At 38.8% G+C, this 72,089-nt stretch overlaps 1 pseudogene; it reads right to left on the bottom strand.

Moving 5' to 3' along the window:
- Positions 1–32,726: 32,726 nt before the first annotated feature.
- Positions 32,727–45,600, bottom strand: LOC132535756 (large ribosomal subunit protein uL11-like; annotated as a pseudogene).
- Between the last annotated feature and the right edge of the window lie 26,489 nt (positions 45,601–72,089).

Below are 72,089 nucleotides of genomic sequence, written 5' to 3'. Positions count from 1 at the left end.
CTCAGTAGAGCAGACATGTTATATGCAAGGAAAGACCCAGGTTCAACTCCCTGAATTCCACTCGTGTGTGTGTGTGTGTGTGGGGGGGAGACTAGCTTCACAAGCAGTGAAGCAGTATTGCCGGCGTCTCTCTTTTGCTCCCTCTCTTGATTTTTCTCCGTCTCTATCCAATAAACAAATAAACCAATATATTTTTTCATTGTTTGGCACAAATGAGGCAACTCAGTGGTGGAGCATTTGGCTCACAGCTCCTGGTATTCACAAACCAAAGGTTTACGCACATGTGTGTACATGAATGCTCAGAGTAACATTTTTTTGAGGCTCAAAAGAGAACCAATCTACATGTGCATCAAGAGCAGATGGAACAAGCAAACTGTGGTATAGTCCTACAATAGCATGCTACACAACAGCAAAAATGGCTAAAGAAATAGAATCAATGAATCTCACTGACAGGATGTTGAGAAACAGAAGTTCAAAGGAAAAGAGCACATGTTACATGCTAACAGTAAAATGCATTTCAGAAATACTCTACCCTTACCTGTAATGTACTAGTAGTCAATGTGGTAGTTATCTTTGAGGGAGTTTGATAATAATAGGTAAGAATAGGATTTAAAATTGTTGGGAGGGGCAGGTGGTGGCACAGCTGATTGAGCACACATGTTATAATGTGCAAGAACCTGGGTTAGAGCCTCCAGTCCCCACCTGCTGGAGGAAAGCTTAGTGAATGATGAAGCAGAGCTGCAGGTGTCTCTCTGTCTCTCTCCTCTACTACCTCCTTCTCTTCTGATTTCTGGCCATCTCTAACCAATAAATAAAGGTAATCTAAAAAAATAATAAAAATCAAATTGTTGGTAATCTTATTCTTGTTTTGAGAAGTAACTTGGACATGCTCACTCTGAAAATTCATTGAGTGGTATACATTGATTTGTTCATTTTTACATATTTGTATTAAATTGAAATACTACTTTAAAAAAACAGGGAGTTGGGCTAAGGACAGGTGGCGCAAAGTGCAAGGACGTGCATAAGGATCCTGGTTTGAGCCTCTGGCTCCCCACCTGCTGGGGAATCACTTCACAGGCAGTGAAACAGGTCTGCAGGTGTCCATCTTTCTCTCCCCCTCTCTGTCTTCCCCTCCTCTCTCCATTTCTCTCTGTCCTATCCAACAATGATGACATCAGTAACAACAATAATAATAACACAACAATATAAAACAATAAGGGCAACAAAAGGGAATATATATATCAAGCCAGACAGAATTGCCTGCATACACAAAGGAAAATTACTCCAAGAATGAATCCTGGAAGGAGATTTCCTTAGCCTTTACCCTATAGATTTTAATTATTTTACTTCATCTTGGATGAGGCTTGAAGGAATCATGTTAAGTGAGATAAGCCAGAAAGAGAAGAATGAATATGAGATAATCTCACTCACAGGCAGAACTCAAGGAACAAGAACAGAAAGAGGAAACACAAAGTGAAACTTGGACTGGTCAGGTGTGTTGCACCAAAGCAAAGCACTCTGAGGAAGGAGGACAGGGACAGGGGTGGCAGGAGGGGGGCTTTCAGATTCTCAAAGATAATGATGGAAAAGGGCTTAATATGGGGGTGAAAATGTTTTGCAGATACCTATCTTGGTGAGATGAGAAATTTTACCTATGTAAAATTTAACTCCTGTACTGTAAATTGCTAACTTCTCAGTAAGAAAAAAAAGTAACAATACATTATTTCACAGAGTCAAATAGAATTGGATTAGGGCAATACACACACACACACACACACACACACACACACACAGGATAATTCCTATCTATGAGGATATGAGAGCAGGGAGAAGGAAGTTAAGAGGGGAGAAGGAGAGATAGAGGAGAAAGGGATCAGAGACAGTACAAGAAAAACAGATATTCTGCCAGAATGACTTTCTAGACAATTCAATTCCTGCCATGAGGAAGTGAGAGACTATGCCTGGGTGTCCACAAATATACTGTAAATCATTAACCTCCCAGTAAAATGGAAACAAATTTTTAAAAACGAAAAAAGAAAAATCCCACCTATCTGTGGTTCCAAATTACAATGAAAATGCATGTTATTTTTTTTTTTAAGTTCCTATGAGTGAAGCTGTAGACCCAATAAACTGGATGATATTGAGGATGGATTAAACTTTTGTGACTACCTCGCAATTTCCTAAGGTTACAGGTTTATATAGCAATGCACCTATCATAAATGAAACATTATCCTTGTAGTCCTCTTGTGTAATCGCTGAGGTCCCTTCTGTGATTTATTTAATAAACAGAGGTGAAACATTTTCAGCCACCTTCTAATTAGATATATACTGAGGTGAAACAATATGGCAGTTTCTCTGAAGTAGCACAGGGGAGAATTTCCAGGGGTAGAGTGTGCATATACTGCCAAGAATCACCTGTTTTATTTGAAATCCTCTGGAGAGAAAGTTCGCATGGCCACACTCACGGAGGTTTCAAAAACACTCAATTGTATGGACTGATGGACTTTCACAATAGTCTCAACCTTTTCTTTCTTGATTAGATTTCAGTGAAGATGAGCAATGGTTGCCAGGCATGCTCCCTCTTATTTCTAGTGAAACTTCGAATACTTTGCTTTAACCGTTCCTTTGAATTCCTATTTTTCACTGGGTTTTTCTCCCCTTCAGCTATCATCTTTGCTCATGCTGTTTTTTTCATGAACTCACCAGTTCTTACACATCACTCATACTAGGAACCATGGAAGCTTCTAGCTCATTCCCAAACTGGCTTTTCTGTCTGGCTTCACAGCTGCTCCTGCCCTCTGGGAAGCCATCACTGTAGATATTTCCCCTGTCCTCATCAAGCAAAGCACATTCATCTCTAAATTCCTCAGGGGTCATATCTTACTCATCGTGCTCTAGCACACAGCCTGACAGTTCAAATGCATCAATAAAATTTTTTTTGGGGGGAATGAATGGAAAGCAGCAGAAACAAAAAGCCATTTCAGCTGGTGTGCTCGATCCTGTTCTAGATTATATAATGGAGATGCGGGCTCTAACTCTTACTCTCACAGTAGCATAGCTGGACCCAGTAATGAGTTGGGTCAGCAGCCAAAGAAAGAAGAACCTGCGATTCATACTCATTACATTAACATTTCCACCACAGCCAGGCAGGCTCCTACTCAATATCTTCCTCTCCACACTTGTTGCAGAACAGAAATAAATCCCATCACTTGCCTAAAAACCATGAGAATCCAGATTAACATTAATGATATTTTCCATCATATGTTTTATTGTTGCCGTAATGCACCATTCTACCTAGAATATGTAAAACACAAATCTGTGATGGTAAAGTAAGAATGTGATGGTTTGTACCATGTTTTATTCTGAACAGCACTATTACTAAATTTAAGAATTACATGAGCATAGCATAAAATACTATTATTATTATCATTATTATTATTTGCCTCCAGGGTTATTGCTGGGGCTTGGTGCCTGCACCATGAATCCACTGCTCCTAGAGGCCATCCCCCCACCCTTTTTGTTGTTGTTGTTGGCTAAGACAGAGAAAAATCGAGAGAGGAGGAGATGACAGAGAGGAGGAGAGATAGATAGACACCACTTGCAAAGCTACCCCCCTCCTCAGGTGGGGAGCCTGGGGCTCAAACCAGGGGCTCTAACCAGGATCCTTGAGTGGGTCCTTGTGCTTTGTACTATGTGCACTTAACCCTGTGAGCAATCCTCCAGCCCCCACATAAATTATTTTTCCTACCTCTTCTTTGTTCTTTATATTTCTCTCCAGATTGGTAGGTAGTAATGATATTTCCTTCTTTAAGAAAATAAAGTTCAGGGGACCAGGCAGTGGTACACTCAGTTGAGTGCACACATTGTGGTGCACAAGGATCGAGGTTCAATATCTAGTTCCCACCTGGGGGGTGGGGGGGGGTGGGAAGCAATGTGAAGCAGGCTATAGTTGTCTTTCTCTCTCCCTCTCCCTCTCCTCTCAATTTCTCTCTGTCCTATCAAATAAAAATAGAAAGAAAAAGGAAAATAAAATGGCCACTGGCAGCATGCAGTGGATTTGTAATGCTAGCACTGACACACACACACACACACACACACACACACACACACACACACACACACACACAGAAGAGAGAGAGAGAGAGAGAGAGAGAGAGAGAGAGAGAGAGAGAGAGAGGAAGAACAGTACTGCTCAGCTGTCTTGAGAGCTTGTTTGGAGGTTCTAGCAGGGGAGTGCAGGTACTCTTATACCCTCGACTGAAGACCTGTCCATCTTCTCTATTGGGAGAAGGCCATCCTTTGACCCAGAGCACGCAGCTTTGGGAGGGACACACATGGAGAGGTGAGGGAGGAAGGTGACACCTGCCTAGCCAGCCAGATCAGCCGAATTAACCCTGGCGATCAATGGGGTGACAGATGTCACAGCCAGATGGCCCTCATATCCTGATCAGCTGTCTTATTGTGGTCCTAGGAATTGAACTTGGGACCTCAGAGCCTCAGGCATGAAAATCATTTGCATAGCCATTATGCCATCTCCTTTGGGCAAGTTGCTATTCATTATTTGTGTTCAAATGTACATGGTTGGTCTAAGCTCTATGTGCCACTCAGCCTTCCAACTCAGCCATTCCCAACTTGCATAATCAATGTTTGCCCAGCAAATTTTCTTATCTTCCTAACATACTTCCATCTACATTATCTTCTTAATCATTTGATTATTCCCTATAATATAATGTGGATTATGTTTAAGTCAAAAGTTCAACAAAGTAAAAATTTTTCATAGGTTTGTCATGCTAAATTTCGGGGAATATCTTACTTTTAAAATTAAAGCGAGGCGCGGGGGGGGGGGAAGCGGACCCAGTTAAACGCAAATAGTACAAAGCCTAATGACCTGCAAAAGGATCCTAGTTGGAGCGCCCAGTTTGAGCTCCTTGCTCCCCACCTGCAGGGGTGTTGCTTTACAAGTGGTGAAACAAGTCTACAGATGTCTATCTTCCACTCTCCTCTCAATTTGTCTTTGTCCTATCCAAAAAAAAAAAAAAAAAAAAAAAAAAGGACACAGGAGGAGCAGTAGATTCATAGTGAGTGTAGGCACTGAGCCCCAGCAAATAACCCTGGAGGGAAAAAGTAAATTAAAGTTAGATTTCCAAAAAGCAGTACATATATTTTAAAGTTGCATGGTTCAACTCAGAAGTCATGTTTTAAATTGCAACTACCTTCTATGGCTCAAAATGTACAACATTAGAACCAAAGTTTTCTTTAAAAATTGGTTTCCAAAATTATTAAAGATTCTACCACAACATAACAGCTCTTTCTCATTTAATTTAAAGTGAGTAGGAACGAGGTTTTGAAAAGGTTGTATTAGCTTTTATTAATATCTACCGAGTAGATTAAATTTGTGAAAAGTCATATTTGCATAGAAATCTAAATTTCTCAAAGAAAATAAAAACTACAAAAGAATTAAATCATTTGAAGATTTAAGCACTATGAACTGTGAATAATAAATATCTACTGATGTACTCTTACAAGTACAATGTAAAATATTTGTCTTCAGCTCACAAAATCTTAAGTCGATTTCTTCAAGTTATGTTTACTTACTTGCTGCTACTTTACTGCTTTTCTCTTGGACTCTAACATATAAAGACATTAGGGAAAGTGAAAGACCAGTACTTGTATTAATGATGGCAATATGAATAAGAATTTCAGAGTAAGACAGTCATCTCACCTCTCTGTGACTTATATTTTCCAGAAGGATGTGGAAATGACATAAACATTTGAAGTACCTTTGGCAATCTGTTAGCCCTTTAACCATATACTTCAAATCAAATGGAAAAGAGAAGCCTATTTAATGTCCTTTCTAAAACAACTCAAATATGGTCAGTTCTTATTTGCTAAGTTATAAGAAAAACATACAGAGAAAGTAAAAGAAATGAAAACACAAATATTTTTAAATAAGTGGGTTCGGGGCTAGGCTGTTTCCTTAAGATCAACCTGAGAGCATAGGTATTGCATGCCCTAGGCTCCAGAGCCCCCTGGTTCAACTGCTGGCACCAACATATGCCAGGTATGAGTGGTATTTTAGTCTCCCTCCTCTATCTCTCATGCAAATAAATAAATAAATGCATATTTAAAAATAACTTTTTTGTTTGCTTTTACTATTTTAATAAGAAAAAACAGTCAAATGCAGAAACACAAAATCTTACTGGGAACCCTCTAAAAACAGTTTTCAAACAAGCTGCACATTATCGTAATAGAAATCGAACTTAAAAGAATATATCAGAGGACAGTGGATGGGATGAATATTCAGAATACCTTGGGAAGCACAGTGATTGCAAGAAACATCAACCAGAGCTCAAAACCCTTACCCTGGGAATCAAGAAAAAAGAAATGCCTTTAAAAGATCAAGATCTTTGATAGAAATAACAAGAACTAAATTTGCCAGGGGTAGAGCCCTACCCTTATCACTTTCAGGTAAGAAGTAATCTTTATCTGCATAGTGAAAAGCAAGTCAATAAGGGAAAATCTTTGGAACTTGAATTACATAAAATTGACAAGTTGGGGTGGGGATAGATAGCATAATGGTTATTCAAAGAGACTCTCATGCCTGAGGCTCCAAAGTCCCAGGTTCAATCCCCTGCACCACCATAAGCCAGAGCTGAGCAGTGCTTTGGTTAAAAAAAAAATTGATAAGATGTTTGTTCAAAAACACTTTTTAAATGATCTTTTCTCTTTCTTCGAATTTTACTTATATGTTGTTTTTGTTTTATGCTCAGGCATATCAACAGGCTATGGAATAGTTTTCAAACACAAAACAGCAGCCTCATGACAATTTCTTCCCAATCGCCTCTTTTGCCTCCCCTCAGCTTTATCTTCTTCCTCAGTGAGTCTCCTTCATCGCTCCATATTCCTAAACCAATAGCAAGACTTCCCTTCAGATCCTTAAGCCTTGTATTGGTTACCATAGAGACAGGCATTACAAGATAACTGCTCCATTACATCCTCATGGAAATAAAATAAGAATCCTATGGGTTTTATAGGAATTTTCAGTGCTTTCAGTAAGCAGGAATGATACCATTGCCTAGATAAAAATGTAGGAACTTTAGTTTCATAATGGTGAAATTACAAGTATTGTCATATATGATGTTAAGTCCATAATTCCTTCAATTTATTCTTAGAATCTGATTGTGGTTTCTCATATAAGCTGGAAAAAAAAAAGTCCTTTCTTTTCAATCTACAAGTCCAGAGGAATATCTCACAGCTAACTTTTAATTATCATTTTGAATCAAGCATTTACTAATCATTTCAACTGTTATTTTACAGTACAGTGCATATATATATTTTTAAATATTTATTTATTTACCCTTTTGTTGCCCTTGTTTTTTTATTGTTGTTGTAGTTATTGTTGTTGTTATTGATGTCATCCTTGTTAGATAGGACAGAGAGAAATCAAGAGAAAGACACCTGCAGACCTGCTTCACCGCCTGTGAAGCGACTCCCCTGCAGGTGGGAGCTGGGGGCTTGAACAGAGATCCTTACGCTGGTCCTTGCGCTTCGTGACACATGCACTTAACCCGCTGCGCTACCACTCAACTCCCCATTTTATTTTTCTATTCATTTGTTACCCTGTAGATCATATTTGACCAAGAACACCCTTATCTTCTTAAGAATCTGACTTTGAGTATCTCTTCAGAACTCAGAAGAATGAAAATCACTTAAGAGAGTTTATAGACCTGAGAGGAAAGTATAGTTGCAAGAAACAATTTCCACCCACTTTAATTTGTTTTATATTGCACTTTCTTCTGCACTTTTAGTAAATGTACTGAGAGCCCACAATAAGTAATTTAAAATAAAAGAATCAGTAAATACTTAAGTCTAGCAAGAGCAATGAACTTAAGCAAAGCCAAACAAATATATTTTACATATATATATATATATATATATATATATATATATATATATATATATATATATATATATACCTCCAATTTTCTTCTAATGATCTTAATATACATCCCCCAGCAAGTTAAAAAAAACTGTCAGTAAGTATTATTTGAACCACTTTTAAAAGTCTGTAGTACTTAAATATTATGGCTCTTTGCAATCTTTGTCTACTGATAGATCCTTGATTCAATGAGCCAACAGTATAAAGATGAGGTCTACACACTTTTACCACCAAAGGCCAAGCAGTAAATGTTTATGGCTTTGTGGCCCATATGGTCTCTGTCAGAACCACTTAACTACTGCATTAGCATGAAGATAGCCATGGACAATATGGAGACAAATAGGTGTGGCTGTCTCCCAGCAAAGCCTTACTAATGGATAATTAAAAGGAAATTTCACATACTGCTCACAGGCCAAAAAAAAGTTATTTGTCTTTTTTAAAAAATAAAACAACATTTAGAAATGAAAAAGCCACTCTTAATGGTCTGGCCAAGCAGAAACAAGCATGAAACATGGGTCATAATTCCTGACTCCTGGCCTGCAGGACTACAGAGGGATAAGTGGGCGCACACAAACACACACACACACACACACACACACACACACACACACACACACACACACACCCTCTCTCTCTCTCTCTCTGAAAAGGGGATTATTTTTTTAGGAAGTGATTTGACAAATAGAGTCTTAGAATTAGAAATTTTGTCAGACACTGCTTCCAGTTTCTCTTTCTCACAGGAACTCCAAACCCAGCACTGAACACTTAAGGAACAAGCAGTAAGGTAACTTAGAAAGTAGTCCACCCTCTGCTCAGACAATTAATTTTTTGCTATAAGAGAGGCATACTTGAGTTTAATCTCTTTGCTACATTATGGTTGTTCAGTGTCTGAAATATGTTTGATTTTTTATATTATTGTTTCCTCAAAGAATTTATTTTTTCATATATATATATATGCTATTCCTTTCCCCCAGTAATTTTCAAGTTCTGCAAATGTTATTATAACTTCTAGCACTTTTTTTTTACCAACCAGGCTTTTTTTTTCTGAGAACTCTGCCAAATATTAAAGTGCATCTTAGATTATGGTATTCTTCTAAGAAAATATTTTCTCATATTCGTTCTATTTCTTGTTTCCTCCCTGGAAGGGTAGATCCTCAACATCATTATCTTGCTTTCTTTTTTTTTTTTTTTCCATTTTAAAAGTGTTTATGAGAAAGAGAGAGGGAAAAAGAGAATGAGTACATCACTCTGACATGAGATGCTGGGAATTAAACTCAGGATTTCATGCTTCGGGTCCAGCTCTCTATCCATTGTGCCATGACCCAGACTATTATGCTGACGTATTTTAAAAAACTAATTAATTTACTCATTTTGATCAGAACATCACTCAGTTCTGGCTACTCGTGGTAGCAAGGATTGAACTTAGAACCTCTCACATACAAGACCTTTGTCCTACTGCTGTACTAGCTACTCTACTCGGTCCTTCTGTTTTGTTTTGAAGTAATTTGAGACAATAGCTTTCTAAGATCATGGCCAAATTCTTATTTAATGAATTATTAAACTTGAACTTACACACTGTACTTGCTAGTTGGTTTGGAACCTTAGTGAGAAAAATCATTTCTATTTAAATTCATCTTTTTTTTTTTTTTTTTTGCCTCATCACATTTCCTAGGTGGTTACCCTATTAATTAATGTATTTGTTTTCTTTCCCAAGTAGGTAAGTGATTTTGGTTTTCCTTTCATGCTTTGAGGACTCATATTTCAGAGATCGAGTGGGGCCAAGGTCAAAATTGCAGGGTATCCTTGGAGAGATCTGGCCCAAGTCAGCTATAGCTAGTTGGAGAGAACAACATCAGCATCTTGTGGGAGGCCCCTTCCTGGCTCACTATGACTCATTAACTGACACACCAAAGGCAGAATAAATTAGCAAGTCAATTAACCTATTAGATGTAGCAAATGTTAAACACTTTCCATCTTGACCACATCATAAAAACTGTCAACAAATTTCATGCCATAACCAAGACAACATTTAATATCATGCACTCTTTCATAACTCTTACCGTAACATTTTCCTTAAGAATTCTTGGTTATTTCCAATGTGGGTAAATGCATGCTTATTTCTCTCCCATTATGACCTGTTCTTTTATCTCCTGACCCTAAATATGGACTTTCCCCCCTTATCACTTCATATTAGATGGTTGTTGGTTCCTTGGTTTGTTCCATATTCATTCTTAAAAGAGAGGTGACATCTATAGACACCCGATGGATAAGTTTGTAAAAGGAAAATGAGAGAAAGGTGCAGACTTCTCAGGAAGCACATTTCTTAAGGGATAGTGTCTCCCCTACTCAGTTTTGGGTGAACAACAAATGCATCTAAGTGCTGGCCATTCCATCACCAGTGGTAATTTTCTTTTTTTTTAAATTTTTTTATTATCTTTACTTATTTATTGGATAGAGACAGTCAGAAATTGAGAGGGAAGTGAGGGATAGAGAGGGTGAGAGACAGAGAGACACCTGCAGCCCTGCTTCACCACTTGTGAAGCTTTCCCCCTGCAGGTAGGGACTGGGGGCTCGAACCTGGGTCCTTACACATTGTAACGTGTGCACTCAACCACGTGTGCCACTACCTGGCCCCTCAACCAGTGGTAATTTTCTCCAGACAACTTTATTATTCAAGGAAAACTGAGAATTACTGAATTTAAAAATTGATGCTCACAAAGATATCTTTTACCTAGGAGAGACAAATATTGACTATACTATTTGCTTTTGTAATACAAATGTCTTGGGGGAAAAAAAGCAATCTGTGCTTTAAAGAGCTAAAGGAAACCTCAGTGGACTTTACTCATTTCATACTTTCGAAAAAGGTTGTGACATTTATCATCCCTTTCATTTTCTCCCCCTTTTCCACCATTTCTATTTGAATGCATCTCTTCATCTTCCCCCAGCCCTGAATATCTTCAGAAAACAGAATTAAACAACTATGGTTTCAAGACTTCACATGTTCTCATCAGCACACATCCTAACTGTGGTCTAGAGTCAGAAGGATCTGCAAGCATTTCCAACTCTTTTTTTTTTTAATTTATTTTCCCTTTTTGTTGCTATTGTTGTTTTTCATTGTTTTTGTAGTTATTATTGTTGTTGTTGATGTCGTTGTTGTTAGATAGGACAGAGAGAAATGGAGAGAGGAGGGGAAGACAAAGAGGGGGAGAGAAAGATAAGACACTTGCAGACCTGCTTCACCGCCTATGAAGTCACTCCCCTGCAGGTGGGGAGCCGGGGGCTTGAACCAGGATCCTTACGCAGGTCCTTGCACTTTGTGCCACGTGCCCTTAACCCACTGCGCTACTGCCCGACTCCCGCATTTCCAAATCTTACAAATGAATCTATCCATAAAGCTATGCCTGCTCTTCAGGTGTGTGGCCTAAAGCCTTTAAGATTTCATTAATAATCAACAGCTGGTGCCACCTAGTGTCTGTCCTTTCTATTCATCAGCAGAACCAAATACAGAACACTTCCTAGTCACCAATGAAGCTACTTGAAGTATAAACAAGCAAAAACACCTATGATTTGATAAGTCCAGTGGCTGATTTGAATTGCACCATTTTTATTGAATAACACACCCCCTTTTTATTAAGTAACTATGGTAACAGGAGTATGGGATGAGCAAGAAAGTCAGATTTTTCTCACAGGAGATAATTCACAAAAGGAGAGTCCAACTACAAATGTAAAAGAGTTTTACCAGACTTGAATTGTCACTTAAAATGGCTATAAAAAGTTGAGAAGATAAATATAAAAAAAATGAGAAAGCATTATTTGTCAAAAAAAGAAGTTGAGAAGATAATGGAAGAGAGCTGTATTGAAACAACAGCACAGCTATAGGCGACGTTTTCAACCCACTGAAAATTAACCCTCTATTATTTGGATGTAAAATTGTCGGTCATTCAGCTTCCCAAATGTTAAACCAGTACTCCATGAGACTGTACAAAAGAACTGAAATACTCAAAAGCATAAAGAGGAGATGACTGCATTGCCCAGACTACATTTTAAAAAGATGTTTTAGGCTAAATCTCTACATCTAGAAAACTATTTGCTTTCCAGCTAGACATATGAATCATGAACTATATATTCAACAATAGGTATATATGCTATTCTTCAAGGTTACCAAGTATTCACCCAGATCTCTTTTTTTTCAGAGCACAAGTTAGTAAATTAATATGAAGAAACCCAAATAGCACAGCTACCCCATCAGTTTCTAACTGACTCACTGCTATTTAAATTCATGTTGTTTTAAGTCACTCTTTGTAAGAGCAATATGTAATTGAAAAGCATGGACTGGCAGGGGGAAAAGTTATATAACAGCTGGTAGTATTCTTTGACCAGACGGCCTGGGATATTACAATCGCTATAGAAAATGTATAACACATCCGAGCAATACTGTGCACACTGAAGGTCATATTAGCTGTTTATACAGGACAGTCTATTAACTTGGGTGATTTAGCTGTTTGGGTTATTGGGGAGCTAGACAGAGAACTCAAAGCTTCTTTACTAAATAGATAGTTAGCAATCATGCTGTTCTAACTCAGAAAATCTACTTCTATATTATTTGACATCTGTTTTAAGCAATCACGTGCTAGAGACAGCTTTGAATGTTTTATTTTCTTGTTACCCTAGTGGTGATAAAAATTATTTCAAAATGTTCGGGCCAGTAATATACTTACTGACAGAACCTTATGACAGCATATGAAGAAAGACTGTGGGAACACAGAGAGCTGAAATTGTTTCTCTTTTCCCCGAAACTTTATTTTTGGCATCAGATACAGTCCAGGCTCCTGCTCTATTTGTTTTAAAGTACTTATAAGTATGAACCTCTGATTGTATTAGAAAAAGAGATTGCAAAAGAGCAAAAGGATTTCTGAAATTGTAAGTAGGAAAGAAATAATGAGACAAAACTCATTAAGGGTCCAAAGTCATTAATTAAATAAATGTTCCAATTTTTCAATAATGTATCGGTCTCTGTCATTTTTCATTAACAGCTTTCCAGGCTCTATCCCAAACGAGCTGATACAGAGAAATTAAGAGCAGTAATCAAGCGAGAAATGATAGACCAGCTGGGTCGACATCAACTTGGCAAAACGTGAATACAGTTCAATAGCTGAAACAGATGCTAGAGTTGTTGGGGGGTGGGAACCTGCAGGAGATATTGATGCATTTTCTTCATATAAGGCAGAATGACTGAATAAATGTCAAAAACTAGAAACTGATGAGGAGAGAAGACTGACAGGCAAACTCCTTATAAAATAGAAACCAAATGTAGCAATTTTCAACCTACCCCAAACATTCTGTACATTCTCTTTGCTCTCTGTGCCTGAATATGCCAATATAGCAATCGGTCCTAACTAAATCACGAGCCACTGAGCTGGGGTAGATTTCCCCATAGAACCCTCCCATGCCTCTCCCCCGTCACCATCTACCTGGAAAAACCAAGACTCTTGAAAAAATACTTTATTCTCAAAATTTACTAACACTGATTTCTATCCCAGAAGTAAGTCCCTGAGTCTGGAAGCAAGCAGCTCCCTCCCCCCCCCCCCCACACACATACACAACCTAACATAGCACAAGGCAATTTTAAAATACATTCTGTAAAAGCAATACTGTTTGCAGAGTTTGAAGAGCTCGGCAACAAACCCCAGCTACCAACAGCTGCTTGTTCAAACATATGCTTTGTCATGGTCAGCTTCTAATTGTATTCATAATGATGTAATAGCTTTAATAATCCTACCTTCCATGCCAGCTGTTTTTCCTGTCACTCCATCATGCCAATAAGTTGGCTGCTGTAACAAATCAAGATAGTGCAAAACAGCATCTTTCCCCTGATTCTGTCATCTTCCTGAAAGCATTCTATTACTGCCGACTGCTGGGAACCAGAAAGTCTATTTGAATTCCAACAGCTCCCCTTTCGCATGATTCAAGTTAGGTTAGGTGGGCATGCCTAACATGATTCTCTCAGTCATTTATTATGCAGCTGCTACAACGTCGGTGTGGTAACCACTCTGACTATCTGATACGTCAGTCGAACAAAACCTACACCTCGGAGCAAGCACATGAGCCAGAGCAGCGTTCTGCATTTAATGAGCATTCTTCCTGCCTAAAAAACAGTGGATCTGCAAATATCTTTCAGTATCTACTCAGTCCTACATATAGATGCAAAGCCTTTGGATAAATTCTTTTCCTAACTGGAGAGTAGAGTTCCTTTGTCACACATCCAATTATGCACGCAGAAATTTTGACTGAATCTCAGTCTCTGAAGGGAAAAAAAAAAAACTCTTTCAATTCTACTTTTGGAATAAGGATGCTCTGTGCCCGGCTCCACAGCTCTGCTTGACTACAGAATAGAGCATGCCTGCTCCCAAAAGGAGTTTGCCTTATGTGAGTCTATGGAATTTTTTCCAGTAACAGTTTTTCAAGAAAATATTTATTTTAAATATTAGGGACATTTCAAGTCTGGCATTGTTTGTGTTTCTCCCAAGGGTGAAGTTTATACTTGATATTCTGACTTGAGAATGCTTTCTTTTGAAAATAAGAAATTAGATCAGCTGATTCCTTAATACAACTTGTTTACCAACTGAATTATTGTCATTTCAGGAAAATACATTTTATATATTTGAAAGTGCCATGCAGGAATCAGTATCTAAAAATATGTATATAAGTAGTATAGTAGTGATTTTATCTAAGACTTGTAAGTATTCCTTTCTCTTGGAGCACTAATATGTATAATTTGGAGTGATGAAATGGGAAACTTAAGTGTTTCACAAAAAAAATGTTCTGAAAAGGGGAGTGGATAAAAGTGTGTTCCTATTCAGCTATCTATCAGACACCCAGTTTGGTGGAAGAACTCTCCCCACTCCCCACAAAAGTTAGTAGTTTGTTTTGCAAAAACATTATGAAATTATAAGCAGTGATTCATTTAGCACATGCTAAATACATCAATGTCACTGCCCCAAAATACTGTTTCCTTAGGGTCTGTGTGAAAATTTTAGGTGTTCTACCACTGCCATGCAGTAAATACAAAATGCCTTTATATATTAGGCTATGCATATTAATAGGAGTACCCACATACATGCATAATAATAGCAGCATAACTTATCATGCTTAATTTGTAAGTGTTAGGAATAAACCAGAAAGACAAATTTGGCTCATTTGAGCACACCAAAGTTTCCTTAAAATAATATGCAAATCACTTGATATTAAAAGTGTGTTTTCCAGCTACCGTTTTACTGTTATTTTATTAACAATCACTTTGGCAGATAGCATATCTTCAGGACTGTGAACATCAATCAATACCCTGTGGTTTTGTTTCCAACTCTAACTTCTGCTTACCTTTCCAGCTTCAACTCCTGCCTCTCTCTCCTCTCCCCTTCAGGCTTTGTTCTAGTTGTAAACTTTTTGAGCTCTAAAGCACTGTGCTGGCTTACTGCCTCGGAGATACTGAATGTTCTGTTTCACCTTTCCATATGACTCCCCTTACTTTTGATTGCCTACCTTCTATCCAATCTCCCAGTATCATCTTGAAACATAATTTGCTATGTGAGGAATTTTTCATCCCCTAGATAAAATTATATCCCTCTGCCACACAATTTCATAGCACCTTGTAACTTCCTTTGTATTCATCATAATAATGACAAATGCTTATAACAGAGGGTGACAGCCACTGTTCCTAAACATGTACCTACATATATCTAAACATAAAATGTTTGTATCTATAATGACTATAGAGATACTCATTTGATCCTCATAATGAACCTATGAGGGCAACTGTTATTAAAGGCATTCTATAGAAAATCATGACTCTAAAAAGTGAAATACTTGTCAGGGTCACACAAGCTTATTTAATTGCATGCATTTTCTGATATATGATTGGCTCTTAAGATCAGAGATCATGTTTGTCTTGGCAACTGCCAAATCATAATGCTCAGTGTTGTCACTGGAAAATGATATCCCATTCATCAGGCAACCATTAGAATCTACTTTATGCACTGCGTTTTACCAAGCACTGTCCATATAGGGACAATCACAATACACAAGGGCTCTATTTTGAGGAAGTTAAACAAGAGGATAGAGCTCTAAACTCTGGTCCAAGGGTTCAAGGGTAGAGTGAATGCAACTGATATTTTAGATGAGAGAACACATTTTATTGTATTTTTTTAAAAAATTTAATATTTATGTGATAGGACAGAGAGATATTGAGGGGGAGGGGGAGTGCCTGTAGCACTTGCCTCACTTTTCATGAAGCTTCCCTCTGTGGGTGGGGACTGGGGGCTTGGACCTGGGTCCTTGCACAGGGTAACAAGTATGCTCAACCTGGTGTACTACCACCTAGCCCTGAAAACTTTAATCATTTATTTTCATTAACTTCTAGCAAAAGTGTAGCATGCTTATCAGCTATCTCTTTAGCCTCTAAACCATAGTAGCAATAGCAATGCCGGTGATTTTGTCCCTGGCAATAAATCACAAAATGCACATATCATTTTATAGATGCTGCATAGATCTCATAACATTTTTTTACCACTTTCACTACTTTGAAAGTAGATCTTTTAGGAGGTTGGACGGTGACGCACCTGGTTAAACACATATATTATCATGCTCAAGGACCCGGGTTTGAACCACTACTCCCCACCTGCAAAGGCTCTTCATGAGCTGTGAAGCAGGTCTGCATGTCTGTCTGTCTGTCTGTCTGTCTGTCTGTCTGTCTATCTCTCTCTCTCTCCCACCCCTCTCTATCCTATCATGTATAAAGAAAGAAAAAAAGAAAAGAAAAAAAAAGAAAGGAAAAATGGGAGTAATGAATTCCTAGTGCTGCCACCTAGGCCAACTGATAACCCTGGTAGCAATAAAAAAGTAACCCTAACCCTAACCCTAACCCTAACCCTAACCCTAACCTATTAAGCCCACCTGTATAGCATGCTGTCTAATGTGTTAATGAAGTTTGTATATTATGCCAAAGCATTAAAAATATTTAGTGAAAAACAATTCAATAGAGCTCATTTCTGTTATAATCCTGAATGTTTTATTTGGCATTTTTAAATAAAACTCAGGTAAATTTCACCACAATCATAGGTTTTATAGCTTCAGAGCTTTAAGGTTTATCGGATATTAAAAGGGTTGAAGTTAGAATCTTATCTAGAAGTTGGGAGGAAACTGAATATTTTTCAAGATTATTGTTTTCAAAGTCCAACAGCCTAGGTTTAGCTCACAGATCCATGACTTAAATACTTAAATCTGATGTGTTCTAGGGCAAGTTAGTTAGTGTCAGTTTATTCTTATAAAATTCAAAATAAAAAGTGATCTTTTGCATTTTTTCCATTACTAAGGGATTCACCTCTCTGGGCCAACTTTTCCAGAGAGAGAGAGATAGAGAGAGAGAGAGAGAGAGAGAGAGAGAGAGAGAGAGAGAGGAAGGTATCACAGCATTAAACTTTACCTTAATGTTAGGGTCTAGAAATTGAGACCTGGGTTGCAAACATAGCATAGCAGGCAACTTCCCAAGTGAGTTAGCTTGCTGACTACTGAAACATTCTTGCAGTAAGGACTGAATAAGAGAATAATTTTGAAGTATTTAATGCTAAGAAAAGAGAGGAAAGGAAGGAAGAGAAATTTATACATACCGGGATGGGAAGTTAGTTTAATGGCTATACAAAACTACTTTCATGCCTGATGCTCTAAGTTCACAAGTTCAGTCCTCAGGACCACCATAAATCAGAGCTGAGCAGTGCTCTGATAAAGACAAATGAAAGAAGGAAAGAAAGAGAAAGATGAAAGGAAAGAAGGAAGGAAGGAAGGAAGGAAAGGAAAGGAAAGGAAAGGAAAGGAAAGGAAAGGAAAGGAAAGGAAAGGAAAGGAAAGGAAAGGAAAGAAGGAGGTAGGAAACTATAAGAGCTATTCTTCCCATGCCAGGAGAAGTGAAAATCTATGCCCAATACAACATATGCTGAATATCATGACAGCTTTATTTGTAATAGAGCCAAGCTGCAAACAAATCACATTCCATCATTATGTGAATAAGCAAACTACAGTTCATCTATACAACAGAAAACTACTGGATTATTGTCACATGGGCCACCATATATTCATTGCAAATAAACTATGATAGTTGAAGAGAAGATCCCGCAAATGCACTGACAAGTAGACGAGTGGCTGCCTAGTGCAGGCAGAGCTGGGGAACAGGGGAGCATGACTACAGTGAAACATCCAGAACGTTTGGGGATGGTGGATATAGTCACCACCTTTATTGTGGTGATGGCTTCATGAATGAATGCATAGGTGGCCGTGTGTGTGTGTGTGTGTGTAGAGAGATGACAAAACATAAAACAATTGTACATTTTAAATGTCTACTATATCTCAGTTGCACTTGTTGATAGCTTTTTAATTAGAATTTACAATTTCATGTTGACTTGATTGCAAAAGTTAATGCACTTCATTATTACTCAAAAAGAAAAGTATCAGCCAGGGAGATTGTGCAGTGGTAGCTCACTTCAGTCACCAGCACTACCATCTGCTAGAGCTGAGAAGTGCTATGGTGTCTCTTTTATTCTCTCTCTGACTCTCTCTCTCTGACTCTCCCTCTCTCTCTCATGAAAATAAACAGATCCTTAAAGAAGAAAAGTTAATTAATGAAAAGTCACAATAATGCATGCATCTTCTAAGCAATTCTATCAACAAGTAAACAAAAATTTCCATCATATACCATTGCAAGACTGCCGCTATCTGAGCTGCTTGACACAGTACCAGCTTCGCAGCAAGTTCAGCACGGTTGGACTCTCCAGGCCAAACTGAAACCATCTTGCCTTTTGTCATGTATCAGGCTTGGGATTAAGCTCTGTGTGGTCTTAATATTATTTACCTATTGGTCAGGCTCCAATAACAAAAGTAATGACAAAACCTGCACTACACTCTGTAAGACTGATCATAATGGAACAAGCAATATCAGTAATGCAGAATTTTTCAGGAGGGAAAAAAATGTTTCTTCCATTATCTACACCACTTCCTTTAGTATTCCCCCTAAAATACAGAGAAATATTGGTGGTTCCCACAGTGGAGGGGCCACCTTACATAGCATAATTAATAAATGGAAAGTTATGGTATCTGCCTAGATACAATGGGCCTTTTAATCTACCACCCACCACTATGCTCCCACTTCCTAATGCAGGAATAGTACACAAGAACCTAGGTCATATAGTGAGCATACACAGAAGATGGATTCCAGCTAGAGTTTAACTTTATGGAGAGCCTGGCAAGGTCAGCTCCACCTTGGTGCCTTCTCAGTAAGGAACAAAACTCCTTGATCAAACAATGGAACATATTTTATGAAAAATGGGCTGCTCAATTTGTTTAAGGCCCCTAGAAACATAACAAGCTTGAACTTTCTATGAACCATTGGCTTTTGATGCATAGGGGCAAGAGGATGGCATAAACATAGAGGTAGAATATTAATCAATAGGACATTTGCCTAGCACACAGGTACAAGAATAACAAAAAACTTAGAAACTGTGATGTGATCTCTAGGGAGAAAAGTGCCCCTAGAATGTGAATGTTCCACAAAGCAGGATGTGTTCCCTACCTGTGCTGTTCTTACTTGGTGATTTTTGTTTTAATAATCAAAGCCTTGGTGATTTTTGTATTAGTGACCAAAGCCTTGGTGATTTTTGTTTTAGTAATCTATACCTTGGTGATTTTTGTTTTAATGATCTAAGTCTTATGAGACTATAAAAATAAAGTTCTGCTTAAGTATGACAGCGATGTCTGCTTGAGCTTGATTCAGCATCAACTCACTCTTCTCTCATTCTTCATTCTTCGCCGACGCCCCTCCTCCTTCAGGATACCCTAATAACCTGCTGGGGCTGGCCCCCAGCACAAGACATAACTGAAAAAGATGGAAGCCAACTTTTGCTCAATAACAGAGAAGAATTATGACATATCCAATATGTTCAATGCTGTTTACTTACTAGGAACACTTAAGTAAAATAAACTATTAGGGCATTAATAAATCATCAGCTATGTAAAATTCAAGGTACTGGTCAGTATTTGCTTGTTGTGATACAATTACACATTAATCAAGCCTCTGAATAAACTTCTTGTATTAAGTGTTTTTAAAATATTAAATGATTTCATCTTACAAGTAATTCTTATTTCATGGCAAAGGATAATGGTAACATCAAACTCAACAAATAGTATGAAATATAGATGCCTTAGGAATGGCTACATGACAGTAATAGTAATAATAATAATAATAGTAAGAATAACAATAACATTATCTTGTTATGTGTTATCACATCTATCTCTGACTCTGTTAGAAATGTACTCATATGGACATCTAATCTTTGATAAGGGGGCCCAAAGTATTAAATGGAGAAAGGAAGCTCTCTTCAATAAATGGTGCTGAGAAAACTGGGTTGAAACATGCAGAAGAATGAAACTAACCACTTTATCTCACCAGAAACAAAAATCAACTCCAAATGGACCAAGGACCTGGATGTTAGACCAGAAACTATCAAATACTTAGAAGAAAACCTTGGTGGAACACTTTTGCACCTAAACCTCAAGGACATATTTGATGATACAAACCCGATTGCAAGGAAGACTAAAGCAGAAACAAATCAATGGGAATACATCACATTGAAAAGCTTCTGCACAGCCAAAGAAACTATCACACAAATAAGGAGACCCATCACAGAAGGTCTTCACATGCCATACATAAGATAAGAGACTAATAACCAAAATATACAAAGAGCTCAGCAATTTAACAACTAAAAAGCAAGTGACCCCATACAAAAATGGGCAGAGGATATGAACAGAACATTCACTACAGAAGAGATACAAAAGGCTAACAAACACATGAAAAACTGTTCCAGGTCGCTGACTGTCAGAGAAATGTAAATAAAGACAACATTGAGATGCCACCTCACTCCTTTGAGAATGGCATACATCAAAAAGGACAGCAGCAACAAATGTTGGAGAAGCTGTGGGGTCAGAGGAACCCTTCTGCACTGCTGGTGGGAATGTAAATTGGTCCAGCCTCTGTGGAGAACAGTCTGGCGAACTCTCACAAGGCTAGACATGGACCTTCCATATGACCCAGTAATTCCTCTCTTGGGGATATACCCCAAGGACTCCATAGCACCCAACCAAAAAGATATATGTGTACACCTATGTTCATAGCAGCACAACTCATAATAGCTAAAACCTGGAAGCAACCCAGGTGTCCAACAACAGATGAGTGGTTAAGAAAGCTGTGGTATATATACACAGTGGAATACTATGCAGCTATTAAGAACAATGAACCAGGCTCCCCACCTGCAGGGGAGTCACTTCATGGGAGATGAAGCAGGTCTGCAGGTGTCTATCTTTCTCTCCCCCTCTCTGTATCCCCTGCTCTCTCAATTTCTCTCTGTCCTATCCAACGACAGCAGCAACAACAACAATAATAATAACAACAATGATGAAAAAACGAGGGCAACAAAAGGGGAAAAAATGGTTTCCGGGAGCAGTGGATTCTGTGGTGCTGGCACAGAGCCCTGGAAATAACCCTGGAGGCAAAAAAGAACAATGAACTCACCTTCTTTGAGCCATCTTGGATGGAGCTAGAAGGAATTATGTTAAGTGAGCTTAAGTCAGAAAGATAAAGATGAGTATGGGATGATCCCACTCATAAACAGAAGTTGAGAAAGAAGAACAGAAAGGGAAACTAAAAGCAGGATTTGACTGAATCTGGAGTAGGGCACCAAAGTAAAAACCCTCAGGTGAGGGTGAAGGTGGATGTTCAGCTTCCCAGGGCAGCAGTGGGGGTGGGGGTGGGGGTGGGATGGGACATAGTCTCGTGGTGGTGGGAATGGTGTTTATGTACATTCCTATGAATTTTTAGTCATATAAATCACTAATTAATATGAGAGAGGATAAACTGATTGTATGTCTCAAAATTTTTAAAGCACAGACTGCGTCTTTTTTTTATTTATAAAAAGGAAACATTGACAAAACCATAGGGTAAGTGTGGTACAACACTATGAAATTCCCACCACCAGCTCTCCTGTATCCCATCCACTCCCCTGATAGCTTTCCTATTCTTTATCCCTCTGGGAGAATGGACCCAAGTTCACTGTGGGATGCAGAAGGTGGATGGAGTCTTTTTAATTGATAGGCTGAATCTTTGATATGTTGACTCTCTTAAAAGCCTAGATCAGGGAGAACAGAAGCAACCGGTGGCACAGCTATATACAAATAATGTCAAAGGACATGCATTATGGTGATGTTGTGTATGATACAACAAATCCTAACAAAGGGATTTTTCAAAGTGAACCCAATTGCCAAATAATGTTATCATAGCAATAACTATCTATTGTCTTCTTAACCCTAAGACAGCAGGAACTTCATATTTCCAATATAGAGCCTACATTTCCCCCAGTCCTGGAACCCCTAGGGTAGGGCTCACTTTCCTGCATGCTTCTCTCAATTCATACCAAATGATATTGCATCCGCTGATCCCAACCTAATCAATGCAAGGAATACCACCTCAGCATGCTTCACTTCAGACTGTGTCCAGAGACTTCAGGTGTGGAACGACAACCCTTCACCCTCATTATTCGGGTGAGACCTTTCCTTTCACAGTATTCTCTAATTCCATTCCAGCTGGTTCACTTCCTAACAAAGTCCCAAAACCTAGATATAGACCAGGTCCTGTGAGATAGAGCATATGTTCACATGTATCCATAAGTTAGGGCAAAATATATACCAGAAAGCACAGTACACATTAGTCTGCAGTGAGTCAGTATAAAGTTCACAATGAAATACTATCTAATTAAACTTAGAAACCCTCCGCACCTATTTCCTATTACAGTTCTCTCATTCACTCCAAAGCTAACCTCATCAAAGCAAGGACTGCAAAAGCTGAATAAGGGCAATAGACTGACATACTTTAATGATGACTCTTTAGTCACTATCAGGCCATCCCATCAGCTGGGGCCCTATTCTGGGAGTCCTGAGATTCCCAAACGGACATGATGGGCCTAGACCTCATATAAATCCCTCACTTCATTGTTACTAGTCATCTCTATCAGAAACAACAAAAAAGACCCCTGTGTGGGCCCCCCATAGGACCTTGCCCTTAACTTGTATCAACAATGATAGAGAATGTTCCATCCTCGGAAGGGAGGATGGACAGCATACTCTATACGACACCTGAGGAAGATGGATCAATATTGGGGCAGCTTGGAATGTTCCTACTCATGACCACAGAATGTGAGCTCAGATCTACAGGGATGCAGAGGTCACATAGGCTTCTAAGCTGAATATGGGCTGCAGACCAAGTCAAATTGATGGGGTGCATAGTCATCAATATTTATACCCCTTTCCCATATTAGGGAGCTCTTCTCTTCCCTGATCCAGCTTTCTGTTCCTTTTCCAACCATGACATCATCACTCAGACACTAACTTGGATCCACCTGCATATCAGATTTCAGGCTCAGGGAAAAAAAAAAACTAGTATAGCCACAGGCCTTTTGGAATATAACTAAAATATGCCTACTAGCTATCTACAATTTGGAGGACCCCCAATTCTTCATCTGCACTATTCCAACCTTTAGGTTCATGATTGGTCAACAGTTTTTTTGTCTTTGTATGTTAACTCTCTTTTCAGCCACCAGGTTCCAGATGCCAGCAGGATGCCTACCAGACTTCCTTGGACAAACAACCCCACCAATGTGTCCTGGAGCTCTGCTTCCCCAGAGCCCCACCCTACTATGGAAAGAGAGAGACAGGCTGGGAGCATGGATCAACCTGTCAATGCCCATGTTCAGCTGGGAAGCAATTACAGACAGAAGCTAGACCTTCCACTTTCTGCATCCCACAATGACCTTGGGTCCATACTCCCAGAGTGTTAAAGAATAGGAAAGCTATCAGGGGAGGGAATGGGATACGGAGATCTAGTGGTGGGAATTGAGTGGAGTTGTACCCCTCTTATCCTATGATTTTGTTAATGCTTCCTTTTTATAAAAAATAATAAATAAAAAAGAAATGTACTCATAAGTGTACATGGAGGAAAACACAAGGACAGGTATAAAGATCCAGGTTCAAGCTCCCAGCTCTTCACCTGCAGGGGAGTCTCTTCATAGGCAGTGAAGCAGGTCTGCTGCTGTCTATCTTTCTCTCTCTCACTGTCTTCCCCATCTCTCTCCATTTCTCTCTGTCCTATCCAACAACAACGATATCAATAACAGCAACAATAATAACTACAACAATAAAAACAAGGGCAACAAAAGGGAATAAATAAGTAAATATTAAATAATAATAATAGAAATGTACTCATTATTTAAATTATGTGCTTTTTGTCTAGTTTGTTCATTTTTACAATTCAAAGTTAAAATCACTAAATAAGTACTACTATGGGGCCAGATTGGTGGTGTAGTCGGTTAAGTGCACAAATCACCAGGTGCAAGGACCTGGTTCAAACCCCTGCTCCCCACCTGCATGGGGGGTGCTTCACAAAGTTGTAGCAAGTCTGTAGGTATTTTTTTTCCCTCTCCATGTCAATATCCCCTTCCTTCTCAATTTCTCTTTGTCCTGTCAAATAAAAATAGAAAAACAAGAAAAAGAAAAAAATGTCCACCGGAGTAGTGGATTCCTAGTGCAGGCACTGAGCATCAGGTATACCCTGGTGGTAAAAGAAAAGGAAAGGAAAGAAAAGAACAACAACTTCTCCTCCTCCTTCACCTCCTCTCTCTCTCTCTCTCTCTCTTTCTCTCTTTCTCTCTCTAACACACACACACACACACGCACACACATATTTCATATGTCTGTGTTCATTCATACATATGTGCAGAAATAAGATCATGCCATTGTCCCAGAACCCTGAGTGACTTCTAATCTTCCCTAGAACAAGAGCCCAGTAGTCTCTGAGCCCCAGAGTGATATGCCTCCTGATGATTCTATGTCCCCTGAGCTCCCATGCTGCCCAAATAGCACTCCCTAGTCTCCTCTAATCATCCTGACTGATTTTATATCCCTTCACATATACCACCATTTTGCCCATCCCCAAGGTGGAAAAGATTTTCTCTAGCTAATTCGTCCCACCAGAAATATTTTTCTGCAGATATTATAATGCTCACTTCTTTTCATCAAGCCCACTGTTCAGATTCCATTCTAATAGAAGTTCCTTACTGGACTTTTCTCTCTAAAAATAACACTTTGCCAATCTTAAGACTTTTCTATTTGTCTTCTTTTGTGTGTTGCTGAACTAGGATCTTGCAATATACAATTTGGCTGCTCCTCAGTTGACTCACTCTTTTCATTTTAGACATATAGACAGGGAGACGTACTAGCACCAGAGCTTCCCCTGATGTCCTCGCACTTCCATGTGATGCCAGGGCTCATATATGTGCAGATTCAGGTGCCCTACATCACTTATATGTCTAACGCTAGCCTTCTGCATTATGTGTAGGAAATATATATCTACCTGCCATCAGTTCTTTTGTTATCATGGAGGCTTCACTGCTCAGGGCTGATTTTTCCAGATAAAAAGATAGATACAGTGACAAAGGAGAGAGGGAAAGACACCATAGAACTGAAGTTTTCCCCATTGCAGAGAGCTCTGAGCTTGAATCTGGGTCATGCACCTGGCGGCTGGAATATGGGGGGTGATGAGGAGGAGAAGGACTCATGCTGAAGAGGATAAGAGTTTTGCTACTGTCTGATTTTATTTTATTTATATTTTTATTGGGAGGGTTAATGGTTTACAGTAAATACAGCTGTTGGTACATGTGGAAAATTTATCAATTTCCTGCAAAACACTCTCAACCCTAGCCTTCAGTCTTCCTCCAACATCATGCACTAGAACCTGGAAAACCATCCCGCCCCCAACCCTTTACTTTGCTGCTATATATATATATATATATATATATATATATATATATATATATATATTGACAGAAGGAGGAAGAGAAGGTGAAATGAAGAGGGAGGAAGAGGCAGAGGGACAGAGACAGAAAATTCCCATAGTACTACTCCACAGTTCATGAAGCTTCCCCCTCCTACAGGTGGGGACCAGGGGCTTGAACCTGGGTCCTTGAGCACAATAATCTACAGTCATCTTTTAAATCAAATGGGCTCCTTTGCCAGTCATGTTAAAGACCCAAAAGTCCATTTTGAAGATGCTGACAAGGCCCTGCAGGGTAGTAAGTAAATCAGATACGATCAGATTGTATATCAAGTAGATAAACCTTAGACTTGGAAGAATTAACTATAATAGGGTAGGGCTCTTTCTAGTGGTATGGTGGTCTGTTCAGAACTAATTTCTTTTTTAAAAAAATTATATTTATTCCATTTTTTTGCCCTTGTTGTTTCATTGTTGTAGTTATTATTGATGTCATTGTCGTTGGATAGAACAGAGAGAAATGGAGAGAGGAGGGGAAGACAGAGAGGAGGAGAGAAAGAGAGACATCTGTAGACCTGCTTCACTGCCTGTGAAGTGACTCCCCTGCAGATGGGTAGCTGGGGCTCAAGCCGGGATCCTTATGCTGGTCCTTGCGCTTTGCGCCACCTGCGCTTAACCCGCTGTGCTAACACCCGACTCCCCAGAACTAATTTCAATCCAGCAGGTCCTCAAATAATATCACTTGATGTCAGTTATTTAAAATGCTGATGAAAAACCAAGGATTCACTTTTGATCATTTACCCTTTGGTATGTCTATGGTATGTCTCTCCTCCCATCCCCTGAATATGTGCCCATTAGCTGTGAGAACTGGTGTGTACTATGCACTCTGAAAGGGTATCCTGTCCAAGGTGAGTAATGCCTTGTCCTTCAAGCAGGTAGGGGAACCTTCAGCCACCTGTGACACTAAAGTAGAGTAAGTCGGTTGGCAAATGAATAGATGAATGAATGAATGAATGAATGAATGCATGGGTTAGGTAGTGACACATATATCACCATGAGTAAATGAATGAAAAACACTGCTTAATATTAGAAGAGTTTGGGGGCTCTTGATATAGATCGCTAGTGATATATTTTTAAAAAATAATATTTTTATCTTTATTTATTGGATAGAGAATTTAGGAAGATATAAGCATTTGACATTTGCCAGCATTTTCATGAGAAATTAAGCCATAAACACAAGAAAATGACTCAGAAATGGTATAAGTCATGGAGACAAGAGCTTAGGATGACACCCTAAAAAACCCTAAAATGACTGATAGGAAAAGAAGGCAACGGTGAAGGAATCCCCAAAGAGAAAGGATAAAGAACCAAGTACAAGGTGCAGCACTCTAAAATTAAAGGGGAAGGTAGTTCACAGAAAGAGGATACTGTCAAGACTGCCAAATATGGTTGGGAGATACAGTAAGATCTTACTAGTTCTGAGTTTAGAAACATAAAGAACATAATGGGAGAGGGGAACAGCATAATGGTTATAAAAAAGACTTTCATGCCTGAGGCTCTGAATTACCTGTATTAATCCTCAGCACTACTATAAATCAGAGCTGAGCAGTGTTCTGGTCTCTTTTTCTCTCTGTATCTCTTACTCATTAAACTATAGAAAATGGTCCAAAAGCCACAAAAGAATACCGTGAAGTAAAGATAAAAGTTCAGTTAGAATAGGCTGAAGACTGAGTGGGCCAACATAAAAAGGTAGCTATAGGAGGCTTCAGAAGCAAGGTATTTCTGGACATGGAGGACTGGCAAGATAACTAACCTAGATAGTGCACCTTCTTTGCCATGCACGTAACCCAGGTCCCAGCCCAGATCTCATCTTACTGGAGGAAGCTTCAGTGCTGTGGTGTCTTTCCCCCCTGGCAGTTTCTTTGTCCCTGTTTTTCTAAAAGTCAGCCTGGAGAGATGAAGCTCTGGAGATGACTCCTCCATTTTGTTTTTCTACTTCACAGGCTGAAAAAAAATATCTATATGGGAAACTGAGTTGATTCTTAAAAGATGTATACTTTCAAAACTAGGTAATGAATACTAGTCTGTTATATAGCACAATTATCTTCTCTTTTATTATGTGTGTATTTGCAATGAGTATTGTGACCACTAGAATTCAGCTATAAAATCTTCATCATCAGACAAAAATTAGTAAGGTCATGGGCCCATTGGAATATACCTAAAATATACCTACTAGCTTTGTACAAAACGTTGACCCCAAATCTTCATCTGCAATATTCTTGCCTTTAGGTTCATGATTAATCAACATTTTTTTCTGCCTTATATCTTACCTCTTTTTCAGCCACCAGGTTCCAGATGCTATCATGACGCTAACCTGACTTCCCTGGACAAAGGACCCCACCAATGTGTCCTGAAGCCCCGCCTCTCCAGACCTCTGTCCCACTAGGGAAAGAGAGAGACAGGCTGGGAGTATGGATTGATCTGTTCAGCAGGGAAGAAATTACAGAAGTCAGACTTCCCACCTTCTGCACCCCATAATGATGCTGGGTCCATACTCCCAGAGGGACAAAGAAAAGGAAATCTTTCAAGGGAGGGGATGGGATATGGAGTCCTGGTGGTGGAAATTATATGGAATTGCAGCCCTCTTATGCTATGGTCTTGTCAATACTTCCATTTTATAAATAAATAAACAAATAGATAAATAAAATCTTCATCATCACCAAAATCCCTACTACACCAATGTAATTACCCCCACCTCCTTTCTCCACAAAATCCCTCACCCTTGGCAACAAAGTGTTTTCCATCTCTATAAGTTTTTTCATTTCCACACTGTAACCTAAATAGAATCATGTGTGTAACTATAAAACTAACTTCTCCATCTCGGTATAAAGCGAAGATGCATCAATTAATCTTTATCAATAGTTTACTACTTTTTAGCACTGAGTAGTTTCCAAGGAATGCATGTACAGAGTTTGGTTGAGACAGGTGTGTTACAGCACATTTTAATGTTAGCAGTTTGGGACTATTGTAAATAAGATAGCTACAGACAATCACATACCCTCTGTGTTCTTTGGTTTTGCCTGTGGACTTTCCTCTGGGATAAATGTCCAAGAGCTCAATTGCGAGGTCATGAGGCATTTGCAGAGATTTCAGGTTTTAAAGAGAAAATCCCAAAGCATTTTTCAAAGTGACAAGTGATGATACCATTTTATACTGACACCAGCAACGTATGAGGAATGGTTTCTTTGCATTCTCTAGCAGCATTTGTTACTGCCTTTTAGGAAAATTAGCTCCTCAGATAAGTGTGGGGTGATATCTCATCGAGATATTAATATATTGTTCTCTGATGGTTAGCAATGGTAGGCACATTCATGTATTTATTTATCATCTGTATATCTTCTTGAATAAAATAGTTTTATACCCTTTGTCCTTTTTAATTAGATTATTTGTTAAAATTTGAGGATTTTAAAATATTGTAGATAAGAGATTCTTCCCCCCCCCTTTTGCTGCCCTTGTTGTTTTATTGTTGTGATGGTTATTATTGTTGTCATTGATGTCATCATTTTGGATAGGACAGAGAGAAATGGAGAGAGGAGGGGAAGACAGAGAGGGGGAGAGAAAGATAGACACTTGCAGACCTGCTTCACCGCTTGTGAAGTGACCCCCCTGCAGGTGGGGAACCAGGGGCTCGAACCAGGATCCTTGTGCAGGTCCTTGCACTTTGTGCCATGTGCACTTAACCTGCTGCATTACTGCCCAACCCCCACTAAGAGATTCTTTTTAGTTGAATATGATTTGTACATATTTTCTCTCTGTCTGGAATTTGTATTTTCAGAGGGTCGTGGAGACAGCAAAATGGTTCTGAAAAAGACTTTCATGCTTGAGATTCTAAGGTCCCAGGTTCAGTCCCCAGCACCACAATAAACTAAACCGAACAGTGCTTTGGTGCCTCACTGCCTCTCTCTGTATCTCTCTTATTAACATAAGTAAATAAGATACTTTAAAATCGCTTTTTGCAAAACCATTAGTTTTATATTGTGGTGGAGTCTGATATATCAATTTGTTAAATGTTATGACTCATGCTTTTCATGGCATGAGTAAGAACACTTCAGCAAATCCTAGGATCCAAGGACTTACTCCCATGTTTTATCCTGAATACTTTAACATTTAACTATATGATTCATTTTGAAGTAATTGTTTAATAAATGATGTGATTTAGTTAAAGTGCTCTTTTTTCCAGCTCTATAAAAACTCAATTGCTCTAAAATCATTTGTTGAAAAAGACCATCCTATTATATTGGATGGAAATGTGAAAATTGCAAAGGCATGCCAAAATACTTTCATAGTTCTGTTAAGTATAACTTGGCCATACTTGTGTGATATATATATGACTGGCTTTATTATTTTTTAAATTTCTTTATTGGGAGATTAATGGTTTACAGTCAACAGTAAAAGGCCATAGTTTGTACATGTGTGACATTTTTCAGTTTTCCACATAATAATTCAATCCCCACTAGGTCCTCCTCTGCCATCATATTCCAGGACCTCCACGCCCCCCCCCCCGAATCTTTTACTTCAGTGCAATACACCAACTCTATTCCAAGTTCTGCTTAATGTTTTCCCTTCTGTTCTTATTTTTCAACTTCTGTCTATGAGTGAGATCATCCCATATTCATCCTTCTCTTTCTGGTTGATCTCACTTAACATTCTCACAGGAGTGGAATAGTATCTCATTTTGTCTTTATTTGTATTTCTCTGATAATCAATGACTTGGAACATTTTTTCCTATGTTTGTTGACCTTTTGGATCTCTTCTTTGGTGAATATTCTGATCATACCTTCTCCTCATTTTTGGATGGGGTTATTTTTTGTGTTTGTTTTTTGTTGTTGCTGAGTTTCGTGAGCTCTTTATATATTTTGGTTATTAGCCTATTGTCTGATGTATGTCATGTAAAGATCTTCTCCCATTCTATAAGGGGTCTCTTTGTTTGGGTGGTGATTTCTTTTGCTGTGCAGAAGTTTCTTAATCTGATGTAGTCTCACTGGCTTAGTTGACTGACATAATTTTTAAATAAATTTTTATTATATCTTTATTTATTTATTGGATAGAGACAGAAATCAAGAGGGAAGAGAGGGATAGAGAGGGTGAGAGACAGAGAGACACTTGCAGCACTGCTTCACCACTTGTGAAGCTTTTCCCCCTGCATGTGGGGACTGGGGCTTGAACCTGGGTCCTTGCACACTGTAATATGTGTGCTCTACCAGGTGTGCCACCACTCGGCCCCTGACTGATTTTCATTTTTTATTGTACTTTATTTATTCATTCATATTTTCATCACAGCATCATCAGTACTTTGGTTTATACAAATGACATTCATGCTTGAGGCTCAGGTCCCAGGTTCAACCCCCAGCATCGCCATAAGCCAGAGCTAAATAGAGTTCTGGTCTCTGTATCTTCCTTTCCATATCTCTCATTCAAATAAATAAATAAACACACAAATGCATACATACATATACCTTTTTAAAATCATGAGGTCCTGAGTTTGATCCCTGGCACTACATGGGCTAGAGTCATGTTCTGGTTTTATTTCTCATGTTAAAAACAAATCTGTTAAGTCTCAGCATTCGGAGAGGTTCCTGTTAACTTTCTGATACTGCTATCTACTTTAACTGATGACAGCATTGTGTGGGAACACTTTATGCATGATTTCAATGAATGTTTTTGTTGTCAAGGCTTTTTCAATGAGCCAGGATAACTTCTATCTTGGTGTGTGTGTAGAATAGACAACTAAAGATACAACATATGCTGCATTTTCAATTGTTTTGCAAATACAGGGTAGATCCTGTTGATTCATGGTTTTGTTAAGTTCTTCCATTTTATCAATGATTTCTGAGTATTCTATTAATTAGTAAAATGGGGGTTTGTATCTCCAAATGTAATTGCAGATATATCCATTATTCCTTCCATTTCTTTAAGTTCTAATCACTCAGTGTGTAGCTCAGTCGTTTGGAGCATACACATTTAGAACGTCCTTTTATGTTCCTAACACTTTTGTCATATATAACTCATTTTTGGTGGCCTGGGCATTTCACAAAATGTAGAACACTTAACTTGAAAGCAGAAGATACTAAGTTAGATTTCCCAGAACTACATATGCCAGAGCAATGTTCTAGACTGTCTCATTTTCCCTTGGTTCAAGTGTGTGCCTCTCTCCTCCTCCTCCTTCTCCTCTTTTTTCTCTCGCTCAATAAATAAAATAAACCTTTAAAAATATCATTTTTGCCTTACTATTTTTTGTCCTGAAGTTTATTTTATTAACATAAGTGCTCTTTTAATTAGTGCCGACTAATTAAAAAAGCATGCATCTTTTTGCATGCTTTCACTTCAGTCCACGTAAATCACAATCTGAATTCATCTAGATCACATATTGTTAGATCATTCTTCTGTATCTACTATGCCAATATCTGTATTGCATTTCTGACCATTTACACATAAAGCAATTATTAAATATGCTATGGCTGAATTCTGCCAATTCAATTGTGTTTACTTTCTCTACTCTCTTTTTTACTTTGCTTTGGCTTAGTGGAATGCTTTTATTGTTTTTCATTTTAAAAATCATTTTTATTGGGGAAGAGTTAATGGTTTACAATGCAGTCACTGACACATGAACACAATTTCTCATCTCCCTGTGAAAGTTCTCAGCAAAACATTCACACCCTTAGTCTTTTTACATCATCTCCTCCAGGGTTCTCTTCTTTGATGCAAAACAGCAGGTTCAGTCCTAGTTTCATTTTGTATTTTCCCTCCCTGTCCCTATTTCTTTTTTATTTTATTTTAAATAATCCTTTATTGACTCATCTTCCTTTGTAATTCTTAGCTAGCTGGGCATTCTACAGTACCACTGTTGATGTCATGAGGATGGTGATCATCAACATTGCAACCTACAGATTGAACAGTCCCCAGGATTTCTTTGATGGTTCCAGAGAGTTCTCTAGCCAAAGACAGGTGCCTCAATTGTCATACAATGTTGACAATTTCATCAAAAGTGATGTTTCCACTGTGCTTAATATGTTTCTGTTTCTTTTTGTCTCTTGGTGGTTCCTTGAGGGCTTTAATAATGAGGACAAAGGCAGAAGGCACCGCCTCAATCTCAGCCTGTCTGTTCTGGGTTGTCAGTTTTACTATAATCCTCAGACCTTTCCAATCACCAGTAGCCTCAGCAATGTCATCATCAACTTTTTTGGGAGACAGACTGAACGGCCCGATCTGGGGGCCAGCGCAGAAGTGGCGATGAGTTCCCCACCGGTTTGGTGGCATGGTGAAGGCAGCTGGTGTCCGTTGAACCCGGATTTGACACAACCAAAGAAAGTTGCATCTTGGCCTCCTCCTCGAGCTGAAAACCGAAAGCCTTGTCCCTATTTCTTAAGTCAAATCTGTAAGTAACAACATTGGGTATTTGCCCTTCTCTTTTTGGCTTATCTCATTTAACATGATGTCTTCAATTTCCATCCAGGATGAGGCAAAGGAGATGACTTCATTATTTTAAACTGCAGAGTAGAATTCCACTATGAAGATTTTACTTACTCATTTGCTGTTGGACATTTGGGTTACTTCCAAGTTTTGGCTATTATAAATAGTTTTGCTATGAACACAGGTGTGCATAGACCACTTCTGAAAGGTGTTTTTTTGTTACTTTTGGGCAAATCCCTAGGAAAGTAATTTCTGGGTCATGGAATAGGTCCATTTCTAGTGTTCTGAGATATTGCCAGACTGTTTTCTACAAGGGTTGGACCAATTTACATTTCCACTAGCAGCACAGAAGTATTCCTTTTTCCTACATTCTCCCCAATATTTGATGTTACTATATTTTCAAATGTATGGCATTTTCACAGGTTTAAAATGGTATCTCATTGTTGTCTTTATTTGCATTTCTTGACAGTCAATGAATTTGAAAATTTTTTCATGTCTCTGTAGGTTTACCGAGTCTCTTTTTTGGTGAGGTGTATGTCCATATCCTTGTCCCATATCCTAATGGGTCTGCTTGTTTTCTTTGGTGGTAAGTTTACTGAGTTCTTTATGTATTTTGGTTTATTAGTCCTTATCTGAAGTATGTTGTATAAATATTTTCTCCAACTCTGTAGTTTATCTTTTTGTTTGGGTTATAGTACCCTTTGCTGTGCAGAAGCTTTTCAATTTGATGTAGATTTAAATTTGTTTTTATTTTCTTTGTTGTTTGGATGGAATGTACTTTTAAGATTCCATTTTTTTAAAAGTTTCTTGAGGGGTTATTGGCTTACTGTATAGTCCCATTTTAGTCCATAACTATTTCTTAATTAGGGGATTAATGTTTTACAGTTGACAGTAAATGCAACAGTTTGTACATGCATAACATTTCCCAATTTTCCACATAACAATACAACCTCCACTGGATCCTCTGTCATCATGTTCCAGGACCTGAATCCTTCCTCTCACCCCAGAGTCTTTTACTTTAGTGCAATACACTGACTACAGTATAGTCTTTAACACATAGGTACAACTTCTCATTTCCCCTTGAGTGGTGTCTAAGAGACACAAGAAGATTCCAATGTCCCTCTATCCTGTCCTTTTCCCAACTTCACCAGAGTCCTTTGCTTTGATGTAATATGCCACACCCAGTCCAAGTTTCCCCTTATGTTTTCCTTTACTGTTCTTTGTTCTTAAGTTCCACCTACAAGTGTTCTTTCTCTTTGAGGTCCATCTCATCAAACATGATGCTTTAGAGTTCTGAACACAATATTGCAAAGGAGATTACCTCATTGTTTTTAACAGCTGCATCCATTTGTGCTTTTAAGGTACATTTTAGTGTACCACTCTGTACAGTGTACTTAGTGGTTGCTTTAGGTAATTTGAGGTTGCATAAAGTTTTGCAATCTATTGTTTTTGTTCTTTAATTATTTTTTAATATTTATTAATTTATTCCCTTTTGTTGACCTTTTTTTTTTAACTGCTGAAGTTATTATTGCTGTTGTTGTTGATGTCCTCATTGCTGGATAAGACAGAGAGAAATGGAGAGAGGAGGGGAAGACAGAGAGGGGGAGAGAAAGATAGACACCTGCAGACCTGCTTCACCGCTTGGTGCTGCAAGTTTTGCCTCAATAAAAAAATTAATTTAAGAATCTAGTAAGAGGGAAGATGGTGGATTGAGAAGCTGCTAGTGGCTGAACTCTGACCACATCTCCTGGAAATGGTAGGATTTTCTGCCTTTAGTTGGCCAGTCAATAAGGGGTCCTAGCGGTGACACCAAGGAGGTGACTATAACTTAATTTGGGTTAAGAATTAGAGTAGGAAAAAAGGGGAAACATTTTTTTTCTTCCTTCTAATTTTTAAGCATACCTCCTTCCCCGCCCCCCACCCCATAACCAGTCCCTGGGGACCAGCTCCTCTGCTAGGAGCTCCTTTTCTTTACCAAATTCCTGTCCGACCAGGGAGTATCATTAATTCTAAGTCTATACCCTTCTGAAACCTCTGGCCTTTTTTCGTTCTAAGTAGCCAACCCCCCCCACCTCATCCAGCATAGCTAATTAAATAATTTAAAAAAAAAACCCTTTCCTTTCACTGCCCTTTTATGACTGTTCTTTTTCTTATCTTTTTCTTTTCTCTCTCTCTCTTTCTTTTTTTCTTTTTCTTTTTCTTTTTCTCATTCTTGTCATCTTTTCTTCCTTAATCCTACAGCATCCAAAGTAATAGCCCCCAGACCCTACAGCACCAAACAGTGTGCTGTTTTGAATTCACTGATACACATTTGGGAATTTCCTTTCACTGCTCTTTAATTACAGTTCTTTTTCTTATCTTTTCCCTTTTCTCTCTCATGTCTCTCTTTCTTTTTCTTTTCTTTTTTTTTTTTATCTTGTCATACACTTCTTCCTTCTTCTTTGCCTTTCTGAATTTGTGAATTATTTTGGGGAAGAAATCTGACTCAGAGTGGACTCTCTATGTGTGTATCTCTACTCTAGTTCCCTTTCCCCTCTTGTTTCCACTAGAATATACAGTGGATAGTAGATTTGCATAACTGTCTATTTTTGCTATCCTTTCTTTCCTTTCTCTTTCTTCTTCACTGGGATTTGGTTACTATTTATTCACGGACTGGAGAAATTGTTTGGCTAACTGGTAACGATTAAACTGCTTCAATACTTGCTTCAGTTGCTACTGTAATTCCTGAGGTTGGTGAGTGCAATTGTCATAAAGGTATTTAGTACAGTGTTGCTTGTACTCAAGACACAACAACTGAGGAACAACAGAGCATGAAAAAAAGAAACACATAAATCAAAAAAATGGGTAGATCAAAAACAAATAAAACTGCTACTCCAATGAATGAAGACAAGAGCCCAGAAGAAACTACAAATCAGCAAGAAGTAACCATAGATAAGAAAAGTATGCAAGCAATAATAAACTTATTAATCACAGAAATGAAAACAACATTAGAGGAAAGGAATGGCAGTATTAGGGAAACAACAGTTGAGACGCCCAAGGAAAATACTGATTATCTTGAGGCAATTAGAGAACTGAAAGCTGAAATAGCTGTAATGAAGAAAGAAGCTGAGGCAAGGGAAAGCAGACTAACAGAAGCAGAAAACAGAATTAGTCAGACAGAGGATGAGTTAGAGAAAACAAAGAAAGAGGTGAAAGAGCTTAAAAAGAGATTGAGAGACACTGAAAACAACAACAGAGACATATGGGAGGGATGATCTCAAAAGAAGTAACATTCGTATAATTGGCCTGCCAGAGGAAGAAAGAGAGGAAGGGGAAGCAAACATTCTAGAGGAAATAATAGAAGAAAACTTCCCAGACCTGAATAACAGAAAGGACATCAAGATTCAAGAGGCCCAGAGAGTACCAAACAGAATCAACCCAGACCTGAAGACACCAAGACACATCATAGTCACAATGAGAAGAAGTAAGGATAAAGAAAGGATCCTAAAGGCTGCAAGAGAGAAACAAAAAGTCACATACAAGGGAAAACCCATAAGATTATCTACAGACTTCTCCACTCAAACTCTAAAAGCCAGAAGGGAATAGCAAGATATCTATCGAGCCCTGAATGAAAAAGGGTTTCAACCAAGGACAGTATGTCCTGCTAGACTTTCATTCAGACTAGATGGAGGGATCAAAACCTTCTTAGACAAACAACAGTTAAAAGAGGCAACCATCACCAAACCGGCCCTGAAAGAGGTTCTAAAAGACCTCTTATAAACAAGGACATCACTATAACACTGGCAATATATCAGAGCAAACAAAAAAAAAATTTTTTGAACAATGGCACTACAATACATTAAATCCATAATATCAATAAACGTCAATGGCTTAAACTCACCCATCAAAAGGCACAGGGTGGGGGGATGGATCAGAAAACATAACCCAACCATATGCTGCTTGCAAGAATCCCATCTGTCACAACAAGATAAACACAGACTTAAAGTGAAAGGATGGAAAACTATCATACAGGCTAACGGACCACAAAAAAGGGCAGGAACAGCCATTCTCATCTCAGACACGATAGATTTTAAATTAAATAAATTAATAAAAGTTAGGCAAGGACATTACATAATGATTAGAGGATCAATCAGCCAAGAAGACTTAACAATTATTAACATCTATGCACCCAATGAGAGACCATCTAAATACATTAAGCACCTACTGAAGGAATTTCAAAAATACATCAATAGTAATACTATAATAGTGGGAGACTTCAATACCCCACTCTCACACTTAGACAGATCAACAAAGCAGAGAACCAATAAAGATACAAGAGAATTATAGGAATAGATTGACAGACTAGACCTCTTGGACATTTTCAGACTCCTTCACCTCAAAAAACTGGAATACACCTTCTTTTCAAATCCACATAACACATACTCAAGGATAGACCACATGTTAGGCCACAAAGACAGCATCAATAAATTCAAGAGCATTGAAATCATCCCAAGTATCTTCTCAGACCACAGTGGAGTAAAACTAACATTTAACAACAAACAGAAAATTATTAAAAGTCACAGAATTTGGAAACTAAACAACATACTCCTTAATAATCACTGAGTCAGAGACTCACTCAAGCAGGATATTCAAATGTTCCTGGAAACAAATGAAAATGGAGACACAACCTATCAAAATATTTGGGACACAGCTAAAGCAGTACTGAGAGGGAAACTTATAGCCATACAATCACATATTAAACACCAAGAAGAAGCTCAAATGAACGACCTTACTGCACACCTCAAAGACTTAGAGGAAGAGGAACAAAGGAAACCAAAAGAAACCAGAAGTACAGAAATCACTAAAGTTAGAGCAGAAATAAACAACATCGAAAATAAAAGAACCATACAAAAGATCAATGAAGCCAAATCTTGGTTCTTTGAAAGATTAAAAAAAATTGACAAACCCCTAGCCAGACTCACCAAACAGAAAAGAGAGAAGACTCAAATTAATAGAATTGTAAATGATGCAGGAGATATCACAACTGACACCACAGAAATTCAGAGAATCCTGAGAAACTTCTATAAAGAACTATACGCCACCAAGCTAGAGAATCTGGAAGAAATGGAACAATTCCTAGAAGCATATGCCCTTACAAAACTGAACCAAGAAGAACTATAAAATCTAAATGCACCAATCACAGACAAAGAAATTGAAACCTATATTAAGAATCTCCCCAACAACAAAAGTCCTGGACCAGATGGCTTCACAAACGAATTCTACAAAACTTTCAGGAAACAGTTAGTACCCATACTTCTTAAGCTATTCCATAAGATTGAAGAAACAGGAATACTCACTTCCACCTTCTATGAAGCCAACATCACCTTGATACCAAAAGCTGATAGGGACAGAACAAAAAAGGAAAAATACAGACCAATATCTCTGAAGAACATAGATGCCAAAATATTAAACAAGATCTTGGCCAACCGGATACAGCAACATATCAAAAAGATTGTTCATCATGACCAAGTGGGATTCATCCCAGGAATGCAAGGCTGGTTCAACATCTGTATGTCAATCAATGTCATTCACCACATCAATAAAAGCAAAGCCAAAAACCACATGATTATCTCAATAGATGCAGAGAAAGCCTTTGACAAATTACAACACCCATTCATGCTCAAAACTCTACAAAAAATGGGAATAGATGGGAAATTCCTCAAGATAGTGGAGTCTATATATATCAAACCTACAGCCAACATCATACTCAATGGACAGAAGCTGAAAGCATTCCCCCTTAGATCGGGGACTAGACAGGGCTGTCCACTGTCACCGTTACTCTTCAACATAGTATTGGAAGTTCTTGCCATAGCAATCAGGCAAGAGAAAGAAATCAAAGGAATACAGATAGGAAGGGAAGAAGTTAAACTCTCACTATTTGCAGATGATATGATAGTATACATAGAAAAACCTAAAGAATCCAGCAGAAAACTACTGGAAGTTATCAGGCAATATAGCAAAGTACCAGGCTACAAAATCAATGTACAAAAATCAGTGGCATTTCTTTATGCAAACACTAAATCTGAAGAAGAAGACATCCAGAAATCACTCCCATTTACTGTTTCAGCAAAATCAATCAAGTACCTAGGAATAAAGTTGACCAAAGAAGTGAAAGACTTGTATGCTGAAAACTATGAGTTGCTACTCAAGGAAATAGAAACTGATACCAAGAAATGGAAAGATATCCCATGCTCATGGACTGGAAGAATGAATAGCATCAAAATGAATATTCTCCCCAGAGCCACATACAAATTTAATGCAATACCCATCAAAGTTCCACCAAGCTTCTTTAAGAGAATAGAACAAACACTACAATCATTTATCTGAACATGAAAACACCTAGAATTGCCAAAACCATCTTGAGGATAAGAAACAGAAATGGAGGTATCATACTCCCAGACCTTAAACTATATTATAAAGCCGTCATCATCAAAACAGCATGGCACTGGAACAAAAATAGACACACAGACCAGTGGAACAGAATTGAAAGCCCAGAAATAAATCCCCATACCTATGGACATCTAATCTTTGGTAATGGGGCCCAAAGGATTAAATGGAAAAAGGAGGCTCTCTTCAATAAAAAACCTGGGGGCGGAGCCAGGATTGGTTGAAAGGGGGCACTCTAGGATTTAGCGGGGCATAGAAAAACCTGGGGGCGGAGACTGCATCAGAATAAGTCCTCAGCAACATCTCCTCCTATCCCTTTATATCTAAATGGACACAGTAAAGAAAAATGGAGCAGGCTTAAATGTTTTAGAGGAATGCCATGCTCAGGTGGGAAGATGTAGGACTTTCTGTGGAGGAGGGAAGGCTTAAATGGCTGCCAACCTTGTGAGATTTATGCGTCCTCCTGTGCTAAACCCCTCTTTAGAGAGAGAGACTTACCTGGAGAGACTCATCTCATAGGTGGGAATTGTGTGGAACTTTGGGTCCATGATTGCTCAACAATTTGTTTGGCTTCGTATGTTAACTCTCTTTTCAATCACCAGGTTCCAGATGCCATCAGGATGCTGGCCAGGCTTCCCTGGATTGAAGACCCCACCTTGTGTCCTGGATCTCAGCTTCCCCAGAGACACACCCTACTAGGGAAAGAGAGGCAAATGCTAGAAGAAGAAGAAGGGAAAGAGAGAGGCAGACTGGGAGTATGGACAGACCAGTCAACGCCCATGTTCAGCGGGGAAGCAATTACAGAAGCCAGACCTTCTACCTTCTGCAACCCTCAATGACCCTGGGTCCATGCTCCCAGAGGGATAGAGAATGGGAAAGCTATCAGGGGAGGGGGTGGGATATGGAGATTGGGTTGTGGGATGTGTGTGTAGTTGTACCTCTCCTACCCTATGGTTTTGTTAATTAATCCTTTCTTAAATAAAAAAAATTAAAAAAAGAGAATATAGTAAGAGAGTATTTTATATTTATATTGATTCTTACTCCATTACTCCTGTTTCTACTCTGATATTTCAGGTCCTTTTCTGTTATTTCCTGTTTACACAATTTCCATCATTCACTGTGAAAAGATAGGACTGTGTCCCTTACAGTTTATTTGGGAGGGTGTGTCTAATGGTTTACAGTTGTTGATAAATAGGAATAGCATCTCATTTCCCCATGACAGGCGTTTGCAAGACACTCTCTCCCCCAACCAAGGTCCCTTTCCATGATCATGTGTCAGGAACCAAATATTCCTCAGTCCCATCCCTCCCCCTCCTTCCCCATAGTCCTTTACTTTGGTGCAATACAACACACTCAGTCCAAATTTCACCCTCTGTTTTCCCTTTCTGCCCCTGTTTCTAAAGTTCCACTTATGAATTAGGTGATCCAATATTCACACTTCTCTTTTTGTGTTATCTCACTTAGCAGGATACCTTCAACAATTACCCTTAAAGAATGAAAGTACTGCTAACAAGATTACCTTAGTCTCCCTTCATCTGAGAGTGAAACTTTTTTTTTTTATTGCTAGAACTTCACTGCTCTGAGATGGCTTTTTCAGGTAGAGAGAAAGAAAAAAAGAGAGAAGGAGGTAAAACTGAAATTTCCATCAATGCATTGAGAATGCCTTTACGTCCCCTTAAGTCCTTAAGGAATTTCTCCCTTGCTACGATTATGTATCATATAGTCTCTTCTATTTGAATTCTCATATTTTAGATGCTATTTATAACTGTTTCTGTTATAAATTTAATGCTGAATCACTATTAGTTGTATGGATTAATGTTCTTTCACTTTACTATTATAATCACTGCTTTAATCAAGGCTGTGATAATCTTTCTTCTGGACAAATTCTTTCTTCCTGGTTTATTCAAATTAAGTATTAGAATATCCATTCTTGAATTTTCTGTAAAAAATGCTATTTCTACATGAATCAAATAGAGAAATGTTGAAAACATATGATGTACTTGGACACTTAGGATTAGTTTTGACATGGAAAAAAAGAAATTGTGCATTTCATATTACTACACTATAGTCAGAGAAGAATGCAAAGAAACATAAAATGATATGCAAGTTCTTTTTTATTTAATTTTTTATATTTACTTTCCCTTTTGTTGCCTTTGTTTTTCATTATTGTTGTTGTTATTGTACAGGACAGAGAGAAATGTAGAGAGGCGAGGAAGACAGAGAGGGGGAGAGAAAGATAGACACCTGCAGACCTGCTTCACCGCCTCTAAAGGGACTACCTTACAGGTGGGGAACCGGGGGCTCGAACCAGGATCCTTATGCCGGTCCTTGTGTTTTGTGTCACGTGTACTTAACCCGCTGTGCTACCGCCCCACTCCCATGCAGGTTCTTAAATCACAAAGACTATTTCCTCACTTGAAAAAGAGCTTTACATAAGAAAATGCACATTCTCTTGAGTTCTAAGGTCAGTTTAAGACATGGCATGGAATGCTTAAATGCCAAAGCTAGTCAATATAAGCAACAAATCAAAAATCCACATATTCTGTCTCCAAATCTTTACTTTCTCCTATCCAATCATTATTGCATCATACTCTGAAGTAAATTTTCTTGGTATTTTTTTTAATGATAAATTCATGCAAATCCCCCCCATTTTACTGGAGAGGGGTAAATGGTTTATAATACAGTAGTTGACACATGGGCATAATTTCTCAATTCCTGTTGGTGGGTGTCTATGAAACATTTTCACCTCCACTTTAGGCCCTTTTCCATCATCATACACTTCTCATCATTAAGAAGCAATATTTATAAAAATAACAATTACTCTAGTTTCACATGAAACATTGCCATAATATTGCATAAGCCTAATGCTAAAGTTTCCCCACCGTCCTCTTCCTTTTTTTTTTTTTCTGGCTATTATCCCTACTGTTTGTTTGAAAGGTAAGGCAACACACCTTTGCATCCGAATTGCAATACTCACCATTTAACTAGTGACTCTGCCACGCTAAGTAATGTTCAGCCTTAACTAAGCGGAAAACCAAAGTAATGTTCTTCTCATTTTACAGGGTCAGTGTACTGTCAACTACTATGCTGCAGGAGATAAAATTAGGGTGTTAGAGGCAAGTCTTTCCCACACATATTGTCACCTAGTCTTTTGCTTATCTCTGTCTTTAAAGGTCCTTATAGGCTTTCCTCTTCTTATCTCTGCCACTAAGCACCTTCATCCTAGCATCACCCCAGGTCCTAATACTTGTTCACTATTAGTTCGTCTTCTCCGACAGTTCCAGACTGAGAACTTGCATACTTTAACACCAAATTGTACCAGTATACTCCTATCACTTAGTTCTGGCCTCTAGGCCCTCCAGTGTAATAACTACCCTAAACTTATCTCCACCAGTAGAAGGAAGATTCTTGAGTCACTGATAACACTAGCCAAGGTATTTGTAAGTAGTCTTCTAGACATGAACTGAGTCCCCCAACCTTTTTTTCCCAAACATAGTAGGTGATTCCAGGCAGTTAGAAAAAAGTAAGATTGGATGGGGAGGCTGTGTCACACAGGTTTGAAACTCTGTGGTCATCCACTAGCAACATATTTAAAAAAAAAAAGGTGCCAAGGATGATAATTCAAAATCTCCAAAACATGTATAGTGTCACTGTAAGTTAGGCATTTGTAATAAATAGACCTCTTAAATGTCTCTCTAATAACAGGACATATAGAGTGTTAATTTGACCAGCATCTCGGGGTGCCTTAATTCAAGCACAATTAATTTCGATGGAACAGTCATTTATAAGTTTGTAATCACTTGAGAAATCACCCAAAATTCCCCAGTAAATATTGAATTGCTTTATGTCTCAAGTGTTGGCTTATTGATTTAATCTAAGTATTTTTATACAAGCATTTACTCTTTGAAATTTCTTAAGAATGAATTTACTAACAATCATACCTTCTTACTACAAACCAGTAATATATCATATCACTCTATTCTTACGGTCACAGTAACCACTTTCATATTTCTTGAGTTTGACCTGTATATTTAAATGTCATCCATGAACAGATTTCAGCAGGGGAGTACAATCATGTATATCACTTAGAGTAAAAGACAACCGACTTTCTCCTAACCTTTCAATATTTCAATGAAATTCAACAGACTGACCTAGAAAAGCATGTACATATCTTAGTAGAAGAGAGTGTCAGTTCTTTTCTACAGACTTTCTTGGAACTGTAGAGTCCTTTTGTGACACAGAATGGCAATTCTGGTAAAAAAAATACTAATAAACTCAAAACAAGGAGTAAATTACCACTAGCCATGGATGATTTGTATATAACAGTTCCTTTACCTTTCATTTGTTAGTATTTATAAATGAAAAAAAATGGTCCTTATCTTCAGATCACTGATAAAATTACAGTTATTATAATAAATCTAGTATATAATTTTGACTGAGAGGGAATTCCTTTATGTACATTTTCAGCAGCCTGTCACTATACTAAACTCTATTATTTTCCCTTTTGGTCAGGAATGAATTTATCAGCTATCTGAAATCTTTTATCTTTTTTGCAGCCCTCATCCATTACTCTATTATAATGGGGTTTACAATTGTGCACTGGGTCATTTACCTGAAGACAATTTACTTTTTGGGTTCACAGCTGTATCTCTTTGTCCCTTTCCTGCTTTCTTTGAGCTGAGCTGCTAATGATTCATGAAAGAAAAGAGTAAAAATTCACAGGGAAATAACTTAATGCAAGGACATTTGTGTTTTGTTCCAAATGCTCAAGGCAATAGTTTATGCGTGGTTTCTGAAATCTAAAGCAGCATCTCAAAAATGAAAGGCATGCTAATCCGTCTTCACAAATGATACTTTCCCCATCCCTTCATTTTAATATATTATTTATTTATTTTTCTAATAGGAGAGAGAGGGGGGGTGGGGGAGAGAGAGAGAGAAGAGACTGCCCAGCTCTGGCTTATGGAGTGGGTGGTGCTGAAGATTAAACATGGGATCTCATACCTCAAGAATGAAAGTCTTTTGCAAAACCATTCTGTTCTCTCCCCAACATCCTTTTACTTTTGAAATCAATCAGAAAGTAATGCACTGTGATTAAATCTAAGATAAAACACTTGAAGATGTGTGTATGGGCCATGTCCTTTAGTTAAAATAAAAATAAACACAAAATACCACATTTCATTTGCTTTCCAAATATGTTGGTCATTTGAATGAATACCATTTTGTCACTGGTGTGATGTTGAGACTTTATTTCTTCTCAAAAGTGAAAGTGTTACTTTCATGAAGCACGGTTTTTCATAACTCTAATGTATGCAACAAATCAGGCATTTGCTTTTCATTTGAAATATTAGAGTCTAGATACTTGGCATGAATAGTTTTGTTGCAAAAACCATTAAATATATGCTCATTGTCCTTTTGTACAGCCATAGGCTGAGGGGCTCCAGGAATTCACTCCATGCATATCACAGCTACCAATAGAGGCAAAAGTGAAGACAAAAAGTCACTGAGCAAAACACTCCCTTATGCCAAGTATTATTCTTTAAACACAGAATTAAAGGGACACACACACACACACACACACACACACACACAGCACTGAGCTTTTTGAGTACTTTGCCTCATAGAGATACGATCAGAGGATATTACAAAAAGAATGAACTGACCTTTCAGATCATCTCTCTCAACACTATTTATGGACGAGAAAACTAAGACCCATAAAGAAAAGGAGAGCCTACAATAGGGAAGAGCTAGTTGCTGGCTGAGACCAAAACTGTGAATGCCAGCCCAATGCTCTTTACCCTTTGGCAACTTCCAAAGACCATGATCCTTTAGGACTATGGGTATTAACTCCCATGGTTCTAGGTATCTGCACTGTCTGATAATACATATATATATATTTTTTTTCCTAAATAGTCTAAGTACAGATGAAGTGTCCTCAAGCTATTACAAGTGTTTTTTGTTTTGTTTTGTTTATATTCTGACTAGTGACATGGTAGCTCAGGCATAATACAAACACACTGAGCCTCATTTTTTAATATTAAAATAGTGTTGATGAAAGTAAAGACCTCACAGGAATCAAATGAAAACTGGTTAAGATAATGTATACAAAATGTTATGAACAAAATGCTTCACACATGATAGCAGACAGCTATCATGAGGAGATGAGATATTTTAGCCATGTGTCAACAACTGTACTGGAAACCACTGACCCCCCAATAAAATGATTAAAAAGAGATTATGGGATATATAAACACACGGACACACACATACATATTCAGAGAGCTTGGTTTTAGTCACCACGGTATTGATCTCTTCCATTTTTATAAAACTCATATTCATAGAAAGCTTGGTTTTAATCACCATGGTATTGATATCTTTCATTATTTTTATAAAACTAAAGTGAACAGCTGATAATTTTTTTAAAGATAGACATTCTCCCATCAAAGTGAAAATCTACATGTATCAAAATAATAAGACCAGGAGCCACAGCAATAGTTCACCCAGTAAGACACATGACTTGACTTGCAACTCAGGCTGGAGCCGTGGTATGACGTGGAGAGTGCCAGAACATTGGGGAAAAAAGTCTCACCTAGAATGAACAAAGTTGTCTGAGAAGTGTTGAAGTCACACATGCATACGGCACTGGCTCCAAAAATCAGTAAAGTAATAATAATAAGCCAATACATAAAATAGGTATACTTAATTATAATTACCTAACTTCTACTTTTTTGAGAGAAAATAATCATTTTCCTGGAATGTCATAGAAATAATAGGCCTCCTTAATTCCATTTCAGGTGGTTCACTTCCTAACAAAGCCCCAAACCCTAGATATTAACCAGGTCCCATGATATAGAACATATATTCACATAAATTAGGGCAAAATATATACCTGAAAGCAAAAGTGTCCAATAGATTTCACTGAGTCAATAAATGAAGCAAACAAGTAGAAAGACCTAAAAAGACACCATAAAGTACCCAATGAAACAGTTTCTACTTAGACCTCAACTACTTCCTATTATACTTCCTTCAATCACTACAAAGCTAACCTTATCAAAGTAAGAACTACAAAAGCTGAATAAGGGCAAGAGGCTGGGATACTTTAATGATGACTCTAGTCACTATCAGGCCACCCATCAGCTGGGGCCCTAGTAAGGGAATCCTGGGATTCCCACACAGACATGATGGGCCTAGACCTCGAACAGATCCCTCTCTCCACTGTCAGTGGTCATCTCCATCAGGAGCAACATAATGGACCCCTTTGTGGGCCCTCATAGGACCTTGCCCTCAGTGTGGATCAACAATGGTAGAGAATGATCCATCCTCTGAAGGGAAGTTGGATAACATACTCTACCTACCACCTGAAGAAGATGGGTCCTGAAATTGGTGCAACTTGGAAGGTTCCTACTCATGATCACAGAATGTGAGCTTGGGCCTACAGGGATGTAAAGGTTACATAGGCTCTTATGCTGAATATGGGCCCCAGATCAAATAGATGGGGTTTACAGTCGACAATATTTTTACACCTTTTCCATATTTGGGAGCTACTCTCTTCCCTGATCCAGCTTTCTAGCCCTTTTTCCAGCCATGACATCATCTCCCCAGACAACAACTTGGGTCCACCTGAATATCAGATGTCAGGCTCAGGCAAAAACTAGTAAAGTCATGGGCCCCTTGGAATATACCTAAAATAGATCTACTAGCTATTTCCAAAACAGAGACCCTAAATCTTTATCTGCAATATTCTTGCCTTTATGTTCATGACTAGTCAACAATTTGTTTGGCTTTATATGTTAACTCTTTTTTCACCCACCAGGTTCCAGAGGCTACCATGATGCCAATCGGACTTGCCTGGGCAGAGGACCCCACCAATGTGTCCTGGAGCCCTACTTCCCCAGAGCTCTGCCCCACTAGAGAAAGAGAGAAACAGTCTGGGAGTATGTCAATGCCCATGTTCAGTGGGGAAGCAATTACAAAAACCAGACCTTCCATCTTATGCACCCCATAATGACCCTGGCTCCATACTCCCAGAGGGTTAAATAGGAAAGTTATCAAGGGAGAGGATGGGATACAGAGTTCTGGTGGTAGGAATTGTGTGGAATTGTAGCCCTCTTATCCTATGGTCTTGCCAGTGCTTCCATTTTATAAATAAATAAAAAAGAAATAATGTCATCATGAGATAAAGCCATATACATAGTTACACAGACGTGATTTATTTTGCAGCAAGTCAAATTTTGCCACACACTCTAGTTGCATATAGGCACATACATGGCTTAGGTCTCATTTTTCAGACAGCCAATTTCTCCCCTTGTTTTTTTTTTTTTTTGCCTCCAGGGTTATTGCTGGGGCTCAATGCCTGCACCATGAATCCACTGTTCCTGGAAGCCATTTTTTTCCCCTTTTGTTGCCCTTGTTGTTGTAACCTTGTTGTGGTTATTATTGTTATTGTTGATGCCTTTTGTTGTTGGATAAGACAGAGAGAAATGGAGAGAGGAGGGGAAGACAGAGAGGGGGAGAGAAAGACAGACACCTGCAGACGTGCTTCACCGCCTGTGAAGCGACTCCCCTGCAGGTGGGGAGCCGGGGGGCTTGTACCTGGATCCTTACGCTGGTCCTTGCGCTTTGCGCCACATGCACTTAACCCACTGCGCTACCGCCGACCCCCTTCTCTCCTTGTTTATTTCTCTTACTCCACAGGCCTACTGCCTTTACTCACTGAACCACTGCCATCTGTCACATCACATCACATTTGGCCTCTGAGTTACAAAACATTTTGAAGCCCAAGGCAGAGAAAATGTTGAGAACCAAGTTGTTTTTATTTTTAAGAGCCAGGTATTTGTCAACATAAAAGGCTAAGTCTGAACAGAAACTAGGCCTGCAGTGTGCACACTGGAGGAAACATTCAAAACAAGATTTAAATGAGTTTTTTTTTTTTTTTTTACAAATTACAGAAAGGTTAGGGGAGCTAAACTGAGTTTCTGAGAAAGAGAGAGGGAGGGTCTGGCATCATTTCATGCTGGAATGCCGAAAACCCCAGGCAGACTTGGCATGAACTGCGGGCAGACACGTGTAATTCACTCCCTGGGTGACATCTACAGGAAGAGAGCGTTTTCCTAGTGTTGTGGTGTGGTATCTGGTGTGGCTGGACTTGTACATTAAATGCCTGAACATCTAGGGTGGATGAATGCATGGTCTCTCTGTTTCTTGGGTCATCCAAGAAAGGTACAAAATGTCCGAGGCCCAAGAAGATACATTTTCCGCATCAAGAAATTAGCTTTATTAGGTCTGGCAGTGGCATACCTGGTTAAGTACACAGGTTAACCATGCACAAGGACCTGTGTTTGAGCTCCCATGCCCAACTGGGGAAAACTTCATGAGAAGTGACACAAATGCCACAAGTTCCTCTCTCTCTCTCTCTCTCTTCTTCTCTCAATTTCTCTCTATCCTATTAAATAAAAAAATGAAAAAAGGAAGAAAAAATGGAAAAACTAGCTACCGGAAACAGTAGATTTATACCATAGGCACCAAACCCCAGCAATAATCCAGTGGCAATGATAAAAGGTGGCTTTTCAGCAAGCTACCCACCACTTATCCCTATTTATTTATTTACTTATTTATTTACTTATAATAGAGACAGGGAGAAATAGAGAGTAAGAGATAAAGAATGACACCTGCAGTATGGCTCCCCCACTCATGAACCTTCCCCTTACAGGTGAGGACTGGGGACTTGAACCTGGGTCTTTGTGCATGGTAACTTGTGCACTACTTCCAACACCTCTCCATTTTTTTTAAACAACTGAGCACTATCTTTACTCCTGCAACCTGCGACTAACCCTGGCACGAAAAATCGCCATAATGACTGAATACAATAATTTATTGTCCTGCAGAGTAAATCAACAAAGTAAATTCCTAAAATACAGCATAGTAATTAACCTTGAAACAGGTGGAAGGAAAGGCCTTTTCTTTAGCTAGAGATTTGTTAGACTATAGAGGCAGAATTTTCAGATAACTGTTTCAGAAGAGGTTGCTCTTTATGGATAGGTACTTGAGGGTACACAATGGGCGTGCCAATCTTCCCTTTGCTCCTGAAATCACCTAAGCTATGCCTATTTATTAAAAAAAATAAATAAGTCTCTCCCTTCTTTCTCGACCCCATCAACACTCTCACTCACCTCAGCTCAGTAGCATTTACTGGGATGTGACTATAATAATATAATGAAAGTAATTCACATCAATTTATGATACTGCTGAATCTCAAGTGAAAAGAGAATGACAGGTCTACTTATGTGGAACACTCAAATAGAAATACATTTAACTAAAACTGGGGTTTATGGTTTCTTATTTACCAAAGTCTCCACACCACTAAACACACAGAACATATAAAGGAAGAGTCACTGCTTTTGAATTTGTAGATCACAAACAAACAAATAATTATTGTTTGGTAAATCATTCTGTGGGCAGGGGCAGAAGATAGCTAACCCACTAGAGTGCCCACCATACTAATGCAAAAATCCTGGCTTCAAAGCCCAATATCACATAAGAACACCATGGTAGTCTCCATGGATGGTAAAGCAGTGCTCTGGCATCTCTTCCTGTCAGTATCTCTCTCTCTCAATGTCTCTGTGAAATAAAAAAGAGAATTTAAACACACACACACACACACACACACACACACACACACACACACACCCCGAGAAGGTAGAATTAGTAGAATTACTCATGGGTGAAACTGCAGCAATGAAAAAACCAAGATAAAACAAACAATTCCACAGCTAAAGTTAATGAGTGGAATATATGAACATCTGAGATGTGAGTTTCTTATCTGTGAAGACAGAATAACAACAATGCCTGATTCAGTTGATTTGTTAAGAATTAAATGCGATAGAAAAAAATCAGTTCAAATGTCTTAGGTCTTTACCCACAAAATGTCTCTTTCAAGCTCAGAAAATTCACATATTTTAAGTTTTTATTCAGCTGGACCAGTAGATAGAATGAAACAGAATTAAGGATTATCTAGTTGATTGTTTTGTGAGAAACTATCTAGGGGCTATGACAGCTGTGATTGTAATTATGTAAACTAGTGTGTGATAAGAAGTATACTGGATAGACCTGCCAATGCCCATGTTCAGCGGGGAAGCAATTACAGAAGCCAGACCTTCTACCTTCTGCATCCCACAATTACCTTGTGTCCATACTCCCAGAGGGTTAAAGAATAGGAAAGGTATCAGGGGAGGGGATGGGATATGGAGTTCTGGTGGTGGGAATTGTGTGGAGTTGTACCCCAATTATCCTATGGTTTTTGTCAGTGCTTCCTTTTTATAAATAAAAATTAAAAAAGAAGTAGACTACTATTCAAAAAGAAAGAAAGAAAACTCCAAGGTGAGCAATTAATACCATAGCAAGTATATTTAGAGAATTTGAAGGGGGAAAAAAAAGAAGTATCTAAGGAGTTTGGAATTTCAAGGTGGATACTTACATTGACTTTCTTCCAGAGGGGAAAATATAAAAGGTCAGTTCTCCATTTGATTTCGTAAAGTACGTGAGGTTAACTTGATTTCTGGATGTCCAACCAACACCCCAAAAGTTTAGTCTGATGGGTCACACGCTTTGGCACCTTTATTGCAAAATGTCTACAGAACTGATGAGGAATGGTTGGATGAAATGCTTATTAGCGAGTCCTTTGAATGTGCAGGCATCTCAAGAACAAATAAACATGCAGTCATGGGTTACTGTCCCACCTTCTCCCCCAATTTCTGATGTTGAGCAACCCAGACATTTAGAAACGTTTTGCAATAGTGGAGAAACTCACTATTGTGGAAGTAAAAATTCTGGCACCAACATTTTTTAACTAAATGATCTTGGTAAGTTATTTTGACACTCTACCTGCCAACTTTCCTAACGTGTCAAATGGGAAAAATAATACATCATATGGTTGTTGTGGAAATAAATACAGCCTTTGATTTAATGCCAGGCACAGAAAGAACAGCCAGGATTTTCTTCCCCCTACTAGTTATGTTGAAAGAACAAAATACTTTCTACTAAAATTTCCTTGGTTTTGAAACATAATGAAACCCAATAAATGTTAATAACATAAGTAGATGTATAGCATAGCAAATGAACAAAGAAATACAACTAGGAAGGATATTTTTAATAATATGCCATGGAGTTTTCTTTTGGCTACATCTTGTTCTTGCCTTAATTGACTAGACAGGAGAATACACTGTGGGCTTTCATAACTTCTTTATCATCTTTTATGTAACTATCAAAACAGAAGTTTACCAGGCACCTATTAGACCCCAGATTATCAGTGGTTTAGAAAGTCTCTTCCAATGTATGTTCTAAAATATTCCAATTAATTGTTTACAGACTCATTTTTACATATCCCTTAAATATGGAATTGACTCCTACTGAAATAAAAAAAATCCTAATAGAAATCAATACTTTCACAGAACTGGTTGGTGGCATACCTCGTTGACCCAGGTTTGAGTCCCTGGTCCCCACCTCCATGGGGAGAGCTTTGTGAGTAGGAAGCAGTGGTGCAGGTGTCTCCCTGTCTCTCCTCTATCACCCCCTTCCCTCTCGATTTCTGGCTGTCTCTATCCAATAAATAAAGATAATAAAAATATCACTACATTCATGACTAGAGAGATAGCTCACTTGATAAGGTGTGCGCCATTCCATGGCCATGGTACATGTTGGAGCCCCACATGGATTATGTGAATCGTACTGGGAGAAGCTCCAGTACTGTGATTTCTCTTTACCCCTCTGTGTGTCTATATATAAATGAAAAATAAGTCACCCAAGAGTGGTGAGATCATGCCTGTTCTTGGCCCATACCCGCCTCCACACACCACTTTCTTCAAGGTTTACAAGTTGTTATTTGTTATATTTCAAGGTTTACAAGTTGATATATATATATATATATATATATATATATATAGCTAGTAGGCATTTTAGTTATATTTCAAAGGTCCTATAGCTATACTAGTGTTTGTTTGTTTGTTTTTACCTGAGCCTGAAATCTGATACGCAAGTGGATCCAAGCTTTTGTCTGGGGAGATGATGTCATGGCTGGGAAAAGGACCAGAAAGCTGGATCAGGGAAGAGAGTAGCTCCCCAATATGGGAAATGGGTATAAATATTGTTGACTGTAAATCCCACAGATTTAATGTGATCTGGGGACCATAATTAGCTTAGGAACCTGTGTGACCTCTGCATCCCTCTAGATCTGAGCTCACGTTCTGTGTTCATGAGTAGGAACATTCCAAGCTGCCCCAATATTGACCCATCTTCCTCACGTGTAGCATAGAGTATGTTGTCCATCTTCCCTTTGCAGGATGGAACATTCTCTACCATTGTTGATCCAAGTTGAGGGCAGGGTCTTATGGGGGTACACAAGGGGTCTATTGTGTTGTTCCTGATAGAAATGGCAGGTAACAATGGAGAGAAGGATTTACTCGAGTTCTAGGCCCATCAAGTCTGTTTGGGAATCTCAGGGTTCCCCAATTAGGGCCCCAGCTGGTGGAATGGCCTGATAGTGACTAAAGAGTCATCTTTAAAATATGCCAGTCTCTTGCCCTTATTCAGCTTTTGCAGTCCTTGCTTTGATATGGTTAGGAAGTAGGTGAAAAGGGTATCAAAGTCTAAGTGGATGCTGTTTTATTATGAACTTGATACTGAGTCACTACAGACTATTGTGTATTTTTGCTTTCAGGTATATATTTTGCCCTAATTTATGGATACATGTGAACATATGCTCTTCATCTGCACTATTCCAGCCTTTAGGTCCATGATTGTTCAACAATTTGTTTGGCTTTGTATGTTAACTCTCTTTTCAGCCACCAGGTTCCCAGATGCTAGCAGGATGCAACCAGACTTCCCTGGACAGACAATCCCACCAATGTCCCTTGGAGCTCCACTTCCCCAGAGCCCATCCCCACAAGGGAAAGAGAGAGGCAGGCTGGGAGTATGGATCGACCTGTCAATGCCCATGTTCAGCTGGGAAGCAATTACAGAAGCCAGACCTTCAACCTTCTGTATCCCACAATGATCTTGGGTCCATACTCCCAGAGGGTTAAAGAATAGAGAAGCTATCGGCGGGGGGATGGGATACGGAGCTCTTGTGATGGGAATTATGTGAAGTTGTACCCTTCTTATCCTATGGTTTTGTCAATGTTTCCTTTTTATAAATAAAAAATTAATATATATATATATGACCCGGTGGTGGAACACCTGGTTGACTGCACATGTCACAATGCATAAGGACCCGGGTTCGAGCCCCCTTTCCCCACCTACAGGGGAAAGCTTTGCAAGTGGTGAAGCAGTGTTGCAGGTATCTCTCTGTCTCTCTCCCATCTCTACCACCCCATTCCCTCTCAATTCCTGGCTGTCTCTATGCAATAACTAACTAACTAAATAAAGATAATTAAAAATTTAAATATATGTACACATATGTATATTTGTTTATTTATTTAGATGAGACAGAAATTGAAAGGGGAAGGAGAGATAGAGAAGGAAAAGACATCTGCAGCACTGCTTCACAGTTCATGAAGCTCTTCACACTCTCCCCACACCAATCCCCTGCCCCCCACCACTCAAGTGGGCAACAAGGCTTGGCTTGAATCTGGATCACTGCACATGGTAATTTGTGTGTTCAACCAGTTGTTCTGCAGTCCAGTCCTTTAGGTTTACAAGTGTTTAGGCCCATGAGTTTAAAGGCTTACAAATGCTCTATACTAACTCATATCTTATATTTCAGACAAAATGGTGGGCATTTTCATACTATTTATTAATTTTTTCCAGCTAGGACCCAGTGTCTATCCAATTCTACTGCTTCTAGTGAACATTTTTCCTCTTTAAAATTTCAGACAGAGAGGGAGAGAGATACAGAGAGAATAGGAGCTTCTCAATGCGGTGTGTATGCTACTCCCATGTGGTGCTTGGGGCTCGAACCTAGTCTTGGCAAATACTGAAGCATGTGCTCTACTTTCTAAGTTGCCTTCTGCCTCATAATAATAAAATTTATAATAATAAATTTATAATAATAAAAATTTATAATTTTTATTATAAATTTAATTTAAATTTTTATTATAAATATAATAAATTTTCATATTGTTGGCACCCACTTCCTGAATACAAGGCTAATCTTAATGCTTTAATGTGTGTGAGGACTTTATTTTTGTGAATTGTACATAATATTCAGAAACACTTTCCCTGTGGAACATATATGTATATAACTATTGTAAGATAAATAAGTCTAGCTTAGGAGCCTATGTGACCTTTGCATCCCTCTAGATCTGAGCTCACATTCTGCAGTCATGAGTAGGAACATTCCGGACTGCCCCAATATTGACCCATCTTCCTCAGGTGTAGTATAGAGTATGTTGCCCAGTCTAACTTCAGAGGATGGAATATTCTTTATCATTGTTGATCCAAGTGAGGGCAAGGTCCTATGGGGGGGCCCACAAAGGGGTCTATTTTGTTGTTCCTGATAGAGATGGCCGGTAACAATGAAGTGAGGGATTTATTTCAGGTCTAGGCCCATCTTGTCTATTTGGGAATCTCAAGATTCCCAAAATAGGGCCCCAGCTAATGGGGTGGTCTGATAGTGACTAAAGAGTCATCATTAAAGTATGCCAGTCTCTTGCTCTTATTCAGCTTTTGCAGTCCTTGCTTTGATAATTCTAGCTTTGGAGTGAGTGAGAGAACTCTAATAGGAAGTAGGTGCAAAGGGTATCTAAGTCTAATTAGATACTATTTCATTAGGAACTTTATACTGACTCACTGCAGAATAATGTGTACTTTTGCTTTCAGGTATATATTTTGCCCTAATTTATGGATACACGTGTACATATACTCTATCTCACGGGACCTGGTCTACATCTAGGTTTTGGAACTTTGTTAGGAAGTGAACCTCTTGGAATGGAATTAGAGAATACTATGAAAAGAAAGGTCTCACCCGAATTATAATGAGGGTGAAGGGTTGACATTCCACACCTGAAGTCTCTGGACATAGTCTGAAGTGAAGCATCCTGAGGGGGTACTCCTTGCATTGATTAGGTTGGGATCAGTGGATGCAATATAATTTAGTATGAATTGAGAGAAGCATGCAGGAAAGTGAGCCCCATCCTAGAGGTTCCAGGACTGGGGAAAATATAGACTCTATAGAGGAAGTGGGAGGTTCCTGCTATCTTAGGGTTAAGAATACAAAAGATACTTATTGTTATAATCACATTATTTAGCAATTGGGTTAACTTTGAAATATCCCTTTTTTAGGATTTGCTGTATCATACACATCACCATAATTTATGTCATTTGACATTATTTGTATATAGCTGTGCCACTGGTTGCTTCTGTTCTCCCTGGTCTAGGCTTTTAAGAGAGTCAACATATCAAAGATTCAGCCTATGTATTAAAAAGACTCAGAATGTACTTTAAAAAGTTTGAGACATACAATCAATTTTCCTCCTCTCCTATTAATTAAATAGTGATTTATATGACTACAAATTAATAGGAGTGTACATAAACACCATTCCTACCACCAAGAGACTGTGTCCCATCCCATCCTCCCCACCACCCTACTGCCCCAGGAAGCAGAACATCCACCATCATGCTTACCCTAGGGTTTTTACTTTGGTGTCATACTCCAGATTCAGTCAAATCCTGCTTTTTATTTCCCTTTCAGTTCTTCTTTCTCAACTTCTGTTTTCAAGTGGGATCATCCCATACTCATTTTTATCTTTCTGACTTAGCTCATTTAACATAATTCCTTCTAGCTCCATCCATGCTGAATATGGGCCCCAGACCAAATAAAATCAATGAGGTTTACAGTCAACAATATGTATACCCATTTCCCATATTAGGGAGCTCTCCTCTTCCCTGATCCAGCTTTCTGTTCCTTTTCCAGCCACGACATCATCTCCCCAGACAGTAACTTGGATCCACCTGCATATCAGATTTCAGGCTCAGGGAAAAAAAACAAAACAAAACAAAACAAAACTAGTATAGCCACAGGCCCTTTGGAATATAACTAAAATATGCCTACTAGCTACCTACATAATGGAGGACCCTCATCTCTTCATGTTCACTATTCCAGCCTTTAGGTCCATGATTGTTCAACAATTTGTTTGGCTTTGTATGTTAACTCTCTTTTCAGCCACCAGTTTCCTGATGCTAGCATAATGCCAACCAGACTTTCTTGGACATACAACCCTACCAATATGTCCTGGAGCTCTGCTTCCCCATTGCCCCACCCTATTAGGGAAAGAGAGAGGCTGGGGATATGGATAGACCTGTCAACGACCATGTTCAACTGGGAAGCAATTACAGAAGCCAGACCTTCCACCTTCTGCATGCCACAATGACCTTGGATTCATACTCCCAGAGTGTTAAAGAATAGGAAAGCTATCAGGGGAGGGGATGGGATACGGAGATCTAGTGGTGGGAATTGTGTGGCGTTGTACCCCTCTTATCCTATGGTCTTGTAATTTTTTTCCTTTTTATAAATAAAAAATAACTTTAAAATAAAGATAAATAAGTCTACAGGAAGACTGAAAAAAATTACAACCCTTCTAGCATAATCATGGTATAACATTCATGCAGGCAAAGACAGTTATCTAACAATAATAAGCACTGCTACCAAACTTCCGAAGTTGCCTTAATTATATTTTTTTCACATAGAGCTTATATTCTTTTCAAAGTTGATCCAATATTTAATCAGTAACCACTTCTCCTCTGGATCTGTTGTCAGTGATGTGCCTGAGGCAGTTGCCAAGAATCACACAGAGGTAACAGCTGTCACTGAAAGCTGAGGATTTAGGGAGCACATAGCACCAGAGACTCTGCCATTTAGATGGAATTGCAACTCATGCCAGGGTGTGTCACTTAAGCATGGGTGGGCCAGTGTATGTGTGTACACTTAGCTAGTCAGGAACCATTCAAGGGAGGATAATCGTCACAATGCACATTAACTATATAATTAACTTGAGAACTGTTTCCAGAATCAAAGGTCAACATATAAAGTCCTGGACTCCTAGCCTTTCAGCTGAAGATGGTGTTGTATAAGAAGGCTCTTGTTGCACTCAGCTCTTGAACACAGAATGACCTAGTTTTATGATTGAGGAAATAATCTCATCTGCTGGAGAATTGAGTGGACAAGATCATTAAAGCTCAGATATAAATACTCAGAAACTAATCAGCTAGTTAAAGATACTTTATCACTAATTATTCATAAATTAAGGTCTGCATTATGTTAAAGAGCAGCTTGATCAAAGTGGAACATTTCGTTACGTCAACACTTCCACTCATCAGGATGCTGGCCAGGCTTCCCTGGACTGAAGACCCCACCAATGTGTCCTGGAGCTCCGCTTCCCCAGAGACCCACCCTACTAGGGAAAGAGAGAGGCAGACTGGGAGTATGGACAGACCAGTCAATGCCCATGTTCAGCGGGGAAGCAATTACAGAAGCCAGACCTTCCACCTTCTGCAACCCACAATGACCCTGGGTCCATGATCCCAGAGGTAGAGAATGGGAAAGCTATCAGGGGAGGGGGTGAGATATGGAGATTGGGTGGTGGGAATTGTGTGGAGTTGTACCCCTCCTACCCTATGGTTTTGTTAATTTATCCTTTCTTAAATAAAAAAGAAAGAATTTAGATCTACAGATAGCTCTGATGGCTGTCCCCAATGCCTGCCATGCTCTGTCTTCCCCAGCTCATTCATCCATTTGTCAGAGAAGCAAGGCAACTGTTCTCTTATTTTTCTAAGATGCTTAGAATAATTCAAGTCAAATTCTAGTGACTCATAAAAATCTGTGTCCTTAAGTTTGTTGAAATAAGAACAATGTTCTCCTTAAGTTGATGTTTAGAAATAATATTTTTAAAAACCTTAATAGTTCACACTGCATAAGAATATGATATAAACCTGATATAGAATCTGCCATGCTGTAGACCACAAACCCCTGGTATTGAATATTGGTACTCATTATGGTTGTTATGTAACATTTCTTATTGTACATATAAAGACAGAAAATAGAGTTCAGGGCTGGGGAAATTGCATAAGGGTTATGCAAAAGATTTTCATGCTTGAGCTCCAAAGCCTCAGGTTCAATCCACAGGGCCACCATAAGCCAGAGCTAATCAGTGCTCTGGTAAGTAAGTAAGTAAGTAAGTAAATAAATAAATAAATAAATAAAATACATCAAGACTTCCTTTAAAAAAATTGGCATTATCGTTACTTACTTATTGCATAGAGATAGCCAGAAATCAAGAGTGAAGGGGATGACAGAGAGGGAGAGAGACAGATTCCTGCTTCACCACTCACAAAGCTTTCTCCCTGCATGTGGGTACTGGGGGATTGGAACCCGGGTCCTTGTGCATTGTAACATGTGCACTCAACCAGGTGCACCACCGCTTGGCCCCTTAAGCTTTCTTTAAAATAAATATTTTAACAAGGAAGTTAGGGTTCATAACTTATTCATGATAACAATGCTAATTACACAACATCAAACCAAGAGGTAAGATACCCTGGCTCTCAACTCAGTGCTCTTTCCAAAAGTCTTTTCAAAACTCCTCTATAAGATGCATCCAGGAATAAGGATATTCAACTTTACATCTGAAAAATGACCAACACTTAGTTCACAGGAGCAGTGAACATATGAAAAAAAAAGAGGCACTGCTGTAAAAGTGATGTCAGTAGGGAGGTAACTAAGGTATTTCATGCAATCTGAAGACATTACATAAAAGGCTCATTAAGTGATAATAAACCATATACTGCTTAATAAGTGTGTATACGTAACAACACCTACAGCTTAACAAACAGCACAGCTTCAAATGTACTTTCTAAGTAAATTCTGGGAAAACAAAGTATCTGGTGGTTCATGCAAAGAAGCAGCGCCATCAGTGGGCGTTTGTTTCCCAATTAAGGGAATGGTTTCCAATCTACTAAACTGTTTTAAATCAGGTATTTTCCCACTTTTATGACCACAGTGTCTGATTTGCATGCTTGCCTAACAACTGTTTATTTCAAGAGGAAGATGAAATAAAAGCATGGACAAAATGGAAGGACCCTGAGGTTGGGTCTCTAAATACATCTGTGGTGTTCAGGTCATGAAAGGTTCTCCCTATGCTTACTTCTTCTTCTTCTTTTCTTTTTAGTGGATATTTATTATTATCAAGAGCAGACATCTAAAAAACTGTTCACACACATCAAGGTATTCACCTGCATTATCAGTCAGCCCCCCATCCTTTATTTTTTATTTATAAAAAGGAAACACTGACAAAAACCATAGAATAAGAGGGGTACAGCTCCACACAATTCCCACCACCAGCACTCCCTATCCCATCCCTTCCCCTGATAGCTTTTCTGTTCTTTAACCCTCTGGGTGCAGAAGGTGGAAGGTCTGGCTTCTGTAATTGCTTCCCAGCTGAAGATGGACACTGGCAGGTCGATCCATACTCCCAGCCTGTCTCTCTCTTCCCCTAGTGGGGCAGGGCTCTGGGGAAGCGGGGCTCCAGGACACACTATGCATTTCATAGATGCAGGTCTAATATCTAGGTCTGTAACCCATTTTGGTGCCTAGTGGTGGTCTAGTCTCATTCCTCTGCATATAGTTCTCCAGTTTTCCTAACACCATTTGTTAAAGTCTTTTTTTTTTCTCCCACTGAATGGATTTGGGGGTCTTTGTCATTTAATAGATTCCCATGTATGTGTGGTTTTATTTCTGGGCTTTCTGTTCTGTTCCATTGGTCTGAGTGCCTGCTTAAATGACTGGATAAAGAAGTTGTGGGCTCTGTACACAAGAGAACATTACTCTGCAAACAAAAAGGATGAGATTGTCACATTTAGAACAAATAGAGGTGATTATGCTAAGTGACCTAAGTAAAGAGGTAAAAGACATACCAGATGGCTTTTCTTTTTTTAAGTATCATTTATTTATTGGCTAGAAACAGTTAGAAATCGAGAAGGAAGGGGGAGATAGGAAGGAAGAGATATAGAGAGACACCTGCAGCACTGGTTCACCACTCACAAAGCTTTCCCCTTGCAGGTGGAGACCAGGGGCTTGAACCTGTGTCCCTGTGTGTTGTACCGTGCTCTCAACCTGGTGATGCACCACCTGCCCCCCCCCCCCCAGTGGCTTTTCTAAGCAGCACACAGATGACTAAAGCAAAGGAATTTGCAAAAGGGAAAGGGAGAGGGAGAGGGAGAAAGAACAAGACTGTCTTCTGTAAAATGTGAGAATGAGGCTATGGGCAGGGGTGGTGGGGATAAGCTGGGCACAGAACTTTGGTTTGGGGAGCAATTATTTGTACTAAATACTCCTGAAATCTGATAATTTTCTAAAACTATGTTGAGTCACTAACACAAATACTCAATAAAATTAAATATCCTTGATAATAAAAAAAAAATACTGAAGCAAAGAGAAACAGCCATGCCAGATCTATTGATTATTAAACTCTGAGGTCAGAAACAGATCATCGCTAAAACTAACAACACAGAAAGGCTATTTTTTTTCTAGTCCCGTCAACAAAAAAATAATTTTGCTACAACCATGGAAGTTTTAAAACTGTATCATCTGAGAGATATGGGAGGTCTGTGTATTCTATAGAAAATAAGACCAAAAAGTTGTGGAACTACAGGGGACACCAGAGTGGTATTCTGAGTAGGCTTGGAGGTGACAGCCTCAAATAGTCTTGGAAGTTCCTCAGATATGTCCCCTCAGCCCCTGCTCTTCTCCCCTGAAGTCTCTGCATGGCCAAGATCATCTCAGAAGCAGGCAAGAAATTAATATGATTTGTATCAGAGAGCAGTCATAGTATGGCTATACAGCCTTTTGTGAGTTGACTCCAGAACTTCACAGCTGAAACGTTCAGACAAGTGGCTCAGAGTTGAAAGCCACATACACATGCTATGTTGACTCAAAAAGGTTCCCCACAGGGAAATGCATGGGAGAGAAGGATGGCTGCCATAACTATTTTTTCCCTTCATGTATGAACCTGCAAAATTCAGACAGAGGTGTCAGGAGAAAAAAAAAACAAGCAAGAAAACAAGGGCCTTCGAGTTGTCTGTATTGAAATGATGTGTAAATAACTGCAGCACTAGCACAGTCACTCGCAGCCTAGAGAAACAAGATGCATTTATTTTCAGCATAGATATTTCAACAAGGACTCAGGTATGCATATAAAACATAACAATATCCAAGGCTAGTTGTTACAAGGTTTTCTTGTGAAGAAACTAAGGGATGCCAAGAATAAATACACCCAAGCATAAGCATTCTTCATAGACATAAGCTCCTATTTTAGTGTTTAACTTTGAGTATTTGTGACAGATCTTAATGGCTCCCAACCAAAGAATCATGCATTTTGAGCCAACAGTAACTGTTAATCTGGCTTAGAAAAACAGCACACAGGCTTTTGATGATTATAACTCAGTTTATGAGTAAAAGCTAGCATGCTTATAATATTAGTGCATTAAGTCTCTCACTGCGAGCCCTTCTCCTACACAGAGAAACACGGTTATAAAGAGTTTTTAGTTCTAGTTTGGGGAATCTTGTTATTCTTGTCCTGGGAAATTGCTGAAAAAGTTGTGCCAAGGTCACAGTTGTTTTGGATGAAACATTTACAACTGGAGAAAGATCAAAATCAACACCTTGAACTGAGCCTAGGATCTGATTGGTAACTGATGGGGATATAATTCACAGGTGTTCCGTGCTCTGTGCTTTTGGACCTTCCATCTGTTTGGCATCATTCTGCTTCTGAATAGTTTGCACTTCACTCAGTTCAGGATACTCCAATATTCCGAATTGGGCAGTAGGATCATAAGCCCAAATAATCAGTCTTAACGGAGTGAGACCAACACATCTAAGGAATGCATGACTAAGCAACTAAACGTGCATGGTGCCAGGTAGAAAGTGTCTTAGTCTTTTGATATTTTTTACAATAAAAAAGTCAGGACATTGGACTGGTAAGATAGCTCATCTGGAAGGGGTGTCTGCTTTACCATCCACAAGGCTGAGGTTTGAGCCTCAATGGAAACAAAGCTGATGCTGTGGCATATCCCCCCTCATCTTTTATTTATTCATTTATTTACTGGATAGAGACAGAGATAAATTGAGTGGAGAGGAGATAGAGAAGGAGAGAGAAAGAGAGACAAATGCAGCACTGCTTCATCCCTGGATTGAGGCTACACAGAACCTTGCATCAGAATATGCTTTATATCTCCCAAACGGTAGGCGCCACGCTGTGTTTGAACCCAGACCTAATTCCAAAGTTTAAATATCATGCTTCATAATTTCGAAAGTTTAAAAAATAGCTCACCTGGATAATGTGTCTGCTTTGTGATGACTGAGAATCAGACCCAAGCGTGTCCCCTAATGAATTGTGAGATTCATTCTTCAGTATTGTGAAATCTCTCGTTAGTATTGTGAGATCTCTCTCTCTGTATCTCTCTCTCTCTCTCTCTCTGAAAAAAATCAGTGGGGAGTAGTGAAGCCATGGCAATGAGAAGCAAATACCCACAGTCTGGGTAAGATAAGACAGAAGACAGATTTCACTGAAGAAGCTACAATCAGGAAGAATTAAAAAGGGAGATAATGTTTTTTTAAGAGGAAATTCTTTCTCTTTCTAAAAAGAGAACATTGAGAATGCTAGTCTAAGGGGAGAATACAGACACACCTACAGACACTGTGACAGCAACACTATTAGAATGCACCGGAGGGACACGGGTACAGTTTATTTCAAGCAGAACAGGAACTGTCTCAGTAAATGCTAAATCAAACACATTAAAATAGAAGATTTTTATATTTTAATTAATTAATTTTGGATATAGACCTAAAGAAACTGAGAAGGCCGAGAAAGACAGAGAACTGCAATACGGCTTCATTGTCCTGAAGCTTTTCCCCTGCAGGTGAGGACTAGGGGCTTGAACCTATATTCTCTTGCACTTTAATGGGTGTGCTCAACTAGATGCATCACCACCCTGTCCCTTTTGTTTTTTATTATTAATGATTTAATAATAATTATCAGGACTGTAAGATAATGGGCATAATTCCATACAGTTCCCACCACCAGAGTTCCATATCCCATCCTCTCTACTGGAAGCTTCCCATTTCTTTATCCCTCTGGAAGTATGGACCAAAATTCTTTATGGGGTGCAGAAGGTGGAAGGTCTGGCTTCTGTGATTGCTTCTCTGCTGGACATGGGTGTTGACAGGTCGATCCATACTCCTAGCCTGTTTCTATCTTTCCCAGTTGGGTAGGGCTCTGGAGAGGTGAGACTTTGGGACACATTGGTGAGGTCATCTGTCTGTCAGGGAAGCCAGGATGGAATCATAGTAGCGCCTACAACTTGGTGGCTATAAAGTGGTAAGATACAAAGCAGGAAAAACTGTTTAATAAACAAGGAACCCAAAGGAATAGAGAGATGGAATTAGGGGTATTTGGGTTGGAAAAAAGCTAGGAAGTCTACTGTAAGTATGTTCCTAGTGGCTTATGACTTTAGTGATTTTTACCTGAACTTGATAGCTAACATGCAGGTGGACTAAAAATATTGTTTGGGGAGATAGTGTCAGAGCTGAGAACAGGGACAGAAAGCTGGATTAGGGCAGAGAGTGGCTCCCAAACATGAAGAAAGTATATAAATACCATTAACTGTTTACCCCATTGATCTGACCTAGGGCCCATATCTATTCATATTTTTGCTTTTTTTTCCTGCATGAACCCATGGCATCATGAATACATGTACCATTGCTAAACAGACTCCCTGGGGAAATTCTTTTCACCTTTTCATTAAGTATCACAGCAGACCATTTTATTTAACACTATAGATAATGGTGAGTTATTTAAGGGTGCTGAGCAAAAGGCTGACATAACGATTCCAGTGACCATAATAAGCAGGGGTGGGGGGAAGCAATTACAGAAGCCAGACCTTCTACCTTCTGCAACCCTCAACGACCCTGGGTCCATGCTCCCAGAGGGATAGAGAATGGGAAAGCTACCATGGGAGGGGGTGGGTTATGGGGATTGGGTGTTGGGAATTGTGTGGAGTTGTACCCCTCCTACCTTATGCTTTTGTTCACTAATCCTTTCTTAAATAAAAAATTTAAAAAAAAACCAAAAAAAAAAAATAAGCAGGGGTGGTAGAATATTAAGAAAATTATGGATGAAAGTAATATCCTGCTCTCTCTCTCTCTCTCTCTCTCCATAGATATATATTCACCACTCTGGGCTACTTTTTCATTCAGAGAGAGAGAATGAGAGGGAGAGGGAGAGGGAGAGGAAGAGAGAGAGAGAGAGACAGAGACAGAGAGAGAATGAGAGAGAATGAGAGAATAAGAGAGAGAGAGAATGAGGAGGAAGGAGAGGAGAGGAGAGGAGAGGAGAGGAGAGGAGAGGAGAGGAGAGGAGAGGAGAAAATAGGAATAGCATCAGAGTTTCCTCCAGTGCAATACACCCTTCCATGTGGCATGTGGTGCCAGGGCTCAAACCTGGGTTGTGTATAACAAGGCATACAATCTACCTGGTGATCTATTTCTCTGGATATATACATATACATATACATATACATATACATATACATATACATATACATATACATATACATATACATATACATATACATATACATATACATATACATATACATATACATATACATATACATATACATATACATATACATATACATATTCAGAAGCAGATTGTCTTTATAACTATTAAGATCATTTGAAAGTTTTTGAGGATATACTACAGCTTGATGACACTGGCTGTGGCAAAGAAGAAGACTGAGAAATATTAAGGTGAATTCTATGAACTTTGGCAAATGAGTTGGAGACTACAAACAGAGGTATTATGAAATTAAGATATGGAGATGCCCATGGGCCACCAGCTCTTATCTTGACTTACTGAGTATTAAAAGTGACTTCTTCTGACTTCAGTAATGAATAACATTGTCAAAAATCTCCCAGTGATATTGAGCTAAATGAGGCCCTTTCCTAAATGAGGAAAAAAGGAGGTAACACCCATCTCTCCCCCAAACAAACACTGCTTTACAATCTATTAAAGAGACACAGATACTGATAATTTGCCAGGAAATAAAAACGAAAAACATATTGGGATGATACCATTTGTAAGTACTTGTAATGGCTTAAGTAGAAGGCATGCCCAAATTAGCTACAAATATCAGATGTTGAAAAAAAAGAAATTCACATTTTCATTTCCAGTAATGTACCAGGACCTCAAAGTTATCCCTTCCTCCATCCCTCTTCTGGACCTCCCTCCCCAGAGTCCTTTGCTTTGGTGCAATAAACCAAACCAATCCAAGGTTTACTTTATGTTTCCTCTTTCTGTTCTCCCTTCCTTTCCTTCCTTCCTTCCTTCCTTCCTTCCTTCCTTCCTTCCTTCCTTCCTTCCTTCCTTCTTTTCCTTCCTTCCTTTTTTTCCTCCTCCTCCTCCTTCTTCTTCTCTCTCTCTCTCTCTCCCTCCCTCCCTTCCTCCCTCCCTTTCTTTCTTTTTTATAGGACAGATAGAAAATGAGAGGGCAGGGGCATATAGAGATGAAAGAGAAACACCTGCAGACCTGCTTTACCACTCATGAACCACCTCGTGCAGGTAGGGAGCAGAGGCTTGAACCAGGGTTCTCACATATGGTGATGTGTATGCTTAAAGGGGAAGCCAACACAAGGTCCCTTGTCCTTGTTTCTTATGTTCTGCCCATGAGTGAGATTATCCCATATTCATCCTTCTCTTTCTGGCTTATCTTGCTTAATGTAATTCTTTCAAACTCCATCCAAGATGAGGAGAAGAAGGTGAACTCACCATTTTGGATAGTTGAGTAGTATTCATATATATCACAACTTTTTTAGCCAATCATCTGTTGTTGGACACCCAAGTTGCTTCCAAGTTTGCACTATTACAAATTGTTCTGCTATGAACATAGGTATACATAGATCTCTCTTTTTAAAAAATTTTATTTATAAAATGAAAATACTGACAAAACCATAGGATAAGAGATGTACAATTCCCACAACCAGAACTCAGTATCCCACCCACTCCCCCTGATAGCTTTCCTATTCTTTAACCCTCTGGGGGTATGGATCCAGGGCCATTATGGGGTGCAGAAGGTGGAAGGTTTGGCTTCTGTAATTCCTTCCCCGCTGAACGTGGGCATTGATAGGTCTATCCATACTCCCAGCCTACACAGATCTCTTTGGATGGGTGTGTTTGTTTCCTTAGGATATATCTCCAGGAGAGAAATTGCTAGATCATAGTGTCAGGAGATGAGCACAAGGACTTGTAATGCACCCCCTGAATTGCCTCCCTTCACAACTTTTCATTATTTATTTGGGGGGATACATAGATACAGATCGAGACATCACCCTCTTCAATCATGGCTGACTTGTAACACAACACTACCACCCACAGAGCAGCCATCAGTGCCACCCATGGTGCTCCCATGTGGTGACTGGCCTCAAACAGAAGATCTCTTGCTTGGACCGAGTGGACCCTATCTGGAAAGCTGTCTCCTGGCCTTTGACATTTTCTTAAAATATTTATTTTACCCCAGATGCTTAACCATATAAACACTGATTTTAATATTATAGAAGTTTATCATGCCTAGCATTATAATTCTGCATCTAATGCACTATATATGTGTGTGTATGTATGTATTTTTAAATTATCTTTATTTGATGGAGACAGAAGTCTAGGAGGAAGTGGGGAGATACTCGTGAAGCTTTCCCTCTGCAGGTGGAGGCCAGGTGCTTGAACCTGGATCCTTGTGCATTATAACATGTGCTCTCAACCAGGTGTACCACCACCCAACTCCTTTTCACTATAGTTTTTAATGTTTTATTTGTTCATTTGTTTTCAATATAGATACAGAGAAATAGAGAAGGCAGATACAAAGAGAGAGAGAGAGAGACCTGCAATACTGATTCACTGCTTGTGAAGCTTCCCTCCTGGAAGTGGGGACCAATGGCTTGGACCTAGGCCCTTGAGCACTGTAACATGTGCACTTACCAGTTGTGCCACCACCCTGCCCATATATTACATTATGGTTGTCTCATTTCCATCTATCTCCGTATCCTTGATCAACCTATCTGCCCCCCCTCCCCACCCCCATCCCTTTCCCCTTTGGAAATCAGCAGTCTGTTCTCTGTACCTAGGAGTTCATTTTTGTTTAGTTGGCTTTGATTTTTTTCCAGACTTGAAGTAGCACTGCATTATAGCATTATGCAAGTTTCAGGTGCGCACCATTAAAAAATCAACATGGGTTTGTAGTCAATATATGAGTGGAATCAAAGGATATTTGATAGTTACCTTCACTGTTCTTACCAAGCAAAAATTGTAACTGTGAAGTGATAGAAATGCTAATTAGCTTGTTTGTGATTTTAGTTTCACAACCTATACATATATCAAAACAGTATGCTGAACCCTAAGAGCTATACAGCCTTATTTTTTAGTTGTCTCTTGGTAAAGCTGGGGAAAATAAATATCTTCGCCACTTAAATTCTGTGACAATACTACTCATGTGAGTTTAATAATCAGATTCAATCACAACCCCAATAAATATGGAACATATCACAGTACCCCCCTCAAACTCTGCACGGGGAATATTATAGTCCAGTGAGACAACAAGGTCATAGAAAGAGGAATGTTGGCTCTGTACCAGAAATTTTGCAGAAGTCTGTGTTGAAAAAGTGAGTGAAATGATTTGATCATGGCAATGCATGTTCACAGATTACCAATGAGAGTGGGGAATGGACTTGATGGAGTACAAATTCCTGCTCACATATATGATTCAGTTTTCCCAAGAGAGAACTGAATGGCACACAGAACAAAACTGACATGTGAATATCACAGCTTGACCTTCCTTTTGGTATTATCATTTCTTTTACTGCTACTCTTTACTATCATCTAGACTTTTAAGAATTGCCTATACAAAAACTTGATCTCAACACACCGAGAATCTATGGAGGAAGGAAAGAGATGGCACCAGAAGCTTTGTTTAACCTGTCTGTAGCCAGTTGGAAGTCACTAACAAAATGAGGACTCCCACAAGGCATGCCCACTTCTAATAGTTTTTTCTTTTTTTTTTTTAGATACAAAATAATGCAGATACAAACAAAATATGGATGGGCTGGATGGTAGTGCACTCAGTTGAGCACACACAGTACCATGTGAAAGGGCCTGGGCTCAAGTCCTGGTCCCCACCTGTAGGGTGAGGAGTTTCATAAGCAGTGAAGCAGGGTTGTAAGTCAGTCTCTCTCTCTCTCTCTCTCTCTCTACTACCTAACCCTCTCAATTTTTTATGTCCTATGAAATAAAAAATAAAGTTTAAAGATTAAAAAACATATTAAAATAAGTATTTTTTAAAAGGCTGGGGAGGCATAGAACTTTGGTGGTTGTGTGGTGATTTATAACTATCATGTGGGGGGATATGAAACACCCATGAAATCTGATATTTTAAACAATACTATACCACTAATAAAAATTTTAAAAAGCTGTTGGAGAACATCTGAAAGCCTAGTAGTCTACCACCTTTAATTTATCAGTAAACTATACTATCATCCTGAATAATTTTGGAGTGACTCTTCTGAAAGAACTTTGAAAATTCCTATATCTCAAATTAGAATGAGACAATCTGCTCTGCAGTTTCAAACTTTACATTCATTTTGTTTCTCTTAAAATGTTATAGATAACAACATATTCATATTAATGTTTACATTTTATTTTATCCTCAAACTTCATAACGCACAATTCAGTGACCATACTCAAAACTCTGATTTTTATGTACTCATGATTCTGCAATCAGTAACTGGCATTATACATATACTTTGTGAAAAGCCTTATATTCTATAGTTAAAGGAATTGGGGCCTGGTGAGACAACCTATGGGTCATGCAAAGAGACTTGGCCTGAGACTCTCAAATCCTGAGTTCATTCTCTAGCACCACCATAAGGCAGAGCTGAACAGTGCTCCAAGTCACTGTAAATACAATTTTTAAAAAAGGAATTTAAGGGTTCCTGGAAGATGGCAGACTGAGAAGCTGCTAGTGGCTTGAGCTCTGATCAAATCTTCTGGAAATGGTAGGATTTTCTGTCTTTAGTAGGCCAGTCAATAAGGGGTCCTAGCGGTGACACCAAGGAGGTGACTATAACTTAATTTGGGTTAAGAATTAGAGTAGGAAAAAAGGGGAAACATTTTTTTTCTTCCTTTTAATTTTTAAGCATACCTCCTTCCCCGCCCCCCCCCCATAACCAGTCCCTGGGGACCATCTCCTAGCAGGATCCTCTGCTAGGAGCTCCTTTTCTTTACCAAATTCCTGTACCACCAGGGAGTATCATTAATTCTAAGTCTATGCCCTTCTGAACCTCTGGCCTATTTTCGTTCTAAGTAGCCAACCCCCTCCACCTCATCCAGCATAGCTAATTAAATAATTAAAAAAAAAAAAACCTTTCCTTTCACTGCCCTTTTATGACTGTTCTTTTTCTTATCTTTTTCTTTTCTCTCTCTCTCTTTCTTTTTTTCTTTTTCTTTTTCTCATTCTTGTCATCTTTTCTTCCTTAATCCTACAGCTTCCAAAGTCATAGCCCCCAGCCCCCACAGCACCAAACAGTGTGCTTTTTTGAATTCACTGATACACATTTGGGAATTTCCTTTCACTGCTCTTTAATTACAGTTCTTTTTCTTATCTTTTCCCTTTTCTCTCTCTTGTGTCTCTTTCTTTTTCTTTTCTTTTTTTTTATCTTGTCATACACTTCATCCTTCTTCTTTGCCTTTCTGAATTTGTGAATTATTTTGGGGAAGAAATCTGACTCAGAGTGGACTCTCTATGTGTGTATCTCTACTCTAGTTGCCTTTCGCCTCTTGTTTCCACTAGAATATACAGTGGATAGTAGATTTGCATAACTGTCTATTCTTGCTATCCTTTCTTTCTTTTCTCTTTCTTCTTCACTGGGATTTGGTTACTATTTATTCACGGACTGGAGAAATTGTTTGGCTAACTGGTAACGATTAAACTGCTTCAATACTTGCTTCAGTTGCTACTGTAATTCCTGAGGTTGGTGAGTGCAATTGTCATAAAGGTATTTAGTACAGTGTTACTTGTAATCAAGACACAACAACTGAGGAACAACAGAACATAAAAAAAGAAACACATAAATAAAAAAATGGGTAGATCAAAAACAAATAAAACTGCTACTCCAATGAATGAAGACAAGAGCCCAGAAGAAACTACAAATCAGCCAGAAGTAACCATAGATAAGAAAAGTATGCAAGCAATAATAAACTTATTAATCACAGAAATGAAAACAACATTGGAGGAATGGAATGTCAGTTTTAGGGAAACAACAGTTGTGACGCCCAAGGAAAATACTGATTATCTTGAGGCAATTAGAGAATTGAAAACTGAAATAGCTGTAATGAAGAAAGAAGCTGAGGCAAGGGAAAGCAGACTAACAGAAGCAGAAAACAGAATTAGTCAGACAGAGGATGAGTTAGAGAAAACAAAGAGGTGAAAGAGCTTAAAAAGAGATTGAGAGACACTGAAAACAACAAGAGAGACATATGGGATGATCACAAAAAGAAGTAACATTTGTATAATTGGCCTGCCAGAGGAAGAAAGAGAGGAAGGGGAAGCAAACATTCTAGAGGAAATAATAGAAGAAAACTTCCCAGACCTGAATAACAGAAAGGACATCAAGATTCAAGAGGCCCAGAGAGTACCAAACAGAATCAACCCAGACCTGAAGACACCAAGACACATCATAGTCACAATGAGAAGAAGTAAGGATAAAGAAAGGATCCTAAAGGCTGCAAGAGAGAAACAAAAAGTCACATACAAGGGAAAACCCATAAGATTATCTACAGACTTCTCCACTCAAACTCTAAAAGCCAGAAGGGAATGGCAAGGTATCTATTGAGCCCTGAATGAAAAAGGGTTTCAACCAAGGATAATATGTCCTGCTAGACTTTCATTCAGACTAGATGGAGGGATCAAAACCTTCTTAGACAAACAACAGTTAAAAGAGGCAACCATCACCAAACCGGCCCTGAAAGAGGTTCTAAAAGACCTCTTATAAACAAGGACATCACTATAATACTGGCAACATATCAGAGCAAACAAAAAAATTTTTTTTGAACAATGGCACTACAATACATTAAATCCATAATATCAATAAACGTCAATGGCTTAAACTCACCCATCAAAAGGCACAGGGTGGGGGGATGGATCAGAAAACATAACCCAACCATATGCTGCTTGCAAGAATCCCATCTGTCACAATAAGATAAACACAGACTTAAAGTGAAAGGATGGAAAACTATCATACAGGCTAACGGACCACAAAAA

This window comes from Erinaceus europaeus, chromosome X (genome assembly GCF_950295315.1).
Source record: "Erinaceus europaeus chromosome X, mEriEur2.1, whole genome shotgun sequence".
Taxonomy (NCBI): domain Eukaryota; kingdom Metazoa; phylum Chordata; class Mammalia; order Eulipotyphla; family Erinaceidae; genus Erinaceus; species Erinaceus europaeus.
This window is presented reverse-complemented; position numbering and strand designations above follow the sequence as displayed.